The sequence below is a fragment of the Cyprinodon tularosa genome, unplaced genomic scaffold, assembly GCF_016077235.1.
Source record: "Cyprinodon tularosa strain WSP-4 unplaced genomic scaffold, ASM1607723v1 ctg717, whole genome shotgun sequence".
Taxonomy (NCBI): Eukaryota; Metazoa; Chordata; class Actinopteri; order Cyprinodontiformes; family Cyprinodontidae; genus Cyprinodon; species Cyprinodon tularosa.
In genome coordinates, this window is record NW_024039471.1 from 21,925 (window position 1) to 83,688 (window position 61,764).

The 61,764-nt window shown below is 38.3% G+C and overlaps 1 protein-coding gene across 2 annotated transcripts; it reads right to left on the bottom strand.

Moving 5' to 3' along the window:
* Positions 1 to 39,370: 39,370 nt before the first annotated feature.
* Positions 39,371 to 60,548, bottom strand: tdrd3 (tudor domain containing 3). 2 transcript variants are annotated; one of them, XM_038269037.1, is made up of 14 exons: positions 60,338 to 60,548; positions 58,684 to 58,768; positions 51,778 to 51,843; positions 49,154 to 49,314; positions 47,020 to 47,161; positions 46,811 to 46,882; positions 44,304 to 44,453; positions 43,791 to 43,943; positions 43,111 to 43,288; positions 41,509 to 41,634; positions 40,433 to 41,358; positions 40,223 to 40,348; positions 39,914 to 40,053; positions 39,371 to 39,595 (listed from the first exon to the last, which is right to left on the bottom strand). In XM_038269037.1, exons 1-13 carry the CDS (start codon positions 60,373 to 60,375, stop codon positions 39,937 to 39,939), a joined length of 2,340 nt encoding a protein of 779 aa, XP_038124965.1. In that variant the 5' UTR covers positions 60,376 to 60,548; the 3' UTR covers positions 39,371 to 39,595; positions 39,914 to 39,936. The 2 variants fall into 2 exon arrangements, with proteins under 2 accessions (XP_038124965.1, XP_038124964.1); XM_038269036.1 differs by having other exon boundaries at positions 39,914 to 40,056.
* Between the last annotated feature and the right edge of the window lie 1,216 nt (positions 60,549 to 61,764).

A 61,764-nucleotide genomic window follows, 5' to 3' on the forward strand; every position in this document is an offset into this window, starting at 1 on the left:
CAGAATCTTTCCGTCTGTGCATATTTTTAAATGTTTTTATTTTCAAATGTTTGACTTAAAAACAATGTCAAAATAACATCAATATCATTATTTGAGTGAAATTTTACAAAAGCTTGACATTGAAATAATGTCAAAATGACATAAATAAAATCATTATTTGACATACATCAAATTGATGTCAAAGGACTGATGTCAATTTGATTTACGTTTTTTGACCAAATTTTGATAACAATTTGATATCGGTGTTTGATGTTAAATTGATGTTTAATTGACATCTTTTGCCCACTGGGATGTTATCAAGATATTCCAACTCTATAATCAGGTTTAAATAGTTTAAGTATAATCACCACCATATGGTTTCCAAAGCAAGGTCCTAAAGAATGCTCATTGGGTTTTTCCAGTTGGTTTTATTCTCACAATGTGCTGTTCTACTGGAGTGGCAGTACTGTTAGCAGAAAAACTTAATGAAGAGGTAATGAAGATGTCAGGAAGCTGTGATAAGATACCTGAGCTGAATATTAGTGTCAACATGCTCACAGGTCGACGGAATACCAGCTGGTTTATAATATTTTCCACACTTAAGAAAATGGAAGGAGGGATGATGAGGTTATAATAGGAGCTGTGAACAGTTGTCCCTGAGGAAAAAAAGAGGTCAGTGTTGGACATTTTTCTGACCATATATTTAAAAAGCATGGCAAACATATACATCTGACTTAGCATTTCCGGAACTTATACTTTTTTTTTTTTTTTTTTTTTTTGCAGACAGTTTTTGAACCAGTAATTTAGGAAAAAATAGCCTTTTTTTAGAGGAGCATGGCTCAGTTTTATAACTCACAGGATCACACAGCAACACAGTGTGTGTCCTATAATCTAATCCCAAAGTTTTCCTCACTGCTAGTATGAAGGTTTTCATATTTACTAAATGAGCATATTTTGCTCATACTAATGTTAGGATAGATTATGCAGTTGCTGATCACTACAAAAGTACTGTGGTGTTTATCAGTTGAGACCAGTGCTGCCTTTTTCATCCATCTTAACAGTGTCCTGCTAGTTTCAGAGATCTTTTGGTATGACATTTCAAATAACACTAATCTTTTAAACCTTTTACATTTTCTAGAAACAGTTTTTCCTCAAGAGGTTTTCCTTTGTTTTATTATCAGATTCTATAGGTTAGCTGACCTTGGTTAGCCTCGTACTCGAATGTTCCCTTCATCTGATTTTCAAGGGGTTGGTTTGATATCTGCCCTGTTAGATGAATCCTAATCTGGATTTTTTTTTTTTTTTAAAGCTAGAAACAGCTGGGCACGGTGGGGGTTAGTCTAGACAAATGCTTGACAGCTTGAATGATCCCCATCGTAATAATACAGCTTAAAGTCAGTTTGAAATAATCAAAAGAAATAATCAAATATATATACATATGTATATATATATTTATTTATTTTTTTTGCACATCTTAACCTTTGCCTCCTGCATACTTTTTATGATTTACATTTTCATCTGGATCTTTTACTTCCTTCCAGGAAAGTCTATCTGAAATTACATTAAATTCTTAATGGTGTAGACAGCAGGTAATTATCGTCAGTCACAGCCTGATACCATTTCAAGATCGGCTTAATTGTAGGTCCCTGCCTTGAAATCGAACAAATAAAGACACAATGAAAGGCCTAGGTTAGGTTACAAGCTCCGGTGAATAGAGAAGGCTACATTTCCCAAGTTATGACATCAAATACGGCCCTCTCTCACAAGAACACACATGTGTGCTTTGTTCAATTTTCAATAATGCATCTCCATATTCTCCCAGTGAAAATCACTGCCTTTGATCTAAAACATCTTTCATTTGCTGTGATGCAACAAAATATAATCCAATAGCACTCTTCTGATCCTGCTGTGGATTACGTTACTAATTTCCCTTATACCTCTATCCCCATTTCTCTCTTGGTTTCATCTGTTTCATTCCAGCAAAACACAAACAGGAGTTCAGGGAATTAACTGCAGCAAGTTGGTTCTAAACAACCTATATTTTCTCACAACTGCCCAAATGATTTATTGTAATAATGTCATGCCTTAAGAATTATTTCCTTTAAGAAGAAGAAGCTGGTCAGTGCCAGTTCTTTAAAACACTGATATTGACAGCTAATGATCTCACATCTGTTTGCATTTTCATGAGAAAATATAACATATCTTCCTAACTGAATTAAATGGTTCAAGTTAAACTTTGATGCCTTTTCATAGGTAAATCACCATTCTATTAACAATAAAACATAACATAATTTTAAGTTAATTTTTTTTTTCAGTCACCAACTTAAGCACCACCCCCACTCCCAACAAAAAAAAAAACAAAAACAGGAAGGACACTTGAGGAAAAAAAAAAAAAAAGAATTAAATCTTCAGTAAAGATTGAAAAACATTTTTACCTGTAAGCCAACTGTCCAAACCATCTAAACATTTAAATTTCTCTATGACAACCTGATTAAATCCCTTCCTTTCATTAACGACCAGCCGGCATCTTAAACTGAATTCATGTCACCTTTTTTTACAGAGGACATCAACAATATACTTCGCTCTGAAGACATGAATTTTTCCCCAAATCTCTGTCTTTTCTTGCTGAATTATAATTGCATTTCAGTGTTAATAAGCCCCTAGCTCTAATAGGATTGGCTGCACTTCGAATAGCATTGAGTGCCAATTTTCTCTAACTAGTGAAGAGGGGTTTTATGAAACTGATGCACCTCGTGCTTGACTGTGTGTGCTTGTTTTTCAATTAAAGCAGAACACTCAATGTAAAATTTAATTTAATACTCTGGTTAGCTTGCAAAAAGACCAACTGAGCCATTAGCATCTGCTTCCAGAGTGTCTACAAGCATGGTACACATAATGAAAATATCAAAATTATCTAAATATTGAAATTTTTGAGCTTCACATCTCATACTATATTTGGCTTATGAATTTAAGCAACCCCCCCAAATAAAAAAAAAAGTCTAAAGATATTTGCAAACTACAGCGCTCATTCTTGGGTTAATGGATTTGGCTAATATGTTAATGAGTTGTGCTTTTAGACCGCCCTGTTCACGCATCTCTTCAGCTCTGCCCATTGATAAATGACGAGACAGAGATCAGGGCTTTTTTTATGGTTCCTCCAAAGCATTGATTTATCTTGTTTTTTTTAAGTCCCTCTGCGGTTAATTTTGTTTCTGCCAAGGAAAATTTTTCTCTTAAAACCTTGTATACTTACAAAATTAAATTCCCTGGCCACTCTCTTGCAAAGCCCTGCATCAATCCACCACTTTTTCCAACAAATGTTTTATCAAGACATTAATGTCAAAAAAATTTGATTACTCATTTCCATGAGTAAATTTCCATGCTGTAATCTGTAATATGTAGATTTGAGGACCAGGAAATTCAGCCAATAAAACAATTGATTAAAAACAGAATTCAGGAATCAGCACAAAACTACCAACAGCAGAATCAGGAACACCCGGAGGAAGAGAGTAAAGTTAGTGGACATTAACTTAAAGATGGGAATAATCAAAATAATAGCACAAATTACCTTTTAAAATCTGTAGGAGAGCAGAGAAAGTGAATTTTGGTTCCTCCGTTGACAGCTGGGTGTTATCACTGAAAGTTTAATATGTAGTCAGTGTGAATCCTCGGTAAGACATGTGAGTTTACTTCAGAAGCTCCAGTAGCAAAGCACACAGGTGTAATTCTTTAGGAAAATGGGAAAAGGCAGCACTCAGAGGTCAGGGAACAGAACGACAGACAGGTGACAGAATGTAATGACCAGGCTTGAATCGGTTGTCAGGGCACAGAAACGAACACATGAAGCATACAACCTGACAAACCCTGGGATTAGGATTAGGGATCAGATGATAGTTAGGAGGCAGAATCAAGGCCAATGTTCAGAGACCAGAAGCCAGATGAGCATCAAATGTGGTTAAGGCAAAACAGAGAAATCCAGGAGGCAAAAGTATGTTCATGATCAGGCAGGCAGATAGACGGAGAGGGAGGGAGGAAGTGAAACAACATATCAAATATTCAATGTTCTGTGATGGAATAGAATATGAATGCAGGATCACTGGTGGGATGAATGAGGCATGATTAGGTTAAAGGGCAATGAAGATGCATATTTGATTAACTGGGTAGTGCACGTAAAAAAAAGCAGAATAATCACTGTTATCTATATTATTAAGCAGTATTTGGAGTGACAGGCTCAATCAGAATACCTAAAAATCGTAGCTTCTTGCTCCTATCCCTTCACCTTTAATGGGTTCAACAGTTATAACACCTTTCTGGGTAAGAACGGAGCTCTGGACTGCTGAGCTCACTCCACACACTCTTTGGCTTTACCTCACATAACATTACACAGCGGACAAGCACATGAATGTCAAATTGGGACTACATCCTTCCGAAAAAGAACTACAAAAAAGCAAAGTCACACAAATATAGCAACTGGCTGAAGCTCTCAAAACACGGGAAGGTAAGGACATTTACATGTGCCATAAACAGTACATGTCAACTTAATAATGTATGCTCTTAATATATGGTTCTCTGTTGGTTACATCACTTGTACCACTGCCAATGGACTCCATAAACACAGACCTACTCAAGACAGCCTCCTGTTTGCCCCTCCACTTTGCTCAATATTAGGATAGCTCAGCATTGCCATGGCCCTTGTATTTGGATACAGTTGTTTAAACAGATAAATATAACATTCATGTAGCAAGTATATATTATTATAATATTGTTATAATATTGTAACTAGGTCACACAATACGAGGTTGGTATCAGAAGGCTAGATTTTTCCTAATTAGAAGTAAGAAACAGACTGAAACCTGCCTTTTTTCTAAAGGTGCTATACATAAAAAACATTTAAAAAACAGTTTGATCCAAATAGCCAGTCAATAAATATTTCCTGTAAAACTAAATATCAATGAACAATACAGTCTGTCAACATTCAATGCAAATGATCAATGTAATTATTGCTATGCAATGTAATTTCACTACAACTTTCATCCCTCATGTTTGCACAGCTGCATTATATGTAATCCAACAGTGGGAATAAAATTAAAAATTCAGGTAGCAGAGGGCAAATGTCTGTGCAGATGTCTAGGGGCCTTGGAAATACCTAATGTGCTAAGATGTTTTGTGGCAACAAGTACCTACTGGCTGGTTCCAGAAGCTTGAGATGATAAAGATATTCTGCTAGTTTTAAAGAAACCTACTGGTTAACATTCTCGGCTTCAGGTCCATATTTACCATCAAATTAACCTGACTGATTATGTGGTGGTGTGAGGGTTTGCTGATTTTATGCTTCAGTTGACTTTATTTAGCCCCCTGACTAGTAACTATTGTCACACCTGTAACCTGACTAGTTACATGGGTTAAATGTCAAGCGCAAGTCACAAGGATGAAAGATGTCAAGTGTGAAATGACTTAGCGAAATCTGCAGAGATATTTATGTTTTAAGCCGTGTTATATTCAGAAATTTAGAAATTATTTTAAAAAAAAAACAGACCAAGACTTGTTAAGGTCTATAATATCTCATTTAAGATCTAGCTTAATGTATATTTGTTGGCAAAAAAAAAAAAACATAAATGGGGTCGTACCTTCGAAGATTTAAATGAAAGTGCCCTTTTTTTCTTTCATCATGCATGCCTGTCTGTATTTCAATTAATTCATTTCAATAGTTATTGAACATTATATAACAAGTTAACAAAGCTCAAACTTTTTTTTCAGCTTTTATTGTCATTACACTGTCACAAGTACAGAGCAAAGAAATGAAGTCTCTGAATTTAACCCATCCCCTTAGGGAGCAGAGGGCTGCCATTGTGCGGCGCCTGTGGAGCAGTGTGGAGGTAAGGGACTTTGCTCGGGGACCCAGAGTGGCAGTCTGTGGGATTGGGGCTCGAACACAGAACCTCTGGATTCCAAGCTCAACGTCTACTAGGCCGCCACTCCCCTTTATAATATGAGCTTTTCAAAATTGATAAACTTCATTAAAATCTCATTCCTTGTAAACAAATGTCTGTGTAGTAAATTATTCAAATATAGTTATAATGATAACTATATATAAGATGATGTACACAAACTCTATCATAACTGTATTTTCAATTATATATAAATAATAGATGCTATAATGTGCATCCACTGTACAGAGCTATTAAAAGGCTTTCAACTTACTAACCTTGATCTTTCTTGCCTACATTTCTTGTATTATTTTGCCTTGAGAATTTAGAGCACCATCTATTATATGTAGTTCATTAGAACATTGTGTTTATACTAATTTACTTCTGTCACACAAGCAAAAAAAGTCTTAAGCTAGAGATCAACTGAGGAAGTCTGTTTATGGCCGATTTCAATACCAATTAGACATCAATCTAACTCACCCCTGATGTGTGTTGCCGATATGTTGGACAGACATTTGAAGCTGATATTGCATTTTCTTTCTCCATTTATATAGTAAAAATGACACGATAAAACATAAAACAATGAACTAGTGTCAATATAAACAATAACGAAACATTAATTAACAGATATAACTAACCAATAGACAGCAAATTAAGAGAGCACTAATGCATGCGCTTTACATGATATCAAGGCATGGCTACCAAATGCAGGAAGGAATTGGCAAAGCATGCACTTATGAATAGATACGGAGACCAGGAAAAAAACACTATTGGCCAAAAATATTATCCGGCCAGTGAATATGTCTATCAGTAGTTAGAAGCTCTTGGTTTCATACTGCCACCATATATTACTGACTGGCTTAAGCACTGGCCTCCCTGCTGCTTTGGAGTTTCAACAACCACAATCTCTAGCTGTTTTTTTTTTTTTAGCCAGTTGTTGTTGCTCTATATTATTTGGCTATACAAATAAGCTTCCATTCACTTAAAAATGGCAACGTGCTCAAATACTCACTTTACTTTCTCTAGATTTTTTAAAATTACACAAGGAGAAAGAAAGGATTATATAATTGGACCATTAAACTGCATGACTTCCTTAACTCCATACTGAGAATGTTTCTTTTCTGGAATCTCAAATCATAGTTTGTTAACTGCCAAGTAGAGTATGTTATCTCTTTCAAGCTCTAAAGACAACTCCTATAAGTTATGCTTTTCACTTTCTCTTTTGGCTTGCGGTCAAAATAATTTGTCTTTTTTCCATCTAAAAAATATCAGATGTCAAAGATGCCTTCTAGGGTCAGTCTATCTGGCTGGCTGGATGAGTTGTGGCAATAAACCAAGTTTATGGAGTGCCACATAAAAGTTCCCTATTAATTTTGTCCACTCATGCATTGCAGAGGGATTTTCTGTTTCTGTCATGGATAACTAAGTCTGATCACTAAATCTAGTGAGTAGGAGTGTGTGTCTCTGAATTTCTATTTTATTAATTTGCCTCCTGAATAATTACATTATAACTTAATACATACTATGGTTCCACACTGGTTAAAGACAGTCAATGCCTTCACTCATAGCATAAAGCATGCACTTTACACTATAACCTTGGGGGCTAATTTGAGCTTCCATATTCTAGTTTACAGTGGTGCGGCAGACACTTCACTTGAGATAAGAGAGCAAAGACACGCTTTGGTCTATATGACAACAGGGGGCAATGAAAAAGAAAGGAAGAATGGAAAACATATCTAGCCCCAGAGATTATCTGCAGTTTCTAAACTGACAGCCCCAGGCAAAAGACCATGGCAATAATGTTAAAAAAAACAGACAGGCAAACAGTCAAGGTTGGAGAAATATAGAAAAAGATCAGAAAAAAAGAGTCTGTTGGTATTTGTATTTTAACAAATGACAAAATTCAAGATTTTATTTATATTACCTCGTTTTGTTTTTTCTAATAGTGCAATTATTAAATACATAATGGATGCTACCGACGGAGAAGGAAGGAATTTGAGCTAAATATTTTCAACTGAAAGATTGCTTCGCCTTGAAGAAATGCAAGCAATTGTTAGCAATGCTTTTACAAAGTCCGGGTATTGTTAAAGGTGACAGTTCAATTCAATTCAGTTTATTCATATTGTGCCAATTCACAGCACGTCATCTCAAGGCACTTTACAGTTCACCAGATCTTACAGTTAAACTGATTCAAAGTTTTCAATCTAAGGAAAACCAGTTGATTGCATCAACACATTAGCTCAAAGGCAATCCCTCAAACTAAACATGCTTGTAGTGACAGTGGAGAGGAAAAACTCTCATTTAACAGGAAGAAACCTCCAGCAGAACCAGGCTCAGTGGAAGCAGCCATCTGCTGAGGCTGACTGGGGTTCAAGGAGACAGAAGCAGACATACAAAATGCAACATAGTGAAGAGAAATTTTGCATGATCAGCAAACCTAAGTAAAAACTTATACTATTACTCGTGTTCCATGGTATTCAAGACTGGGTTGCTGGTCCATCAGTCTCATTCAAAACTCTTAGAGATTCTTCTTCTCAGACACCTCTTTTAATCTCTGCTGTTGGAAGCCTGAGGCACTCCCAAGCCAGCTGAGAGACAAGTCTCTCCTCACGCTTGTCCTGGTTTATCCCCTGGGCCTCCTCATGGAGGGATGTGCCTTGAACACTGGATTGTACCGTGTACTTAATACCCTAGATAAGCAAGAGACCAGAGCCAAGACATGCGTTAACAGCCGTTTACTCGTAGTAGCCCCACCCCTGCGCATGCACGCATCATACATTCTGTCTCACTACATCTCCCCCTTTTAAACCAATGTTTCAAAGTTATTTACAAAATCAAAACTTATATCTTTTCAACCTGATACTATTATTTTACTTACCGCTGATCTCACTTAACTCAGGTAGGGGGTACTATTGTTACATTAACTTAAGATCAAACATAACTTCAAAATAAACTGTACACATTTTGCATCACGTCACATATCACATTACTGTCTCTTTTTTTTTTTTTTCTTCGAGAACAATACTGCAACATTCCAACATAGAACGCATAAGAACCCAACTGAGAGGCAGGGTGGACTACCTGGTCCTCTCTGTTGTGGTATGGAGGTTTATTCTGCTCCGTGTATACACACAACACTATTCTACAAGTTCAGTCTTTTGATGAGCTTGACTGCTCTGCCCACTCTGCAGTGGCGCCTCCAGAAATTTTTCATAGGGGTGGCCAGATGGGACCACCTAAATTCTTGGGGTGGCACACTGAAGCTAATGGCCATATTTTCAGGATTTTAAGACTTAAATAAACACTTATTGATATATTTTGGGTTATTGTGTGATTTTTAATGTTACTAATGATCTAATGTGCATAGATATAGACCAGGGGTCTGCAACCTGTGGCAAGTGGCTCTTTGGACCTTCCACAATGGCTCTTAATAACTTTGGCTACACATTATATTTTTATTGTGGTAATTAAATGTAATAATGATAATAAATACAGGTTTTAGCAGTTTTTTTCTTGGAATAATTGCTATTAATTTTCACAACAGAATGATGTTGAAAGTGCCAGTAATAATTTTAAATCCATATTTTTCCATTATGTTGGAAACTATGATTTATTTTAATTCGTTATCCACAAATGTCAGCATCCCATCCATCATCTTTTTTTAAACCTCAAAATAGACATAAAAGGGCGTTTCTTTAACAATGACAACATATTTCCTGCAGCAGATCTTTATCTAAAATATAACTTGTCCTTTTTCAAAAGGCCAGGCAACATTTGGGGCTCTGAACAAGTTTAATTCAAGTGGACTGAAGGCAAAATGGCTCTTTAGACTGTAAAGGTTGCGGCCCCTGATATAGACCAATAACAGTACAGTTAACATTTTGAGTTGAACAATAATTGCTTTGTATTATCTAATCACATTAGGAATAAAGTGTAATTTTATTCATTTATTGAAAATTAAATTATACTGGGAAAAGCAGATACTGGCAGATAAAAATAAGAAATTATATCTTTATTTATGTAACAGGAATTTCCCAACAGGGAACAACGGTCATATAATGATTACAAGGATACAAAAAAAAGATTACAAGAAACACTTATATGTTAACTTATTCTTAATATATAAAAATATATATTATATATACAGGACTGTCTCAGAAAATTAGAATATTGTGATAAAGTTCTTTATTTTCTGTAATGCAATCAAACATCATGAAATGTCATACAATCTGGATTGATTACAAATCAACTGAAATATCGCAAGCCTTTTATTGTTTTAATATAGCTGATTATGGTGTTAAGCTGAAGAAAACCCAAATATCCTATCTCAAAATATTAGAATATCGTGAAAAAGTATACTAGTAGGCTATTCAACTAATCACTTGAATCGACTAATTAACTCGAAACACCTGTAAGGGTTTCCTGAGCCTTGAAAAACACTCAGCTTGGTTCAGTAAACTAAATCACAAGTATGGGGAAGACTGCTGATCTGACTGCTGTCCAGAAGACCATCATTGACACCCTCCATCAGGAGGGTAAGACACAAAAAGAAATTTCTCAAAGATCAGGCTGTTCACAGAGTGCAGTTTCAAAGCACATTCACAAAAAGTGTGTTGGAAGGGGGAAATGTGGCAGGAAACACTACACAACTAAGAGAGGTGACCGCAGCCTTAACAGCATTGTGAAGAAGAGCCGCTTCCAGAATTTGGGGGAGCTTCAAAGACAGTGGACTGAAGCTGGTGTCCAGGTATCAAAAGCCACTGTTCACAGACGTGTCCGGGAAATGGGCTACAATAGCCGTATTCCCATGGTCAAGCCACTTGCAGAGTGGTCCAAAGTCCTCTTTTCAGACGAAAGCAAGTTCTGTATGTCATTTGGTAGTCAAGGCGCCAGAGTCTGGAGAAAGGCTGGAGAGGCGCAAAATCCAATTTGCTTGAAATCCAGTGTGAAGTTCCCACAGTCAGCGATGGTCTGGGGAGCCATGTCAGCTGCTGGTGTTGGTCCACTGTGTTTCATCAAGTCCAGAGTAAATGAAGCTGTGTACCAAGAGATTTTAGAGCACTACATGCTTCCATCTGCTGAAAAGCTCTATGGAGATGATGATTTCATTTTCCAGCATGATCTGGCACCTGCCCACAGTGCCAAAACCACCAGTAACTGGTGTACTGACCATGGCATTCCTGCCCTTGATTGGCCTGCCAATTCCACTGACCTGAACCCCATAGAGAATTTGTGGGGTATTGTGAAGAAGAAGCTGACAGACACCAGACCCAACAATGCAAATGAGCTAAAGGCAGCTATTGAAGCATCCTGGGCATCCATAACACCTCAGCAATGCCACAGGCTGATTGCCTCCATGCCACGCCGCATCGATGCAGTGATCTGTGCAAAAGGATTCCCAACCAAGTACTGCGTGCATTAATGGACATTTTCAAATGTTTGATTTTGTTTTGCTGTTATAATTTTCTTTTTTTACTTGGTCTGAGGAAATATTCTAATATTTTGAGATAGGATATTTGGGTTTTCTTCAGCTGTACGCCATAATCAGCTATATTAAAACAATAAAAGGCTTGCGATATTTCAGTTGATTTGTAATGAATCCAGAATGTATGACATTTCATGATTTTTAATTGCATTACAGAAAATAAAGAACTTTATCACAATATTCTAATTTTCTGAGACAGTCCTGTATTATATAAATATACAGAGTCTGTACTCTGAGAATATTCGAGCCATTTATATCTGCTGTACCACTCTTTAGAAAAACATCTTTTCCTGTCCCCATGACAGGTTCTAGGGAAGATGTTTAGTTGTGGCTCCTTGGGCTGTTCTGCTCTTGACTGGGAGATATCTGCAATGAAACAGGAGCAAAAGTCCGTTATTCTGAAATCAAAATGATGACACTAATAATAAATGTTAATAATACCAGAATCTCCACCGTAATGAATAATTATAGCTGTATTAATGGCCTACAGGCATTTTGATTCAGAAAAATGAAAACTAACCCATCAACATTTTTTTTTTTTTATTAATCAAAATTAATAAAAAAAAAACTTTAAGTGAGTCCTTATTGATTTGTGATTTAATGGAAACACAAACAAAACATACATTTCTTTCGAGGATATTATTTTCTAGACAATTCACTAATTTCATTTATTTCATTTTTATGGCCACATGGTCATAACTTCACCTGTTGGTCCAGGAACACCTGCTTTTGCTGAATCCTGCCATGTTTCACTGATCAGTGGTCCTGACTGTTCCTGCTCTGCTGCCTGATGCTTTTCCTCATCACTGTCTACTATCTCTGACTGTTTCCTCGTCATGCTGCTCTATCTGTTGCTTCCCTCCATCCACCTTCTCTTTCTCCTCCTTCTCACTCGCTCTCTGTTGATCCCCTGTCATCTCTTTATCTCTTTCCACTGTTATTTTCTTCTTAAAATAAGAAGATATATCTCGGGACTTTCTCTTCATTGTCTGGAAATAGACAAACCATACATAAGCACAATCTAACAACGTTAGCTACGTAACTCTGTCAAAAAGACACTCAAAGTCGCTGTAACAGGAGCTGATACAGTTCATTTATGCCCCTCTTCTTTTACAAACGAACGATTTGACTTATTTACTTACCGTTAGTCTTGTTCGCTTTCTCTATGAGTTCTTTTAATCACTGTTGAAGGCGGGCACGCGCTAAACTGTAGCTGTTGGAGAACGCAACTGCTGCTCGATGGGAGGGGGAGGGGGAGGGGAGCGGCTGGTGAGCTACGGTGCGCGAGAAGGTCTAGAAGAGCGGCAGTGTTGCTGGCTCTGCATAATGGGATTAACCGCTAAACTGACGCTACTACCATTTACACTGGCGAGTGGGGTGGCCAGTGGGGTGGCCAGGACATCGCCAGGGGTGGCCGTGGCCACCCCTGGCGATGTCCACCAGGGGGTCGCCATGCCCTGGCGACCCCCTGGTGGCGCCCCTGCCACTCTGGTGCATATTCCCGGATCTGGAGTGGTCGATGGTGAAGGCACCACTCTCAAATGAGAGCGGTTTCTTCTGAGACTGCCATTTGAAGTGTCCACGTTGTATGACCTTGGTGTCCCTGCTGATCCGGAAACTACTCCAGTGCGTGTTTCGTTCTTTATCCAGACTCTCTGGCCTGGCTGGAGTGGTGTCTTCTCCTCTTTGGTCTGTGTTGGGTGTTGTATCCCTCCGCCTGTTTTCTTTTAAGTTCCTTGTCTTTGACCTCAAAAGCTCTCAAGTCTGGCCAAGCTGGTTTGAGGGAGCTTGGACACACTGGGAGAGGTGTCTGAATGTTGCACCCCATTAGGAGCTGCGCAGGAGATGCCCCATGAGCGAGAGGGGTCGCTCTGTATGCCAGTAGTGCTTTGTGAAGGTCCTCATTCTTTTGCAACAGGGCATTCACAGTTCTAACAGCACATTCTGCTTCCCCGTTGCTTTGGGGGTAACGGGGGCTACTTGTCAGATGCTGGAAGTTGTAATCTGTAGCGAACTCTGCAAACTCCGTTGCTGCAAACTGTGGGCCGTTGTCGGTGACAACTGTGTCGGGCACTCCATGACGGCTGAATATGGCTTTCATTTTCAGAATCACTGCTGATGCTAGAGTGCTTGTGAGGTTAGCAACCTCAATGAATCGGGAGTAGTAGTCTATGACCACTAAGTAGTGACCTTTTTTCCATTCAAACAGGTCTGCAGCTAACTTTTGCCACGGGCGTGATGGTAAGGGTGTGGTCAGGAGAGGTTCCGGTGTATTGTGCCTTGGTATACATTGTGACTTTCCTTGGCACAAACTTCACACTGGCGTACCTTTTCTTTTATCTGACGTGTCAGACCTGGCCACCATACTGCTTCATGAGCTCTCGCCATACACTTAACCATTCCCTGGTGGCCCTGATGAAGTGTTTCCAAAATGCTCTGTTGCATGCTTGCTGGAATCACAATTCTTCTTCCCTTCATCAGGAGACCATCAGCTATCAACAGGTCATTTCTGTGCTGCCAATAGGACTTCAGCTGCGGGGCTGAGCTCAGTCTGTCCCAACCTGTAAGGATGAGAGAAGACAGCTGTGCACACCCTGGATCCTGTTCTTGTGCTCGCCTAATCTGTATCAGTTTCTCTGGCGATGCAGGCAGTTGCTGAATGACTTCGTCGATGTGAGCTCTCACGTCACTCTGAAGCACTGCTGCGATGAGATTTTTGCCTGAAATGTGCACAATAGTGTATGTGAACCACAGCAGTCTCAATCTGAAACGCAGCACACGAGGGGGAATGTCATCAAGTGCTCTTGTGCTGAGGAGACTTAACAAGGGTTTGTGGTCTGTCCGGATCTCAAAGTGCAGGCCCAGGAGGTAAGTTTGAAACCTTTCACATGCCCATGTGATGGCCAGGGCCTCTTTTTCAATTTCGGCATATCTACGCTCAGTTTCAGTCATACTTCTGGAAATAAAGGCCACTGGCCTCCACTCTCCTGATGCTTGGAGTTGTGACAAAACACCCCCCAGTCCATAGGAGGATGCATCTGCTGACACTCTAGTTGGCCTGTCAGTGCAGTGTGGGGCAAGTACAGCTGATGAGCTGAGCTCTTCTTTCACCTTTGCAAAAGCTGACTGTTGCGCTGGCCCCCATGTCCACATGTTATCCGCTTTCAGGAAGTCCCTGATCAACTGCTGGGAGGATGTGTCTTTCCCTGCATACATTCTCATTTAGGCAGGTGAGGTCCACACAAATACGGATCTTTCCATTTGGCTTTGGTACTACAACCATTCCTGAGCACCACTCTGTTGCTTCTTCTATGGGTAAAATAACTCCCATTGCCTCCATTCTATTTAGCTCCTCTTGAACCTTTCCTCTTAATGGCAGAGGCAAGCAGCGTGGCACTGCGAGGGCAAATGGTGTGGCATTTTCTTTCAATTTAATCTTGTATTCTCCCTCTAGCTTCCCTAAACCAGTGAACCAGTGCTTCACATAAGTATTCTCTGTGGCAATGGCATCCACTTGAGTTAGCAAGCTGAGGTCTTGTATGGCTGGCAAGCCAAGGAGTGGGGTAGCTAAACCTGGAACAACATACACCTGCTGTTTTGCAACAGTGCCCTTGTAGCTCATGGCGGCGGTGAAGTGCCCCACTACAGTGATGGGAACATTGCTTGGTCCACACAGTCTTTTGTTTGGAGGTGACAGTTTCCCATGCAGCTTTTCAGAGTACATGTGTTTTGGGATGGCTGTCACTGCAGCGCCGGTGTTGAGCTTGAACACCAGTTGCTGGCCATTTACTCCAATTGACTTCTTCCACACTGTGCTAGGTGCAGTTGTCATTGTGCCCAAAAACAAAGTTTCCACTCTTTCACTCATGTCACTCTGCTGAAGTTCCTCCACTCTCATTTTGGTTTTACACACAGCCGCAAAATGTCCCTTTTTCTGACATTTCTTACAGTCTGCATTTCGAGCAGGGCAATCTTTAAATGAATTTCCATGACATTTGCCACACCTGCCACATCTGTCTTTTGCATCTGTCTGCTCTGGTCTATGGTTTGTTTTGTTCCATTTTTGACAATATTTTTGTTTGTGTTTGAATCTAACTGCATCCATATTTGCTCCTTCTGCACCCTCCGTGCTAGCTTGTCTCAGTATGGATTGTTGCTTTCTTATTTCCTCATTTTGGCAAATTTTAGTCATTGCTTTCATTAGCGTTAACTCTGGGTCAAGCTGTAGCTTCTCTGAGAGCCCATGGTCTCTGATACCCACGACAAGGCGGTCTCTGATCATCTCCTCTTTGAGGACTCCATACTGACAATGCTCAGCTAGCTTGTGGACGGCTGTGATAAACGCTTCGCCTGATTCACCAGGCTCCTGGCAGCGTTTGTTAAACTTAGCCCGCTCGTATATGACGTTATGTTTACAGACAAAAGCGTCTCTTACTTTCTCGTATTGTTTCTTGTCCGCTTCTGCCAATGCTAATGTGTTAAGCATGTCATCTGCCGAGTCTCCCATAGAGTATATTAGCGAATTCACTTGGTACTCTTGATCCTTCTCATTGAGACCGGCAGCAATGCGGAATCTTTCAAAACGTCTTATCCAATTTGGCCATCCGGCGAAATTACTGAAATCAAATGCCTCTGGCGGGCTTATCGAAAACAAAGTATCCATTTTGTTTTACCTTCCAACGTCTTCGTCCGTTTGTGGCTACCTCGGAACGTTGGCTGGTTCAGCTCGTGAGAACCCCAAGACTTATTTTTCTCGCGTAAAGCCCAACAGGAAGGAAACTTCTCTCACTTGTTTTTTTTTTTTTTCTTCTCGCTTCATATAGGAAACGGGTCGTCAAATTCTGACACCATGTATTGTACCATGTACTTAATACTCTAGATAAGCAAGAGACCGGAGCCAGGACATGCGTTAACAGCCGTTTACTCGTACTAGCCCCGCCCCTGGGCATGCGCGCATCATACATTCTGTCTCACTACAAACACCTCCTGAGGGAGGTGTCCAGGGGACATTCAACAAAGATGTGTCAAGCCTCCTCAGATGGCTCTTCTTGATGTGTAGGAGAAGCTTCTCTACCCCATGCCTCTCCAACATGAGCAAGCTCCTCACCCTATATTTAAGATCAGAGCCTGTTCAGAAAGCTAATTTCAGCTGCTTGTATCTGAGATGTCGTTCTTTTGGTCATGATTCAGATTTCACGACCATAGGTCAGGGTGGAAACATAGACCAACCAGTAATTTTAGTACTTTGCCTTTTTATTTAGCTCTCTCTGGACCAGAACAGACCGGTGAGGCATCACCGGTCTATACATTATAACAGCAGCTGTTCCAATCCATCTATCCATCTTTCATTCTCTTCTCCCCTTACTCACGAACAGGGCTCCAAGATACTTCAACTCCTTCCTTAGAGACAGAAGCTCTCCCCCAACCTCATGGTGACAGGCCACCTTTTTCTTTTCAAGAACCATGGCCGCGGACTTGGTGGAGCTGATTCCCATCTCGGCTTGCTAACTTCCCCAGTGCATATTGTGGGTCTTTGAAGGTAGGACCTAGCAAAACCACTTCATCTGCAAAAAACAGGAACGAAATTCGCTGGTCCCCAAGCCAGACGCCTTTAGCCCTTGGCTGTTCCCTAAAAACTCATCCTAAAGGTATGAACAGAAATGTAACGTAGATAAGAACCTATTTCTTAGCTTTGTCAATGACTGACTGCTGTCTGCTCCTGTTGTTGCATAATCATTTCATGTTGACATCTGCATTGTAACCTGAACTAAATATTTACATATTTCAGAATGGTAAAAACTATTTCAAAGAATAATTATAAAACAGTCCACCTGGTTTAATAATGGAGTACATGATTTTCCTCTCATCTAGGACTGAGTAGAGGAGGCAGCAGCCATTGTAGTTTCCCAAAACCCTCTCTCTACAGACACCTCCTCCAGCTTTATAAGTAAAGCTTAATGTATACCAAGGCTAAACAAGAGACATATTCTCCTCAGCATTTCCCAGACATTTTAAACCCACCTCAGATGACTTTGTTTGGATGTGGATGAGAAGCAGCTCTAGTCAGAACCTCTCCAAGATACCCAAGCTCTTCACTAAATCTCTAAGGGAGAGCATGGCAACCCTGCATTGAAGACTAATTCAAGCTCCTTTTAGTCATGATGTGGATTTCATGAACATAATGTATGGTTGGAGTGTAGAATGACTGGCAAATCGAGCTGTCTCTGTGTCACCCCACAATGGCCTGCACCCCTCGCGATCCCAGCTGGGATGATGGATGGATGGATGGATGGATGGATGGATGGATGGATGGATGGATGGATGGATGGATGGATGGATGGATGGATGGATGGATGGATGGATGGATGGATGGATGGTAAATCGAGCAGCATCTTCATTACGGGGGCAACGTTACTGATCCATCTGTCTCTACGTGAAGAGGAAGCCTACACACTTGAACCCCTCTAATTGAGACAGGAACTCTTCACCAACCTGAAGAGGACAAACCAAGCTTTCCCAGTGTCAACCATGGACTCAGACTTTGATCTCCATCCCCGCTGCTTCGCACAGTAAGGAAAGCTATTGTGATTAGACGTTTGAGTTTTCCATATTACTTTCCTGTAAAGTGAGTGACAGCGTATTTAAACACATTTTATATAAAAACATTACAATGTATTTCAATTAAATAACTATAAGAAATGATGGCAGGTTAAACAGAATTAAACCTTACTTAGACCTGAGACACGGCTCGGGTTAAAAACGGTAGGCCTACTGCACTCACATCATCAGGAAGGGCAGAGAATAACAGTTAAAAGAAACTTTTAAAGGATCTGCACAATCACAACCTGCTATATTATCACATCACACAAAAGGAAATTATGCACATGCTGTTTGTAGGTAATGAGAAATCACTGGCTCCAGCCTAATCGAGATAATACACAGTGTTCTAAGATCAAGGACAATCTGAGGTGCACTGCCAGAGTATTCTCCGTTAAGAATCATTATCTGTGTCTTTATGCACCAATCTACTTTCCCTGTTGCTTACACATGGAAGATGATTATTTATTATACTGACAAAAGAACTATCTTACCTAAATAAACTGCTTGGGGAAAAACATTAGCCTCTATATTTTATAAGGTTGCACCACAGATAGGAAAACTGTGTAATATATTTTCCGTACTTAATAGGTAGCTAATATTAGGGTCTGCTTGTATGAAAATAGGATGACACCTTTTAAAAGGTCCCTTTAGCTTTGTTTTGGGTTTCTTTTTAACCAATATATTACCTGTATGGTTTTCTTAAACTGTACATATCAACATCATCTGTGAAAAATATACATTCTAGTGGACAAAGGACATTATTTTGAGGACCAGAATGTTCACATTTTGGATTTAAAAAAAATAGGTGGTTTGAGAGGGGTGTGAAGGAAGCCATCTTTGTTAAGAGAGAAAAAACAACTTTAAACAGAGGTGGTGGACTCAGATTCCAGCTTCCAAAAACTTACAATTCAGTTATTGAGTTGATTCCTTCCAGGTATCATCTCAACCCCCAACCCATCACAGGCGAACAGAGTACCTCCTCTCTTCAGCCAGGTGAACAATCCCCCCTTTAACGATGACCTTTCACAATCATAGACAGGTTTCAGGTATTACAGGTGACAATCACCCCTTTAACAACAATACCAATCCCATTCTGAATTGAATCTATGATTCAATTCAGAATCATAGACAGGTTTCAGATATTACAGGCTAACAATGAAACCAAACGACCCGTTAGCCAGTTTCAATTTGCTTGTTTCCAAGCAATACAAGGCCTTGTCTATATAAAGCCTCAAACTTAATGCGGATCCAGACATTTTGAATCGAGAAATCTTCCTGGAGGGGAAGCAAAACATCTTCAAACCTTGGAAACAAAGTCCAGTGGATTGTTTTTAAACTTTTTCAGAATGACATTCTGAGTTTGTAGCAATACAAATATAATTAACATAAATGAAAAGAGTTTCGCACCAATCACAGTTTCCCAACGAACACGTGACTCTTCTAAATAACGAGGCTGTCTTGTTAACGTCCAAACATTGCAGTCTCTTTTCCAAATAACATTTTATCCAATAATTAGCCACCCTCTCATCCAAAATCTTTAATTTTTCTTCATGTCATGTTTGGTTTAACGTGTCTAACCCATATGCAGAACACTCAGAGGCAGGAGAAAAGTTCAAAGGTTTATTTAGAAGATTGTACACAATAAATGAACAGATCCAGTGGGGAACTCGTCTGGTCACGAGTGGGTTCTGAAAGGCACACAGATTAATCAGATCCAGGAAGAGAACGGACTGGTCACGAGTGGGTTCACTGCAGAGGGGGACAGAGGAGTTAGTGGAGGTCCAGGTGTTTAGCAGGATGAGAGTGAGCTGGGCAGTACCTGTTCTGGAGTTGAACTGAGCAGCTGAGGGGGGGAACCTTGAGGGTCCAGAGGCTGTCGGCAGGCTGAGGGCTAGGCAGAGGCAGAGCTTAATTTGAGTGCAGGCAGATCACAGATTTGAGTTTCCTTCCAGTAACTTCTGAGAGCGGGCAGGCAGATCTTAGACAGGAATTGTTCTCCAGAGTTCTTCTGAGAACGGACAGGCAGATCACCGGCAGAGAAACTCTTCAGGGTTTCAGGCAGGTTCGATCTAGGAAGCAGAGAGGAGAAAACGGATCAGGTTCAGGTTCTCAGGGAGTCAGAGGTTCAGACAGGCTGGTTGGCTCAGGCTTGCTAACCGTTACTGGCAAACACTCTGGCACTGGAGAGAAGTCCTCTGCCTCCTTAAATACGGATCTCCTGATGAGCAGATGAGCGACAGGTGGTGCAATCAGCTCTGGCTCCAGGAGATCTCGTACGCCCTCTGGTGGAGAAAGTCGACAGACCTCCAGATCCCAACACTTCAGTAATAAACTATAATCAAAGTATCAAATTACTTTGAAAATCAATATAGATTCCAACAGAGATTTCCTCTTTCTTTGCTTCAATGTTTCCTCTACCATCTCCATTAATGCACAGGTAGTAGTTCTATTCTCCCTCAAACTATGCCAATGTTCACCTAATATTTTGTATTTACATGTAAATGAGTCCAATTGTTTCTGAAATAAATTCTCTGATATTTTTGAAGGGAAACTGGTCTCAGTGATTCTCAATCAATGTTTATCTCCATGTTAGAATTTTGGTTTTACCTTGCCATCTTCATATTATTTGGAAAAAGAATCTAACTGCAGTTATATTTTTCATTTTTTTATTTTTATTTTAAAAAGGATCACTACCCTCATTTTATCCACTAGGAGAGTAAGACTGTTCAATTTCCATTCATCATAAAATAAATTCAAATTAACTAAAAAAAACCTTGAATGTCTTCATCAGGTATAACTCTCCAACTCTTTTAGTAACTTTATCACAAATGTATTATCTATTTGCACATTGACATATACACCATTCCCTTTATGTTTTTTTTTCCTCATCTCATCCTATCCATTTTGTATTTACTGTTTGTAAACTTAACTACAATGGTGTACCCTCTACAAACTGAACAAAAGGATGCAATTTGTGTCTTTGTGGATAGGAAAGATGTTTGCATGATCCACATGACCAGTTTTCATTTATCAGTTCACTCTGCTAGTTGTGAAACAAATAAAGGATGAAAGTCGCAGCTGATGCTACTGCTGCTGCAATTGGCCAAAAGATTTATATTAGAGGCAGGTGCTAAGTGGTAATCAGCTTGAAGAAGTGTACTGAATGTCCCTCCCTTTATCGTCACTTTTCACAGAAGCCTTTCCAGATTCTGATTCTGTGAAGAATTCAAATTGATCTATGCATATCAACCTGGCTTACGCCTAGTTAATAAGACGGTACTATAGCATCAATGTGTTCTCATTGTTAGATGAAAGGTAATAGAGGATTACAGAGGACTGTAGTTTGACTCTGATCAGCAGAGCCATCCCCGAAGTCTTGCCATGCCTGCATCATTTTTTGACCACCTTAGTGACTTGAGCCTCGGTGATGAACAAGTCCGACTCCTTGCACTCAGTCTCTGCTTTCACCAGGGGAGCCATGACAGCTGGATTGAGGAGATCCTCAGAGTATTCCTTTCATAATCCCAAAATATCTGCAGTCATGGTCAGCAGCACCCAACCCACCATCACCACAACCCCAATGTTGTAAGCAAAGCATGCTTCCCCCTCTGGAGGCCGACTGATAGTCTTTCTCCATGGCCCCACTGAGCTCCTCCCAGACAGAGGTTAGGCACCTTCAATAGTCCAGGCAGCATCAGGCTTGGCCTCACAGAACCTCAGGAGCACCATAAGCCAACTCTATCAACTCTATCAAGCCATGCTTGATAGAACTGCTTCTTTAGCTTGATGGTATCCCTTACTGTCTGATTCCACCATCAGGTATGGGACTTGTCATCATGACAAGCAAGGATTTAAACAAAAGCTGCTGCCCACGGCGCAGATTGCATCAAAAGTCTTTTCTAGGCGTCATCTGGCACAAGTCATCTGCAGAGAACTTTAAAATAATTTTTTTTTTTTTTTTTTTACAAAAGTGGCACATTTTGCGCAATGTGTTGCGGTTGAGTGTTTTACTCATTATAATCACAGGCGAATTCTGGTTTATGGTCAAATGATGTCCTTTCCATTTTGGGTTACAGTACCAGTAGCTCTTCCCCATTAAAAGCTGCATATTGCCTGTGCCACAGGAAGTTGGTATTTCATAAAAGAAATATGAGGTTTTAAGTCATGCACTTGGAGGTAATAATTACAATATTTATGCAAAATATTATTTATAGTACACTTCACATATGTGCCCTATATAAAATTGCTATAAACAAAAGTAAAAAATAAAACGATTAAAAAAAATTAAAGGTAAAGGTATGAAAGGTAAATAAGACATGGTTGAATTATCGCTGTCTGTTTATTGACACCCCTCATCCCAACCCCTCCCCGGTTTAGACAGAGCCGCAGCCATATTTACAGCAGATTATGCACTAAATCGCTGTATTTATCCCCACCAGCCTCTCTGAACAATAGCTAGACCCCATATACTGAAAAACAAGGTAGGCTTGGAGAAAAGGTACCAACGGCCCTTACTAAAAAAAGTTCTTTTTCAGGATTTGTACATGTCATGGATGCTCTACAGTGGCTTTTAATATTCTATTTTTTGGGTTTTGTTTTTAAACATGGCCATATGTGTTGGCCTACACAGATGTTTTTCTTTAATAGTATCATTCTGTTGTTATTATTTCTGGTGGTCAAAATATGTTTATATCTACACATAACCGGGCATTGTACCAGTCTCCTTTGTGACTAAAATGACTGCAGGAATATCGGTGTGTTGGTTTGTACATGTACTTCTTGCGGAGGATGAGGAGAGCCCACCTGCCCCCACCCATCCTCACGACCTTCTACAGAAGCACCATAGAGAGCGTTCTGACCAGCTGTCTCACTGTGTGGTGTGGAGGCTGCAGCGTCTCAGACTGGAAGAAAGTGAGGAGAATGGTGAGAACAGTAGAGAAGATCATGGGGGCTCCTCTTCCCTCCATAAAAAAATTTCATCCCAGCGCTTCGTGTCCTGAGCCCGTAACATAATCAATGACCCTTCACACCCCCACCATGGACTGTTCTCCCTGCTGCCCTTGGGGAAGAGACTTCGAAGCATTGGATGCAGGTCCAGCTGATTCCATAACAGTTTCTTCCCCACTGCCATTAGACTGCTGAATGTTATGTAAAATGGGTTATAAAAAAAACAAACAAAAAAACCAACTGAATGTTAGAACTGTAACTATACAGTCATATGTTTACATTACTGTTTTTCATCACAATGTTTTTATCACTGATGCTTACCTTATCAAGGCTGCACTTTAAAAAATGAAATAGTCTAGAGAGTTGTTCTTAATGAAATGTCCTTTTGTTTACTCTTGTGTATACAAAATGACAAAATAAAATCTGTCTAAGTCTGTCTTTTACTTTCAGAAGTGCTAAAAAGACACAAGAAATGTGGTTGCAGTTGAGTTTCTGATTTGGAAAATTTCTTTGCAGGTGTTATGTTTATATTTGCATATCCTCCAACCAGAGGTTGGTAGAGTACCCAAAAATTGTTCTTAAAAAAAGCGGCATTATCTTATCCAATTTTACTTAAGTAAAAGTAAAAAGTAACCTTTCAAAGAATAAGAGAAGAACAAATATTTGGTAAAAAGGCTACTCAAGTACAGAGTAACCGATCTACTACCTATGATCAGAACCACTGATTTTATATTTTTTTAGTTATAAAATGTACAAAATCCATAGTTTAGGAATAGGTTAAATTACAGCATACTGATGCAACCACTCAGCCCCCAAATGACACGGCAGACTCAGCAGATGGAAAATAGCTTACAAAAACCATGAAAATGTGTCTCTCAATGGTGCTTTTTGTTTTAAACAAGCTTGTTTTTCCTAAGGGAAGTTAATCAAAATGGATGGAGCCAGATATTTTACATAAGTAAACGTAATGATACTTTAAAATATTTGTACTAAAGTAAAAGTAAAAAGTAGAATGCTGTAAAAATTCCTAAAAGTATATATATATTTTAAAGTTACTCAAATAACTGTGTAAATGTAACTAGAAAATGCGAACCTCTGCCTCCACCCATGAAAATGCTTGGTTTGGTCTTGATCTGCATACTGATAAAGGCACACACAATACAATGTTTGTAAGCTCTGTGTTGAAATGTAAATGCATGACTTTGGATATTCTGGTCGGCATGAACAAACAAGTTTGCAAGATGTGCAAACTTTCTAAAGATCAGGCCATAACACTTTTTGAGAAGGTCTATGTGCCTTTCAGAACCAATTTACAATACTTTGGTCACTATAGGTCACAAATTTAAATAAACCCAGGATAAATCATTTTCATATAACACCAGCAGTGCTTTCTAAATATTAAATAATTTGAGTTGCTTTCCTGGATTCCTGTGGTCTTCAGCACATCCCTTTTCTTTATGTATAATTCCTTTTCCCTCTATTTCCTTTTAAATTGCATAAAACATCATCTTTTTTATGTATTTTTCAGAGCTGAAAAAATGTGTCAGATAAATTGTGGTTATTGAAATAATCGACAACTAATTTAGTAATCCATTTATGGTTAACTGGAGTATAGAAAGTCTAAAACTTGCCTTTAGTTGACAGAGCGACCCACCTTGAGCAGCAATTGTACCAAAATTGTATATATTGTATATTTAAACATTTTGCATTTAGGATGTAAAATGTTTTTGTCTGTCAGTATGCTGTATAGAACACCTCAAGTGGATATTTTTTTGTTTCACCTGGTTTAATTTTGGTAAAATGTCTTCTCTAATGAACCTGTCGCTACCCAATTATTAATCCATTAATGGAATAAATTATCAATAGAATAATAGATCTGCAAAATAATCGTTAATTGCAGCCCTAATATTTTTTTTCTTTGCATGTGTGGGCTACTTGGAGTGTTAACAAAACGTTTAAGTGTATAACACTTTTATTTTACTGCTGTAGTTAAACTGGAAATTCAAAAGTTTAACATAACTAGTTGAAACTACATTAGATTCAATGTGATCCTAAAGCATGACTCATTAAGTATGGTTTGTGTTTCTGCAATGCCCCAGGCATTGCTGAGTTTAGGATAAATACGGTTTTGAAAAAAGCTGTAAAAGCGATTGAACTTGAATTTGCTTTTTCAGATCATCAATCATTGTGGTTCAGTAGCAGGAGGCAGAGCTGACTGACTGAAATATATCTGAGTTCAACAAATACATATAACTTAACTTAGATCAAAGGGAAAAATATTTTAGATTCTAGTCCTTTTATATTCTGTCACTCAGAACCTGGATATGTTACTCACTATTTGTTGGAGGTGGTAAAAGAAGAAAATGTCTCCTGTAAACACAGATATCCTCTGCTGTTGTTTTTATATTGTTAGGCTCATCCAATGAACAGGTAGATCCATTTTGTTTGTAACAAACTTTCCATTTTATTTACAAAACATTGTTATTCCAATACAGCCAAACATATCTAATTTTTAAAAAGTTACCAATTCTGAATTTATTTTAGGAATATAGCAAAGATGACCTCAACCGAACTCTAGCTTTTTCCACCTCCGTCTGGAAAAAGCTAGTTTGTTAAATATCTAATGAGTTGTTTTCTATCTAGCGAGAAGAAAACAAAGCATATAACTGGATGCCTTTCAAAGAGGTAAATGATTAAATGTTTTCTTAATTGCACAGTACATTTTTATGGCATCTACAGTATCACCATTTGAAGGTTATTACTCAGTCTCATTAAAATATGTAGAATATTTTTTAGCTCATTTTAATTTTATAAAGTCATCCACAAACTATATAATTTCTAAATGCATTAACAGATGAGTGTCATAAATATTAATGCAAATGTTGTGGCCATGAAAAATTAAACAGAGCCACAGGAATTTGATTAAATCGACAGGAAAGCAGCAAGAGGCAAATGATCTTGCTCTAGGTGAAACATTTCAATGTTTAGAGTATTTGACGGCAGATCAAGAGGTCTGACTAAAATCTGAATACCTCCCGCTAAACTGCTTCATATAAATGATTTCACATTTACTTGTGAACTTTACCAAGCCTCAGCTGAGTAGTTTGGGAGGAAGGAAAGAATACATGAATTTTTACAAGATGTTGTAAATAACAGGAAAAATATTTCATTTTGGTATTTTTCATTCAAATATTCTTATTTATCCTGTTCTCCAACTTGTACATCACTATGTTTACTTGTTTTTTTTAAGTGTTGGAAAGCTTTAAAATATGTACAATGCAAAACTTATATCTGCATTTGTACGATTTGCCCAGATTTAAAGATGAATGAAAAATGAATGAATGAAAAGGAATTTATTTCAGACAATTTCCAAAAATTTGGACAAAAAACAATAAATAAATCAACAAAATACTCACAAAAATAGACCAGTTAACATCAAACTAAACAAAACTGCAATTTCCAAACCACCTAAATTAAACTGAACATACATAGAAACAAAACCCTCAGTATATACAGCCAGAGAAATGACATCGATTAATGTAAATTGCCTGAAAAGGGGTTAGAAGTAAAGCATATTTTTCATACCGCCTATCCCTCTAATTGCACCTAAATTAACATAAAGTAGAGGAAACTTCCTGTTAAACTTCTATGTTTTTTTTATCCAATATTCACACACCAAAAGAAAAAAAAGAAAAATATGCATATATACACAATTATATACATATATACACACACACATATATAAATATATACATCTACATACATGTATGTATGTATGTAGATGTATATATACACATACATACATGTAAACGTACAAATACATACCTACACAAACACATCAGGCCAAAATCAAAGTTCACACCGTTGTATATTGGCACTTAGAGTACTGGGACCCCCCACTCACCCCCCATCCCCCAGCACCACAGTCCCTCCACCCGCTCCCCCTACCAGTTCCACCTCACATGCCACAGCGCCATTCTGAGATGTCAACTTTTAAATCTCCCTGGCTACATTTTCCACGACCTTCACAAAAAAGTGGTCATTTCAGGCCCTATTGCAGTTCTTTATTATTTTGACAACAAAAACTGGGAGCACAAAGTATGGTGTTCCTTCTTTCAAGGCCCAGGTATTTCACTTTCCACGTGTCAATTATCAGGTCGTTTAATGTCTGTCTTTCTGCACACTGCACAAACGATCTAAAAATAAGTAGAAATTTCATAAATTAAATTTATTTACCTTTAATTTGAGCTGGTAAATATGATGATTTGCCAATAGAATGAGTATTTTTACTCTTAGCATAAGATAGATAGATAATATGCACTTGAAAAAAGACATTTTCTTATTTTAAATGTATTTTTTTTTTATTCCACTGGTAAACTGTCTTACTTACCTCCTCAATTCAAGAAAAAAATGCAATTACTTTAAGATAAAATGACTTAAATTAAAATTAAATTAGATTTAAATGTTGCAATGCAGTCGTCTGTCTCCAAAAAGTAAAAAAGGAATAAATGAATGAAAGATCTAGAAGAGTTCAAAGCTGAATCTACAGAAGGTGGCTCTGAAATAGCAGTTTTTTGGTGAAAGAAAAGATTTTTGGGATAAAATGTGGAAATAGTTCAGCAGTACCATATTTAACTACAGGTGGAGAGGGCGCAGGTTTGGTCTGAATGTGCCCCGTCTAACTTTGCATAAATATGACATTTCAGATGCTTTTTGTCTATAATTTTCCTTAATACTTAACAAGTTTATTGGTTAAAAAGCTTTTTTCTACAACCTAGCTTCACATAACAGATTGCCTTTCGGTATATTAACGTTTTGTTTATTCTATTCAATAAAACAATAAAACATGATTATAAAACAGTGACAAACATGTGTTTCACTTATAATGCTCTTGTACTTTAATTAAGCTTTATAATGTTTGACTGCCTTTTCCCTTATAGTAGATTCAGTACAAGGCAACTGAAAATAAGTAATACAAACAATCTATCCTGATCTGTTTGCTTCATACATCAGTTGAACACCATAGCAGGAAATTGCTGTCTGTAAATGGATGAACTAACTATAACACTGGAAAAAAAAAAGATCTGAACATCTATAACTTTTTATTTATGGAAAAACAAATGAGGGCAAATTGAATCACCTTGAAATCGCCCAAATAGATCTTGTCAATTGAAAATTTTACTTGAAATTGAAAATTTGTAATGATTGTGAGACAAATAGCTCAATTGGAGAGTATTTGAAATAAAAAAAATTTGTGTTTGTTCGGTTCTAGATTATTTTCCTATGTTTAGCATTTCCGCTTTCATTATGTAGTAGATTGGTGGAATAAGATACAGTTTTTTGTTACATTTGTGTCCTTGCTCATAAATTGAAAAAAGTTTAGAAACTGATTAAATGTCTAGTGGGGCATTTTTCGCCAATTTATGAAAAGATCCACCCTATCCACTTAAAAAAAAGAAATGCACATGCACAACCCTGTACCGGCTTCCGAGAGGGAACACCTATTAAACACGTGTGAGAACGTGCACAAGCCCATTTCTCCTCGTGCACATTCTGTTTAAAAGTTTCTGTTTGCATCGCTCATACAAGCTCATTTTTCAAAAGAAATGTTTGCAAATTTTCCACAATGTCAGACTCACCACTGATAAGTAAAAATGGGGACGAGCACGTAGGACTGCTTTATGTAAACACATCACCAGAATGATTGACAATTGGGGGACCCATTATTTTGATGATCCACCCGGAAAAAGTACATACTCTACTATCAGTGTTGTGCCTGAACGCGTTCATTGAACGAAAGTTCATGAACTCGTTCATATTTTGGGCGAACGTGAACTGAACGTACTGTATTACTGCCTGATGAACGTTATTGTGAACGCGTTCATTCTGGTGTCTGTGAACGGCACGCTCTCTCAGTTCAACTCCGTTCAATAGGTTGCCAGATTTCTATAAAGCCCTCCAGGCGAAACCCCGGCTAAATCAAACCGTAAACAGGCCTTAATATGTAGCGGGAAAAACACCCAATCTGGCAACACCAGCTACCAGTAGCCTACAGCCGCGTGCGTCATCAAAACAAAATGCAGCGCGGAAGCCACAGCAGCATAGAGACGACCGTGGAGGCAACAAAGCAGCAGTATGATCACTTAAAACAGTTTTATGACCAGGTGGTCGGTGAGGATGATGGCAACAATCTTACATTTCTCTGCAAACTTTGCCCGCCGACTTTCAGTAAAAAAATCCGCACTTCAGTAACATCCAAAGCAAATTTGAAACGGCATATGTACTGAAATGGAATTTCAAATGGAAAAAAATATTGAAATAAAAAAAAACTTTTGCACCTTAAAGACTACTTTCCTGTTTTTCTTTTAATAATTCCTCATTAAAAAAGACCATTCAAGCAGCACATTTTTCCTGATGTTTTTGAGAATATACTGTAGGGGTGAAAGCTGCAGCTGCTTCTAGTGTGAAGTGAATGGACAGCAACAAAGCGTTAAAGCAACAATGGGGAAATGCTGTCCCCTCAATGCTAATGTAAACCCTGGTTGGATAAGAATTCAAAACTGGATATGAAGATGAAATCTGACGCACAGTTTCAGTGTTACAACTGATAAAATAATTGCTGTCTGTGGTTCTACAGTAGGCTATGATGTAATTGAGCAATACATGAAAAAAAAGAACTATGAACTAGTTCATTTTTTGGAACTGTGAACTTAGTTCAAAATTTTGAATTATGAACTATGAACTGAACTAGTTCATTTTAAAATGTGTTAACTGAACTTTGAACTAGTTCACGTAGAAAGAGAACTTTCCCAACACTGTCTACTATACCTTTAAGACAGCAAGATGAATCTACTAAATGTAGTTTAGAAAATATTTACAGGTTTTTGAGATTAAGCTTTTAGTAAGTTCTAGAAAACCAACACAAATCCAAATCATTCTGGTTTATCATTAACTTTATGTCAAAGGTAAGCTTTGAGCTAGGGGGCAAAGCTCAGTGAAAGAGCACTTGAGTGCAGATCAGGAGGTCTGGAGTTCAAGTCTGAATGCCCCCTGAGAGCAATTAAATTCAACAAAAGGTTAACACTTTTTACACCAAGCTTGCATTAAACTACAGCTGGCTGTGTTGAACTATACATTTCTGATCAAACTTTTTGTCTTTCCATTTTATCTAAACTACAGAACTGGCTTGTACTCAGTTGTTTGATCTTTATAATGAATACATTTGTATTTATAACCAAATTAATTGTCACAAACGTTATTTTTCAAGAACTGTGTCTCTTAGATAAATGTTAACTCAAAATTTTGAAATACAACCAGCTAAAATTTAACTTTAGAAATATATTTTTTCTCCCTTGTTGAAGTTCCCTAAAAAATAGTGAATGGGAATCATGACAAATTAAAAGTCTCAACTGTTGTAGAGAAAGCTGGCTTCAGATTTTTATTTCAGCCCTGGGTGAAATTTTTTTTTTTCTCGGGAATGCTACAGCATCTCTATTTGTTATCACTGCTTCTAATTTGAGCTTTTATCTCCAAATGATATAATTTCTTTCTGTCTTATTGTTCTTTTCATTCCAAATCTTTTCATTCCAAATCACTGCAGGTCCTCCTTCCGTTCTACTTGATAAGTGAACTGTGAGGTTATTATAAACAGAAACAGGTGGACTTGAATAACCTTGTGGGACTAATAAGGCACTAGTTGAGCCTTATTGCTCTCATCTTCACTCTTAATTATCATTTGAAGCCAAATTAGAAATCTTGTTTGCTGACCGGTTAATCCTGGGTTTAAAGGGGACTGCAGGTGCTTTATAGGTCACAGTTTGTTGTGATGAGAGGCGACATGTTGGATTCTAATTTGACGGCTGTGTAAGAGAGCAGCAGGTGAATTGTAAGACCTTCATTTTACAGAGAGGGTGTTGATTTCTATGGACATATGCAAACTAATTTATTATTTATTTAAGTCTGGTTTGCTTCCCTTATTCATATGCACTTTAGAGTTTATAAAGGTTCATTATTAGGTTTTGATCACCAGAGACAGTCGATTTGTCCAATGGTATCACAGTTTTACAGAATTGTTGTTCCTGAGCTGCCACAATGTGTTCTGCCTGAGCGCATTTACTGCATCAATATCAGACCAACAACTTGCTATCTCATTTTCCGCCCCGGTCCCGACCTCTGTTTTCAGTGTGCTGACCATGTCCTATTGCACATTACAGAAGTTGATAGTCTTACCAGCAAAGCTGCTGCCAGCATTTTTCTGTGGACTGAAATTTCTAGTACACAGAAATCTCTTCCTCGCTAGGGAAAAAAAAGAGCAGGTTAGGAGAAAAATCTCAGTAAACTCTAAACATTTATTTATATACCTATTTTAAATAGTTTATTCTTGAATTATTTTAAACAACAGTATTAATGAAAGCCAAAACAATAGTAATAACTATTTATGTCAAATTTAAATAATGAGTTAATGATTTATGCAAAGGGGACAAACGCATCCAATCTGAATTTCAATTTAAGGTTCACATGTCTATGTATTTTGCTCTTGTTATGATAGTATTTTTCCTGATGTAATTTATTACATTAATGTGAGAATGTGATGCACGATATAACGAGTTTTTGTTTCTTTATATCTATATCACCTGTGCTTCTCTGCAAAAGGCTTCCTTGTAACACTGGCTTCTAACAAGTTCCAAGCTGTCAACATATTGTTGTGCAGCCCCTTGATGATGAAGAATAAAATATATTTTTTTTTTCCAAACCCTGACAGCAGCCTGAAAAACTACACAAACAATGTTGCTCCACACTGTCAGAGGGCTCTGATCAGAGCTGTCAGTCACCGTTCAGAGAGTCATGCCTTCTGTGTTGTTGGAACTTGGTCCACCAAGAACCACGAAACGCTCCTCTTCCCAGCCAGACTTGTTTTGGAGGACTGGAAGCATAATCACAAACATAATAATCACCTTTGAGATGCAAGTATGTGAGCGAATGGCTCCGCAATCTGCAATGCCATAAGAACATAAAACAGCAGCATAGGTTTGTTTTTGTTTAGACAAACAGCCGTCATCTGTTTCACAGAGCATTGCTGTAATGCAAAATAATTTGCTCCGTCATCCAGTTCATTGAGGGTTTTGATTAACTTGTAGTATTTAATATTTCGGAGCTAAGGATCCAAACTGTTTCTAAAAATATCAGTTCAAACTCATGAGGTCATTGAACTCTAGAATAACCACAATCCAATACTGACTTGGCATAAGTCCTTTATTGCTGCTCAATATTCAACAGTCAAATGTTACAGATATCAGTCTTAATAATGTGAAAGCCGCTGAAATGGCACCAACTCGGCCAATAATTGGAAGTCAACTTAGAGAGCAATGGAAAAATGTTCTATAAAATTATGAGTCATGCCTCTCAATATGGCGATCCAGTAAACAAGTCAATTGTTAGGAGAAAAGCACTTACCTAACTGGGTGACTGCTGTTTGGTTGTGTTTGGGGAGGATTTTTTAGAGTTTGCTCTAATCCTGTAGTTTTGTGGAAATGAACTTAATAGTTCAGCAAATTAAGACATTTTAGACAATTTAATGCTCCCAACTTCGTGGAAAAAGTTGGATGAAAATTCAACCCTTTTCAAACTTAAAAGTAAAGTCCAAAAAGACCAATATCAGTGTCTAACCACATAAATGTGCTTCAGGAAGAATGTTAAAAATCATCTGACTTTCTCTTATTACCACAACAACAGACTCCAGTGTACTTAAAGGAGACTTTATGTACAAGTCCAACAAGAAAGTGGCCCTGACTTCGAAGTGCAGGAGAATGATAAATGGCCTTCACAATATTTTATAAAGAAGAATATGAGAAGTGTGTTACATTTGGCCCTGATGCATTACGTCTTAACCAAACCACTCAGTTCTGCACTTCTAAAAGGTTACTGCCTCCTTTACACATTTAATGAGTGGTTTTGTTTTGTTTGTTTTTCAATTGTTTTCAAAATAGTTGAACTTCAGCCAGCTTAAATGGAAGGGTTTGGTGGAAAATAAGGGGTGAACACAAATGCAAATCACTCTCTTTAGATTTTAACTGAAGAATAAGTAATAAAAAAACTTTTTTTCTTCAATTTTACAAATAGAAAACAGATTAGTGTTGGTCTAAAATACAATAGAAATAGCGTAGCAAGATTTTGAATATGCAAAAATACTGTGGATCATCCAAAATGCAGAGATTGCATTTTTTTTAGTGCTAGCATCATTCCTAAAAAAACAACACAGAGAAAACCTTACCGCATTATCTAAACGTAGTTGTTGTCCTTCTTTATACCTGCCATGCACCATTAAGTAATTGTTGGACAGGTTCATAAAAGTGACCAAAGGGTGCTTTACACGAGGTTTACTTTGCTGCTTGGATCCATGCGTGGTAATGATCCAGATCAATCAGCAACTGCTGACTCATCATTCACCCTTCGTCCATGCTGTCTCTGGTTAAGCTAACTGGCCCCATTTTGACCATTAAATTGTCATGTGTTATGAGTCAGACTCTGGTGCTTGGCAACAAATGTTTGGCAGGATGTTTGAAGAATGACAGGTACAGAGCATGGTCTGCTGCACAGCGAAAGCAGTCATTACTGCTGACAAGCAGCACCTATCTTCCTCGTTAGGGTTGAATCTCCAAAACACAGTTCAACTCAGTCAGCCTTTCATTTTTAATAAGTGTACTGTAAATCCTATCTATCTATCTATCTATCTATCTATCTATCTATCTATCTATCTATCTATCTATCTATCTATCTATGTATGTATGTATGTATGTATGTATGGGTCAAAATACTACTAACATCCCCCTCCCATGATACTTTTAGGGCCGGATCTATCAAAGGTTTGCGTGTATAAAAACGTGAGCTATTTCACTGCGCACGCTAAAAAATGTACAAACTGATCTATCAACAGCGTGCTAAAAGGATTTGGTCTTTAAAACGTGCTAAATAGCGCCTCTTATCCATTTAGTACTTTTTCTGCAATGAATATGCAATATGGGGCGTTTACACGCAAAAGTGCGTATTGTGGGAGGAGAACATGTAAATATATTAATTTAGCACTCGCAAAGTGATTTATTAAACCTGAAAGCAATTTTGCTAACGGTATCTGACTCTATATTTAACACGTTTCAAAAGAAGGTGCAAATGGTCTGTATGCGTAATTGCGCACACATGGCAGCGGCTATTGTAGCAAGAAGGAGACATGGAAATGAAGCAAGGAGACGCAGAGAACGCATTTTTTCACTCCGTGTGAATATTTTTGCAATGAAGGAGGAAACGATCATCAAAACATATCGTTTATCCAGCATTGCCATTTTGGAGCTGTTGGGGGAACTCAGAATGGATTTGGAGCCAGCCAGAAGGAGGACCCACGCATTACCAGATATCACAAAACTCCTTGCAACATTGCACTTCTTTGCATCTGGGTCATTCCAGCGTACGGTTGCATCGAGAGCTGGGATCTCCCAATCTCAGAAGTGCTGTCCGACCGGGTCGGGGTTCTCCCCCTGCGCCTGTGGAGCAACATGCCAATGCTGCGGGTAAGCGTAATCTCATCCACAGTCACTTCTTGTGAGCCATTTGGTATGTGCATTTTTCTACAGGCCAATACAAAACACCTGTTTTTTTTTGTTTTTTTTTTTTTTTTTTACTGCAGTGAAGTAGAAATTCAGCCCCATACCACCTTAGGGAATAAAGGTTGCCAAAGTTGTTTCTTTACATATATATATATATATATATTATATATATATATTTTTTTGGGTGTCACTGTAAGATTTAAATTTCTTAATGCACTAGTTTGTAGAAACTACAAACTACTTTGCCGCAAAACCACAAAACGCGCAAAACCATCATTTAAATAGGGCGTCTCCAACAGTTTTGCACCTGCCACCAGTTACGCAATCGCTCTTGTTAAATCACCATGGTTCAGCCCCTCGCGCAAAATTCCAGTTTGCGAGCGCAAATTACTGCACGCAAAATTGGATCTTGATAAATCCGTTCCTTAGTGTGCTATGTACTGCATAATAGCCAGCAGCAAAAAGGGAAGTATTTGGCGTGTCTCCAGACGAATTCCTGCCCATTCCTGTTCTTTGGAAATTCTCTCAAATTTCTTCAGATTTGATGGCCGTCAATCTTGGAACGTTCCCTTTGTTTCACCCCACAGATGTCTAATAGAGTTCAAGTTAGTGCTTGGTGCGGGGGAGTCTATAATGTCACTATACATCACTTTGGATATTGGAGGAGTTCTTTACCAGCAGTGTAAATGTTTTGGTTTATCCTCATCCTGGGAGACAAAATGATGATCCAGATCCATATTTAATCCTGACTGCTTTAGTTTGTCTTTGAAACTTTTCACATATCTTCCCAGTATGCCCAAACCCTCATCAGAATACTCTCAAACTTCCGCCTGGCACAAAAGTGTCTCTTCTTTTTATAAAACTAATCCTCCTATTACATTGTTTTATTGGCATTTAAGAAAAGCTAAGTGCCTATCTTAAAAAAAAAACAAAAAACAAGTTTAATAAATGTAATTATAAATCTGTCAGGGTTTTGAATTATTTTTTATTTTGTGACGTGTAACTTCAGAGAAAAGCCTGTTTAAACTTGATCAAACAAGCGTTAAGCATATCAGGTTAAGGAACCTCATTGCACAATGGTGGCTTGTGCTACAGCTCAGTGAGAAGGTCAGCTCTCCAGGGCACCGATACATTCAACCCTGGTAGTTTTTGTTTTCTTTGTAGTGCAAAGTAAAATAATTTGTAGGCTTGGCAAATAAAATTAGGAAGTTAAAAATTATTCGGGTTATATAATAGCCCTGGAAAATATATCTATATAAAAAATACTGACATTATCTTAGGAGGCTAATATTTTTCTCCTCCTATTTGCAGCCACTCTTTGGATTGAAAGCTTCTAACTTTTGTTTCTATGCATACAACAGATATACGCTTAGGGATTTGAAATGAAACATAAGTAACAATTCCCATTAAACAAATGAAGTCACTCATGCCTTGCCCATAGTCAAAACTGCAACCGTGAGCTTGATTTTATGTAAAAGTGGTGGTTTTCCCCAACACTCTCGCTGTCATATGCTCACATCTGTAAGTCTGAGCTTAGGCTTTGCAAACCAAATCAGTATTTGCTTAGAGAATCACACAAAGCATGACACCCATTGCTTTCCATATTTCTTGGGCAGCCGTTCACCTGAAAGCTGTAAATTCTTTATATCATTCATTCACTTAGAAACTACAACCCCTCACTTTCTAAAAGTAGGGGGAAGCACACATCATCACAGGAAGAAATTGCTTGAGACAATAACGCTAGAGCAGCATCTGGGGTTTTTAATCTGTTAGGTATCTACAGTAGTGACAATGTTTTTTTCTTAGATCAATGCATCTTTTCATATTTTTAAAAGTGTCAGCGGTAATTTCCCTAAATTATAGCAAATGGGTTGTGATTAACATTGTTATAAAAGAAGTGTCATTGATGCAGCACTAAGTCTGTTTCAGTTCCACTCGGTGCTATACAAGAAAATTTTCTCCATGAGAAACTCCTTTCACAGTCTCCTCTTTAATCTTTTTTTCCTCATCTACAAAGAATACATTTGTTTGATGAGGCCGATGTAGAAATTACGTAAAAAGGAACGCATTTAGCAGGATGACAGGGTTCAGATGTCAGTGTTACAAAGGTAGCGTGGTGGAGAGATGGAGGGTGAGGGGTCAGGGAAGCAGAGAGACAATGGCCAACAGCTGGGAATGGGGGAGATTGAGGGGAGGCAGGCAGGTGGGAAACGGAGCGCCGGAGCAGAAAGGATGTTAATGTGGGAAGGAAGGCTGTTCCTTCCTAACAAGAGAAAAGTATTCCTCCTCTTACTGTTGGCTATCACGTTGCAGTGTGAAAGAGGCCCGAGAAATAACGAATGGAAGTACTTTAACGTCACCATATAAGGTCAACTCTGGAAGACCTAGACAAATAAAAATAATTTCTGTTCTGTTCGGTTTTTTAGTATCTTTCTAAAGCCTATCAAATACCTGACACATTGTAATTGGAGTAAAACAAAGTCAAAGAAAGACCCGTTTATGCTTCCAATTCCCTTTGGACTATTAGAAGAACTTGCTTCCAAAATCTGCATGCTGAACTTTTCTGCTCTGTGGGGATAGTGCTGCTAACAATAAAGAAGTCATGATCCAATATAAATGTAAATGCAATCAATCTATGCTAAAATCTGCCAAGGCACAACATTGAAAAGCGATGTTCTGCCCCAATGTGTTTCATTCTGACAGTAAATCCTGTCATGTAAAATGGGATCATAAGACTTTTCTGTTGTGGGTCGTGTATTCGAGATCATATCCAACCATTAAAGACAAAAATAGAACTGAAATGAACAGTTTTCTGAGCTCTAGTTGTTCTGATTAAAGCACCAAGATATCATTCAATTTGTTGTTACAGAAACGTAGAAATTGATCTTGTTAACTTTCAATAGTGAACATTTTAAGAGAATGAAAGAGGCAGCGTGGCTCTACATACTGCTCTCCCACAAATGTCACATATCAACATGTCTTGACACTGAGTTGCTTCCTAACTGTTACAAACAGCCTCATTAATATGCAGAAGCTTAGATATCAAATTGCACGTTTGAAACATGTTGCTTATGTGTGTTTTCTGAAAGTAATAAGATTTGGTTTCACAGCAAAGGGGATCTGATCAGAGCTACGTTTTACTGTTTTAAGAGCTGCGTCGGAAATCTCAAAAAATAAAATGTAGTCAATTCTTTGCAAAATAGCTCAAATTTAGTCATATTGGCTTTGAAAGCATTTGTAAAAATTTATTTTCAAATATCTGCACAAATTTAGAATAGAAGTCCCTTTACTGTCCCACATTGGGGTTATAGTGTAGCAAAAACAGATGAATATGGATAGAAAATTCAGCACAGTTGGACTTGTCTTGTTTTGAAAGTCACCTTTCATTTGTAAAACATTTTCAGGTTCAGTCCTTTACTTGAATGGCTGAGTTTTCGAGTTCTGACTGAAACCCTTCAATTGTAGCTTTGGCCGTATGTTTAGTTTTCATTATGCTGGAAGAACCTCTGTCCTAATAGTGTATCTAATGTAATCTGGGATATCTTAAAGGTTAGCTATCAGTTTTAGCTGCATTCATCTCTCCATTATCTCTAAGGAACCCCCCCTGTGCCTCGTGAAGAGCTTTCCCACAGTACAACGCTCTCATTGCGATGTTTCAACAAAATAATCTAGCTTTCAGGTAGATGTGCAGTGTTGGTCTCCCCTTACCTTGTTTTTTAATGAAAAGTGTCAGTTTAGGTTTCTTTGTAGCTTTAGTTTTGCTATAACTCGATTATGAAAAAAATGCATGAAAGGTTTTGCAAGGGACTGTACTTTTTTGTAATAAAAGGGGGAAGAAAATCCCTCTTTAATACCAGATGCATCTATATATATATATATAAAGGGCAACTGATATTTATTGAATCCAAGTTACTTAAGAGCCTGCAGGATTTATGACTAAATCCAGTGAGAAGGTTGCTTAGCTGTTCTACCAACGCATCACCATTTATCTGATTGAAAACCAATCCCTTATTATTTTCCTGCCAGCGTGAGGTTAGTCCCCTCAAACACTTTCAATTCCTCCCTTGTGGATAGGTTTCCATATTACCCGCGGTTAATTATTCATGCATGCTCGCTTGGCGCCTCAATCGGAAAATAAAGCAAACCCTTCTGGGCTCCTGATACGGAATAACACTGTGACCTCTCTGCTGAACCCAGCTGTATTGTTCGTTTGTCTCCTGCTGCTAGTAAGAAAGAAAGAAACTGGAGCCCAGGTGGAGTTCATTTCCTTCATGTGTAAAACCGCATCTCTTGCACAGCACACGCCTATAAACAGCCAGCAGAGTGTGCGCAGGGCCTGAAGAGCTCGGTAAAGTCTCTTTTGTAATGTGCAAAATGATATCTCTGCAGTGTAACAGTCTCTATTACAGTGGAGGAAGAGATTGTCTTACCCTGCGGATTTGCTTCAAAGAACACAACAGATGAGCCCGGGTCTGCTTGCTATGGACTTTTAGAGCTCATGATTATCTACAAGATGAGAATTGTAACAGCTAAACTAGAGGACAGAAGCAGGCAGCGCAGGGTGTAAAAGCTCTGGTGCCGTCTGAAGACAAGTCCAATTTGTTCAAGAATAATGTTTAAAATATACAAACTTTCTATTTGTATGACAAGCAATTGTTTTTTACCGCCTGAGAAGGCTTCTCCAAAATACATATTGCTGGGTTATTTCCCCGACACATTTTCTATCAGATGAAAGCCAAAGCACCCATAATGATACCTTGATGCTTTCATTTTATTCATAACCCGAGTGGAACAGGAGGATACATTATTACACAAAACACACGACAAACCTGCAGTTACTATTAATTTGTTTATTTGGATGCATCCATTTAACAAATATTTAAAACATATACAGTAGATATGTCTTTGACAAAAGAAATTGGAGCTTATGTGATTTTTTTTTTGTATTTTTGCATCATGTGCAAGCCCTTTGAAAAGTTAGTCCTTCGGGTGTTGATGCTTAAAAGTTCAGGAAGCACTCTAGATTCTTGCAGAAAGTTGAGCCATTGGGGACGAGAACACTGAAGAAGGAAGAGAAAGTCAATTATTACATTAAAAAGAAAAAAGAAAAACAACCACTACTGCATTTTTTGGGCATCTTTTCATGAAATAGTTGGAGACATTGATCGCCAGCAGAGGATAAAACAGCGGTGGTAACAAGATTTATACATAAAAAAAAATAAACAGACTTTCCTCTATTCTTATTATTGTAGGAATTGAAAAAGGAAAAACAATTTCTATAGTGCAACAAAAAGAAATAGAATTGAATAAAACTGTCAAAGTACAAAATAACACTGGAGCGTAATTATGAGCGAAAACACAATTTGTCATTAATTTACCTGTCAGTGTAAACACAGAAACATCAATCACGCGCCCTGGGCGGCTGGTAGTACTGCTGCGTAGGCCTCGAGCGTCTCGGCTGTCCATCACCCCCACGGCGAAACTCCAGTGAACTGTCATAGTAACCATCATCTTCCTCCTGCTGATACAGATTTGACTTAATTTCAACGTGCAACTGTTTGTAATCGGAATTGGCTGCATAAATATTTCATCAGCTTTCCGGACGTCACAGGAATACAGTTTGATATTTTAACCAGAGTCCTAGAATGCTGATATCTATAATAAAGTGATTATAGTATACCGGTTACCATCATGTCTTCGGGAACAGGTCTGATGTTATGCAGGAGGACTTCTTCACAGTTTCCATAATCGCTAAACACGACTACAGCCGTAGAGCCGGACGGATGCACAGCGTCTATCCTGGCATGATAATACTTTTAGAAAAAAAGGGGGGGTTGTTTTAATAGAAATAGGACCAACGATGATCTATGAGCATAATCAGGAGAGGTAAAGTATACCTTGTTGTCCTCCCAGTACAGAGCCAGGCATGCGTCTCCTGGTTTCCACATATGTTCAGAGACGTAACCTTTTTCTGTTCCTCTGGATCCCTGACCTCGGCCTTGCCCTTGTCTCCTTTTAGATCCCTGGTTATTAGGAGCGTTCTTCTTGGGTTGGTGCTCCCTGTTTTGAGGAAAGGAGGTTATTGGCTTGATGGGCCCAGTCCGTTTATGCTCCACGTCTCCGTTTTGGAAGTGGGAAGGATCCCCAGTAAGAGTTCGGGAGGATTCTGTTATTCCAACTTCCTGTGAAGCTCCAGAGCTTCCTCCTCTTGGGTTGAAGTTCAACGGTCCACCGTCTCTTTGTCTGTCAAAATAGTCCGAGTTTGGCCGCTCGCCTCTCCCTTTTCTCCTGTTGTTGTTGGCCTCTTCGTTTCTGTCCGAGCGTTTATAATTTCCTCTTCCATCTATTTCTCCGCCTGCTGGATTGCTCTGTTTAGAGGCGGGTACATTTTCTTTCACCCCTCTCCTGTGAGGCGGTCCGGACATATTACCACTGTTCCCATTTCGCGACTGGTGGTGGTAAGCTCCACTAAAGTCAGTCTGCTGCTGAGATTCTTTTAAATGTGTGAGAGGAGCCATAATGACAGAGGGAACATTCTGTTCTTCTCTGATTTCTCTCCTGTCGTTCTGCGCTCGCTCTGATGTGTTTCGTGGCCATTTCTCCTGGCCCTTCCACTGATGGGCTGGAGCAGAGTTTGAGGCCGGCTCCTGGCCCGGTTTGGGGAAATCTGTGTCCCTGTGAAAGCGAGGTGGTCTGTCATTCCTCTGCTGTCTGTAGTCACTGTGTGAGAACTTGGTCTGGGATGTTTCTTTGGCGTAATAATTTGAGTTGGAGAAATTACTTTTGCTCTCATGCTGCCTCTGTGGTGCCTGAGACTTTGGCTCTGAGAAAACAAATCCCAGTCATTAGACACTAAAGCAAAATAACAAAAAAATCTAAGAAAACTGACAAACTTCTTCTACTCCAGAGTTACAATAATTCACACATAAGTTCAACTTGTTCTTGGTGTTAAATGAAAAATTCGATCACCCACCATCAATGGAGAAAGCCCCCATCTTGGACTCCAGGAAATCAAACAGAGTGCTTGGTCCAGACGGTCTTCCCCCTGCTCCAACCTCCTCATCTTCATTTCTCGACCTGCCTCTGCCTCTCCCTCTGCCTGCAGAGAACCCCAAAACGAGATGATACAGCATTTCAAACTGTTATTTTTATTCTGTTAATGTTAATAAATATGTCATCTAAACCCCACCACTAAAAAGAAAATGGGAATGAAGCATAAGGCTAAAACCTTCATTGCTAAAAAAAAAAAGCTAGCTAAAGTGTTGTATCCAAGCAGGTTAATGGAAAGTTGAGTGGAGGGAAAAACCACAGCCTTTAGGGTCAAGTAAAGCACATTTATGGGTTGGACTGGAGCCGTTGTGGAAGTGGACTAAAACGATTCCAAGTAGTCTCGTCTTTAACACCTGAATCAAATTATTAGGTAATTAGCATGACTGCAGAGAACTGGAGGAAGAGATTCAGCCATTTGATTCAGGGGTGTTGGACCAGGGACAAGTTTGAGGATACCAGCCCTCGCGCACTTGAGTTTTGACACCCCTGGCATGAAGTCTGGGAAACATGGGAGAGGGACAGAAGTACAGCTTCTAGTCAGAGATGATTTGCGGAGTCATGCCTCCTGATCCAGGTTCAATGCCAAGTCAGCTCACCCATGTTCAGGGAAATCCTATATCACATCATGCCTCCCTCTGCTTACAGGCTTTATTGAGATGCTCATTTCATTTCTAATCAAACAGAATAAAATGGATTTATCGATCCTATTATCAATAACCTTGGTTAGCAAACTCAACTTTGGTCTTTTTATAACTGTAAACCACAATTAACAAAATTACCTGATATCCTTTAAATACATCACCCAGAATGAATTATATTAGTATTTAATTAGATGCATCAATATAAAGAAGTTCATTATCTGAATTATCTCCTCATCTTCATCACTAAAATATTTCCTTATAAAACTGCAAAAAGGAAAATGAGGCGATTAGATGCCTGCACTGTTAATCTGAAGCTCATGTTTTAAAACATTCAGTGTTTAAGGTCAAGCTCATTTCTCTATGTAGGGCATTTGAAAAGCATCAGAAATGTATTTATTTATCCACGAATGTTAATATGTGTGTTTTGTGTTCATTATAAATCTTAGCCCATCTTAAACAGGCATTGTACTTTAGCTAAGAGGGAGAGGCCCTCTGGACCAAGTGTAATTTATGTACAAAAAATAAAGAACTCAATAGGATTAAGTGAGTTTCAAGTTGCTAAAGTATGATTTTCTGTTAGGAAAAACTTGTACAGCGTAACTGAAGTAAAACAACATCTAACTGAAACCTTATCGTGCGCTGGGGGCAGAAAGCCCGTCTTACAGAGTGCATGCTGTTCTTGATAAACGAACTAAAAGCCGCAGCGCAGCCCTTGGGACTGCTAATTAGGCTGCTGGTGATTTTCAGTGCATTTCAGGGACGGCCACGTTGCTACCCAACCTTTTCCTAACCCCTGCCAAGTTTGGAGATCCAAAATACACTGCAGGGCACGGAAAATGATCTGCGTGTGCTGGTATGTGTGAGTGTGTGTGTATTTTATGAACCTCTGGGTTGTGTCTTGTTAGGCTCAGGGACCGCTGAGCCAGGTCTGCCACCGGAAGATCCGGTCAGAAGGCTGTTTAGTGCTACTTCAAGGTTGTTATTATTATCCATCAGAGCTTGTCGGGCAGCCTCCCTGTTAAAGCCCATCTCCATGATGTCTCTCAGAGCACGTTCATCCACCTAAACACCAGAGAGACGAGAGGCAGAATAAATCTTTACTGTATATACGGCATAAAGAAGGCAAATAGAAAGAATTTGTAAAAACTTTGAGATATGTCAGTAAAAAGCCTAAACTTGTGTTTAGTTGAGGTTTTAAGTTTTAAACCATCTTTAAACATGTTTTGGGGCAAATCCTAATCATCCCTTTCTCTGCTCTAAGTTCTATTAAAGCCAAAGTTGTGTAACTACAAGCAGCTAGAACATGAAACAAACCAAGATAAATTGACCGCCATGCGAGTTCATTTAACTCGGCTTCATTTGCATTTTTTCAATATCCTAATCAATGTCTTACCGAGCCTCTGGAACAATAAAATAGAAACTCAATCAAGATCAAAGATCCAAAATGAAACACAAACCAGGTTTCCAAGGAAAAGAAAGCTCCTCAAAATGATCAATATATGTTAAAAGGATTGTTTCTTAAAGAACATCTCAGCATTAGCTGGAATTATAATCATCTTCTCACCAGCTCTCTATAGTTTCCATCTGCTCGGCTTTCTGTTCTGTCTGCCTTTTCTTCTCTCCTCCTCTGCTGGTAAGAGTCTCTGCTTCGAGAGAAGGATGCTGCAGTGGATAAATTACTCCCTGCATTTCCTCCACCACCAAATGTGCGAGGGCCCTGAGGAGTGGAACAAGAATTAAAAACAAAAAAACAATAAAGACAAAGGATCAGCAGGGTTGGAGAAAACCAAGAAAACATTCAGGTTTGTAGCTGATATTGCAATTATGCTTTTGAATTCAAGAGTTGCAGAAATAATTCAGGTTAACCTAAATGTTAATAAGCTTCATGTAATTTACACGCGGAGCAAATTTAACAGCCTATGGAAAAACTGCAATCAATATGTTACACAGTGTGATTTGTTAGAATATGAAAAACAATGGAGAAAGGCAGAAAAGTGTTCATTATCAGTTAAGTGAGAGAACAACAACATGCCTTTTCAAAAAGACGCCAATGAGCCCTGGTTACAGCTGTAATTACCTCTTTGGCCTTGGAAACTTCAGCTATAGCTGCCGTCCGCTGCTTTTCAAACTCATCATTCTCATCTGCGGTTTTGATCACATTCTGAGTCTGCAGGGTTTTTCTCTGGTCGAGTTCTCTGCTGTCGATATCATCCTTTCTTCCACACCTCTGTGACGAGGATAAGAACACATGATACACATATTAAAGAACAAATAGAATGTAATGTACCCTTAAATAAACTGGGGGATTCCATTTGCAAGTTAAAACCCTAAAGCCATCTTTGGAGCATAAAGTACTGGGAAAAAAACTAAATAAACTAATGTTTCACTCTAAAATAGGACCCATACAATCAGATTAGTGATACCTATTCTGGTGGAAGTGCAGAGAAAAATAAGGAATTTCTACTACGTTGCTCTGAACTGTATCTTATCAATGAAAATGTAAGTTTAAAATGAAAATGATCAGATCTTCTTATGTATTGCAAAGGTCCTCAATAAAGAACCAGTGCACTTTAATATTTTAAAATTTCTACATTTCAGCTGAAACCTGAATGAATTCAAGCAGCACTTCAAGGCTAGAGATGAGGCTAAGGCTACATTATTTATATTTAGGCTAGTTCTACACCCGAGCAGATTTCTGAAAAATCAGCCCAGGATTTTAATGATTCAAAGAGAAACAACTGTTTTAAAAGATCCTAAAAGTTCATCAGTCACAGCAGAAAGGTTAGACATGGATTTGTCAACATCAAGCTAATTCGTAGAGCAGAAGCATTTAAGAACAAAATAGTTACTAAAGTGCTTTAAAGCCAGGAGAGACAATGGATAAAACAATAAAACAGAAACTTATAATACTCTCCATGGGGGCCTCATGCTTTGCTTTAGAACAGATTATTGGATGGTCAAGAGATAATGGCCGGTCTTTTAACAGTTGGAGTCTGAAATTAACCCTAACTAGTGTCTAGTTTTTTTTCATTTGGTGAGTTAGTGCCACAGCTCCATTCGCCACAAGGCACGTAAATGTTTGGACCACAGCTGCACTTCAGTCACGTCTTTTGATCTTTTATTTTGGTAATCCTCCCCTCTGTCTCTTTCTTCCTCTGCTGCTGTTCCTCACACGTCAATGGACGGACACGCATACAGAGAGCACAACACCTCGTCATTTAACAACTGCGCCGCTAGGCAAACTGTAGCAGTATATAGTTGGAGCAACCGAGCCTTTCTTTAAGGCAATGTGCCGATGAGGAGCGAGGATCTACAACCATCAGGGGGAAGAGAAAGTTTATTGAAAAATGCCGCTATCAGGTAGCCTGTGTTTTGAAAGAGAAAGGCTTCTTTATAAGGATGCTAAGCTAATGAGCTGCTCTGTGTGCACCAAATATGCAAAAGAGAACAAACACGATTAATTTATCGCTGGCTGTCAGTCTAGGCAGTTAATGCCACATTCACTGGATGTCCATCTCTCAGGCTGAATCTAAACAACCCATGGAACAGCAACTGATAGTACACTGATGCTATAACAACACAAAGATGAAGATACAGTTTTGCACTGCCGCTGCCACTGGAAGAAAGGCTAAGCTTTTACTGATGGACTCGATAAAGGTTTTTTCTTTTTATGGTCATTCTATCAGATAAAAGTATTTTGAACTTTACAACCTTAATAAAACTACTTTACTGCAACTTTGTGTGCATTTAACATAATGCCTTAGTGAATAATTTTGTGTTCCGCTCCACTTGGCAGGTGAGTCAAAAAGTTCATTTCAGAATCCGGTTGTGTGGCTTTCAGGAAATTCCCTTAGTGCTGTATGATTGTTCTCCTCTCATATTCAATAACAAATCCAAACCAGCCCAAAATCAGACAGAACGTGAATAAATTAATGTGTAAAAAAAAAAAAACTTAGTTCCAGTTAAGGGACTAAGGGACTCAAATCTCTGGTGTCCTGCCAGATCTAGATGTTTTTGTACTTTAACACCTCGGTTTTTCAGCAGAAAAATGCTCTTAATCAGCCATCAACAGATATAAGTTTTTCTGAAAAAAGGAAGCATTCAAAACATGCAGGAGAGCGTCCATTAATGAATGGAGCTGGACACCCCTGATATAGATCAACATAAAGACCCTCAGGGAAGTACAGGCAGGAAGTAAAACGACTAAACTGTCTAAGGAATAAGTTTACTTTGCCAATAGTTCTAAGCAGACAGAAAAACCTGCATTTATCTGCTTCTCTTGTGTCAAGGAGCTGTCAAATACAAACCCCAGATTCCTGACAGCAGAACAACAGCCAGGAGCCAAAGAATCAATGATGTCAGCATGTTTGTTCAGAAAACACACTTTATCAGAGAAACTAACTCTTATCTCTTTACATTTATAGTTATCATCAGATCTTTTAGTTTTATTTTTCTAAGCATGGTTATTCTAAACAGATCTATATTCTATATCCAGATATTTAGTTTTTGACATCAGCATTAAACCTCCTGTGCAAAGTATGATTTGTCTAAAAATGCAGTCTTGTAATTTGCTCTTCCTCTCACCTGACCAAATGGCACGAAGGGTGGAGGTCCACCTTCTGCTCCAATGTTACTCCTGCTGTGTTTGGCCAAACTCTGCAGGTTGAAGGATAAACAGAGAACCAAAAGACAAGCAATAAACCGGGCAGAACTATAGAGGCAAACAGAGGTAGCTTTTGTATTGTTTTTAAACAACTAAAAGTGTAATAATTCAAACTCAGATTGACCCTCACCCTTTGAAGCTCCCATTTCTCCACCATGTGATCCACCTCTCCCCCAAGGACGTGAATGTTTGAGTCGTCGAGCAGCAAAATACCGTTTTTAACTTGAATTGTATCAACAAGCTTCACCTTCGTCCCAGGGGGTGTATTCAGGCTGAAAGGCATAGAGAAGACATTTGTTATAAACAAATCAAATAAATAAACAGCCATGAATGATTATTTTCAGCCCACAGCTCAGATTTCAAGGGTTTAGCACATTTGAACTGTATCTAGCAGCTCTAACACCCTATTGCCTTATCACTCTCTAAATGACATGGAGCAGTGCCAGCAGATGGGTGGTAAAGCTAAGAGAGACTATTAATAATCCCAGCTGCTCACCCATCCTCATGGTAAATTAAAAGCGCCTCTATCTCATCAGGCCTGATAAGGCCTCTGCCTCTCTCATTAGGAAAGCACAGGGGCTTAGTGGGATTTCCAGCTACTGATGCTGGAAGCCAAAGGAACAATTAGGGATCTCACTCCAAACCTCTGGGATAGATGGTGCTCTCATGTCATGGTAATGTAGAAATAAGAAGCAGTGTATCCCCGATTCAATCAAAAACACACTATTCAACCTGTATAGTTGCCATTTAATGTTTAATTGTGCTCCCTTCATATCACTGCCTCACACAGTGAACAGTCCTGTAATCCATCTCATCATTCTTTTCCATCCACTTAAGGGCTCCCTCGCACTAAAGCGGACACTTTCATCAGAAACATTAAGCGCCGCTGTCAGCTGCCCGTGTGTGTATGTGTGTGTGTGTGTGGGGCTCATAAAGAGGGGATTTGTTCTGTTCTCTCCTCTCTTCCCATCAGGAAGTCACGGACTACATTCTGGCCACTCCACCTGTACAGACTGGCTAGTCACCATGGCAGCAATCACCAAGGCCACCGTTGCTTGGATGGAGATGTAATTAAGGCTGCGAGTTGTTAAATCAGGTGGCGCCGCATGGAGTTGCAGATAAAGGAGAAATTGACGTATGTGGTGAGGGTTGAAAGTGTTGACAAGGAGTCGAAAGGAGAGTGAGAAGAGAAACCTTACACATGGGCTAAATATAAGAGGAAGTGGCTAAACATGTGGAGATCAATCTACACACATTTTTGCTAAATCAAAATCCTTTTCCTTTTTTTAATATCTATTTTTCATTATTTTTTTTACAACTTTGTGTATTTTATTAAGAACTCTTCTGCACAACAGAAGAAATTCGTACAATTGTTATGCTTTTCAAGTTTGAACTTTGGTTAAAAACTAAATAATACTACTAAGGCAAAGGGTGGATTTTTAATGATTTATTTTAATCAGAGCATTAATATTAACATAAAGCAAAAAGGGTCAACAGAAAAAATCCAACCTTACTGGTTTAACACTGTCCTGAAGGAACTGCCTCTCTACACTAAATGAGTAGGACAGCTTTTCCATTCTGTGGATCTCTAGCACAATGTCTATCCAGTCTTCTATTATTGGTGATTCTGCTTTGGGCCATTCCCAGGTGAAGGCCTTGTTACTTGCAGCCAATAAAATATAGAAAAGTTTCTTGTCTTTTCCTCCTCTGATCCACTTGTATTTTTCCCAAAGAATTGGTTGCAAAGGCCAAAGGACTCACAACAGAGAAAACCTGTACATGTTTGTTAATTTAAGATCAATACTGATTAATGACTTGGCAGCCTCAATAAATGTAGAAGCGCTTGGCTTCATATCCCCTGCATTCCCCACAACAATCACCAATGCCCTTCTGGAGAGATGAAATAAAAAAAATCTATTTGTTTAACAAAATGCACAGCATTTGACTCGTTTGTAACCCAAAGGATCTTACATAGGATCTTTGTGTTCCCAACTTGCTTCCGTAAATTTACAATTACTTGGTGTATTTTCAAGCAGCCTTTCGTGTAGATTTTTTGCACAAAGGTGCACTAAGGTGCAACATTTTATCCACAGCCTCTGAGATTCAGTTACAAAGAGTAACAGAGAAAGAGAGAGAAAGAAAGAAAATGTAAAAACAAGATTAAAAAATAGTTTGAAAACTCTCCTGAGGGGAATATGAATCAGTATAAACTTCCCAAACAATTAAGCTAAACTGCATCTGCTTATGAAAACAAAGAAGCCTACCTGATTTTGGACAGATGTTTCAGCTCCAGTCCAACACAGGTGGTGTGCCCATCTGTCATTTGGAGGCGCAGCATTCTCGGAGCACCTTGGGACTCCTCATGGTCTTTGGGAGCCGAGACGTTTCTCACCTTCTGCAGCTGGAGGACACATGGACCCTCAAACTGTCCATTTAGGAAATAAAATAAAAAAACAATAAAAAAAAGAAAAGCTAAATTAGCTTGAGGGGTAAACTGGCAGCAGGTGCAAGAATAATATCCACTAATTGCAGTGAAGGATACTCTCAGAATCAATAATAAAAAAACTAAATTGACATGGGTAAATATTTCCGCCTCTGTAAGCCAATGACAGCACAGGTTTGTTTATTCCCCTAACTGCTTCACAGAGAACATTTGGATTTAGTAAGCATTTTGGTTTTTAGACAGGAGGAGAGCTAAGCTCACAACAGGACGTTTGTTTTAGTGGCTGGAACATTATTTCACAATAACTGGAAAGCAGCATCACAGCCAAAAGAAATGATAAAAGATGAAAAAAATAGACATTTTTAAACGCTGGACTGTGAGCACCATCTAGTGGAGGTTTTGAAAATTGCAATATGGACAACAGAAAACAGCAGCACAGTTGTGCTTCTAGAAACCATAAGTGGTTTTAGTGCATCATCATTTTGCAGTAAAGAGGACGTCAGAGTGCTGAATTCCTACAAGTTTCACTTGCTAGACTTAAATGTTTCAGGTCAAACAAAAGTTGAATTTAGACTGTTACCTTAAACATTTTTTTAAAAGCATATCGTTTATCATTTTTTACATTACCTATTTTCCATCCCCAACTATATAACACATAACTCCACAACTACTTAATTCAAACTTATGATATCTGTATAAAGATAAAGCATAAATCTTTTTTTTTATCATTTAAGAAACAGTGAATACATAATTGTGCATAATTTGTGGTAAAATAAATGAAAAGAAACTAAGGAGAAAAATCTGCCCCAAATCACCAGGCTGTGTGTAGAAAAACAAATTGCAATCTGAAGGTAGAGATAGTTTGAGTCGTCCCAAACTGTGGAGTTATTTCGGCTCACTATTTTTTTTTTTTATGTCTTTTCCCAGTATTGTATTACATCAGCTTCACTGGAAGGTTTTTGAGCATCATTGTTCGACCTATGGTTACTGCAGACAATCTCAATGAGATTTAAATCTGACCACAGTGTTATTTATTAATTTTTATTCTTTGAAGGTGAGCTTGATGGTTTAGTTTCATTCTTTGTCCTGCTGCATAACCTAAGCATGCTTTAATGACCGGTTATTCTTACTATTTTTTAAATACTGCTGTTATTTTACAGCTTCTAAACAGCTCTACGTTTTTCTTTTTTTATTGGTACACAACATATTTTCCTAAAAGTCTAGTTTCACCAAATATATTTTGGACATTGAACCTTGGAGTTATTTTTGGTCAGCAGTAATTTTTGCCAGTTTCTTTTTTTTTTCTCTTCTACTTATTAAATAATGAACACCGGCCTGGATTTAAACAAATAAAACCACACAATATTTTGGGTTTTTGACCCTTTCTCCAGGTGTTCACTCCTAGATTAAATGCTCATTGTTCTACTGGAAAAAATATATAACTAAATCCACTTCCAGGAAGGTTTAGTACTCCTCCATGTGTTCAGAAATTGTGATTAAAAGCTTTAGAACCATTTCCATCCAATTCTTATAACCTTTTGAATATCAACAATTATAATATAATAATTAGATGTTTTTCCATCTGAGTAGGAGCGAATAGACCAGATGATGCAAAGCATAATGTGGTTGTATGTTGATGTTACACTCGGTTGTAATAAACAGGAAGTAAAGGTAGCAAACCAGCTCAGACCATAGATCTGTAATGGAGTGAGGTTTTAAATTATTGTGTTAAAATTAGATCAGTTGTAATTACTTTCTCATGTCAGCTGGTATTAGCGATGTTACGTGACATTTGGTGACATCACAAGAGTGGTGTCATTCTAATGCAGGGATGTTCACTGAATTCATTTAACAAATGTGTTTCTATCTATAATGCATATACTCTTTCTTTTGGAACAGTCAACACTCAAGAAAGCAAAAAGTAACTTTTTTGCAAAGTTTTGGAATTTGATTTAAATTTATCCGTCTCGACCAACATCTACTAATACCTTACTTCTTAATGTGTATTAATAAAACAAGGATGGGAACACGTGTTTTGACAATCCTTAGCTGGTGCCTCAGTGAGTCTCAGAAATCACTTTAGAGACGACCAACGAGGGATGCCAATGAATGCTTCTACTCTGTTCTTTTATTTCTTTTGATCAGGGAAAGATCAAAGAAATCTCGGTGAGACATTTTTCCCTACCTTGTGTTATCAAACAGGTTCTCCTCAAATGATAAATTATTCTACAGACCTGGTAAGTACATCTGTGATTTAACAAGGACCGTGGTTTTCCCACACAGGGTGGATGTTCTTCATCCACTTAAAATGCATTTTTTATATCCTCTGGTTATATCTCTCATTAACATTTGATGGTCTGAGACACTTAACTTTAACAGAAAAGGTAAAACAGAAAAAGAAATTATAGCGGGAATATGTTTACATCACTCATGGATAACACTCACCTTCTCAGTTCTTCCACTATTTATATCGGATGGAAGAACCTTTTTCCCAATAGGCCTGAGATCACTCTGCAAAGGATATAGAACAATATAAAAAAGAGAAATAAAAAAATATCACAGCAGTCAGAAATAACTAGAAACAGGAAAAAGACTTCATGAGACACTAAATATTCAAATGTATTGCAATTCTACCTTCGATGGACACCTATAAACAGTAATACTGATTACATTCATTTAGTTGCACAGCATTAAACCACAGCATGAATGTGGGGAAGTTTTATTTAAAGTTATTTGTTACTAATTAAAATCCTAACACTGATTTATTACTGATTATTGATTAAATATTTCACCAATCGTATTAGATTTTAATCTCTAATGAATGATCTCTGTAACTAAACACAAAATACCTAAAAAATAAAAATTAAATGAATAACAGATCATATTTTGTAGTTTTCTATATGGTCCAAAACCCATAACTTCAGTTCAACACTTGGGTTAAGATTACATTTATAATAGGGCTGTGAGCATTAATGCCTAAACCTCCATTAATTAAAAAAAATGTTTAGTTTTTTTTTTTTTATAACTTTTTAGACATAAAACTTTTTGTCTCTCTAACTAACCAGTAGTCAGGCCCTTTGCTCATTTCATGAAGCGGTAAGAGGTGATGGAAGAAAAAAGTAAAACCTGAGTTTAAATCAGCCTGCTTACCTTTGAAAAAATCAAAGCATGAAAAAAGAAAAGTTACATTTTTTTAGTTACTATGGTTGCTCTTGGAACTTTTTTTTGTCACTTGGGACCAAACACCACAGTTCTTGGAGAGCGTCATGTCTCCATTACAACCGGTTTAAATCGGGAAGCTCTGCCACCGAAAAAGTAGCAGAGATAAATGGATTAAACTTTCATAATGGAGTCTGAGGTACGCCGGTTATGAGGAGATCTTCCTTTTTCTCCTATATGGTTTGCATATAGAAACTACTGACAAATGATGGTGTTTAAAAACAAAGCGCTGCTGCAGGTGAGTATGAACCCATCTGAGCATTGGCCATGCTTATAACAGATCACAATTTTTTTTCCCCAAACAAAACTGAGGTAATATGTTTTTATCTTCACTCGCTTTTATTTTTCTTCTACCGTATTTTCACGACCATAAGGCGCACCGTACTAAAAGGTGCACTCTCAGTTATGTGTCCCATTTCTGTATTTAACACACACATAAGGCGCACCGGACTATAGGGCGCGTTTTTTATATACAGGTACATGTCCTCTACTACCTTTAAATACCTCTACTGCGTATTTAAAAATACAGCGGGGACAAAACTGAGTATGACTGTGCTTTATTCATGTATTTATTACAAAGTATTAATCAAACCTGGCAGCTGGCCGTGAGACAGACACATCGCAGATGACACAGCGCTGTGATCACTCCTAAATTAACTTAAAATCCTGAAACCTGCCGACGGAATATGTTCGCTTTTATTGCCGGTATCCTGGTGCCTGCAGCTAAAATTATTTAGATGAAAAACACCTGCCATCCACCGCGTGAACCCGGAGGCTGCCCGGCCTAGAGGCTGCTGATGAAAGGATTTCTCCTGTCGGTGCACCGCTGGTATGTGGGGGTCTGAGCGCCTCCGACAGAAATAGATAATCTGGATGAACTGGCTGCAATTATTACGTTTTCAGGTGGACTTTCTCACTTAAAAACATAATAAAACTACTTAATTCCCACTGATCACAGCAAATATAGCTGCAAGATTTAGATTATTTAGATGAAAAAACACCTGCCAGCCACCGCGGTGAAGAGGAGGAGACCCGGCCCAGAGGCTGCTGTTGAATTAAGTTTTCAGGTAGAAAAATAGAGCGGGAGCAAAACTGAGTATGATTGTGCTTTATTCATGTATTTATTACAAAGTATTAATCAAACCCGTCGAAGTCATCATCCTCTGTTTCTGAATAAAACAGCTGCGCTAAATCAGACATGCCAATTTCCCCTTCTTCGCTGTCAGTCACTTTCCGTGCAGCGCGGCTCCTCAGAAATAATGCCGGCTTTTGCGAAAGCTTGAACAACAGAGCCAGCAGACACGTTAGTCCAATCATCTACAATCCACCCGCAAACTGTGGCGTAACTTGCCCCGCGCTGCCTTCCACTTATCCTGAAACTGTGGTCTCTGTCGGCCATCCATCGCTCCCACGCCGCTCGCAGCCTTACTTTGAACGGCCGCTTCACACCGATGTCGAGCGGTTGAAGTTTCATTTGTCAGACCCCCCGGGATAACGGCGAGCACAGCGTTCATTTGATTCACCTTTTTTTTCACATCGGCTGTGAGATGGGCACGCAGCAATGGTGATGCGTGGAAAAAACCACCTGGTCTCCTCACATAGGCTACAGCTCCCTCAGCCACGCTTTCATCATCTCCTCATCCATCCAGCCTTTTCCATTTGCTTTAATATCATATGTCATCAGAGCGCTGTGTCTGTCTCGCTGTCAGCTCCCAGATCAGCTTCTCTGATTGGTTGATGCGGCGCGTCCAGCAGCAAAACTTCAATTTTTCCATCTCGAGCAGCAGCAGTCCGTGGCAGATGCTTAAACGCTCCTGCTGCTCAAAACGTGCTGCAGGACCTTTTGCTGCACCTATACGCGCGTCAACCATTGACTTTGCATGTAAACTCGCTGCTTCTGCTGCACCTGCTGGGTCCGGTTCACACCGATGTCGAGCGGTTGAACAGCGAGCACAGGGTTAATTTGTTTCCCCATGTTTTTCACGCATGGAGTCACATATTAACAGCGATGGTGATGAGTGGAAAAAAAACACCTGGTCTCCTTACATTCAGCCACTCTTTCATCATCTCCTCAATGAGGTGGTCTCAAAAGTCGCAGTTACAACACACATAAGGCGCACCGCAACATAGGGCGCACCGCACATTTTGAGGGGAAAAAAAGACGTTTAAGTGCGCCTTATAGTCGTGAAAATACGGTATTCTGGGGTGGTTTGAAAGGGGTGTGAAGGAAGCTGTTTACATTGAGAGACAAACCAAACTTAAACAGAGGGAGTGGACTCAGGTTTCAGCTCTCAAAAACCTACAAAGCAGCCATAGAGTTGATTTCTTCCTGCTATCATCTCAATCCTCATCGCCAAGCAGGCGACTAAAACATCTCGCCTGGTCAGCCAGGCCAACAGTGACGCTAACGACTCCCCATTACTAAGGGGTGGGCCTGTTTTTCGGTTCAATTTGCATGTTTTCTAAGCCATAACAACGCTTTTGTTCGGGGAATTTTATAAGCCCGGAACTCAACGCTACTCCAGACATTTTAAAATGAGAAAGTTTTCTGGATGGGAAGTGAAACGTCTTCAAAATTGGAAAATAGTGGATTATTTTTTAACTTTTTGAATGACTATGACCTGGATGACAGGGAAGCTTCACCAACTTCTATTCTATTATTTAATTCATGTAAAGCACATTAAATTGTCCTTGTATTGAATTGTGCTATACAAATAAACTTGCCTTTCCATACCTTAAAAATAACATACTGACACAGGAGACGCTGAATGCAATATCTGCCCAGTTCAGGAGAAGGTGCAGATTAATGCTCCTTAACATGCACCATGAAATCCTCATCTGGCCCAAACACTGACGATCAACAAGTTAATTTATGCCCGTAATATATATATATATATATATATATAATTATAGTAGGACACCAGAGTTGGACTGGAACCGAGAACAGCTTCTTCTAGTTTGACGCGCATTATAGTCTGATTGTGCTTCAATACTGACCCAAATGGGTCCAAAGCTGCATGTGTAAATAAAAACAAACCAAAAAAAAAAAAGTTATTGACTAAATAGTGTTATTGTTAAAATAAGAGAGTGGCATGATATATTTATTCTCTCAGAGTAAGCTCAGCATTACTTTCCTCGTAATATTTGAAAGCTGGTCTGAAATGCCCCTTTTTTAAATAAAAGGTCAAGAAGGAAACAATTTCTTTATTGGATTCCCATTGAAGACTATAGTTAAATAATCTATATTATGAGCTTTGAACTCACTTGACATGTAAAATAACAGTATTTTAGACATGCAGTTGAATTCATGATTTTCTGATGCAGAGATAGCACCATTCATATAATTCTTTCAGTCCAGGTTCTTATTTTATTTGTTGTTTTTATTTTTCAAGCACTGACAGTTAAAGATATTATTTCAGATACAACAAGCCTTTTTAATAACTTCCATTAAAATTATAATATGAATAATGCTGTCATGTTTTTAGATGTTGTTTTGCTGCTTTAGTTTGGAAACCATACAATTTTCAAGTTTCATTTGTTTTTGTATGCGGTATGGCTGTGATTAGTGTAACTGAAATAATTTATTTCCAAACTGCATTTATTAATGTATGCAATCATTCTGATACTGACCAGAATGTATTGAGGCCGCTATATCTAACAGAGCTCACTTTAGAGCAGGAGTTATATAAAAATTGTAAAAAAATATTTTTAAACATTTGCATTTAAGATAAAACAAATGGTTTTTGTCTGTCAATAGTCTCTATCCAGAAGTCGAGTGGAAAAGCTGTAGTTTCACCTGGTTTATTTTCATAACATCTTCTTTAAGCATCCTTTGGTTCTTCGATTATAAATCGACTAATCGAAAAAAAAATTGAAAGATTAATCGATTTTTAAAATAATTGTTAGTTGCAGCCCCAATCAGGTGCGAGGATGGAGAAGGAGAGAAGAGCAATATACAGGCAAAGGCAGCAGGTTGGTCAAATAGCACCGAATGTCAATATCTGATCATCTTACTGTAGTTTGCAAATGGTTGAAAGCGTTTATGTTAGATTTCTTGTGCAAGTCTTAAAATATAATGGATAATGGAGCTCGACTGGGATAGTTCGATAAATCGCAGCAGATGTCGTAAAATCCCCCCCCTTTTTTTTTCCAAATCCAAAACCTGACAGGTATGCATTAGAGCAGGGGTCTTCAACGTTTTCCAGGCCAAGGACCCCCAAACTTATGGTGAGATGGAGTGGGGACCCCCTAAATATATATTGTATGAAATAGTGTTCTATCAACCTGGTCCTATAGTCACTCTATTACAGATGGAGTAATGTAACTAAAGTAATTTCTCCCTGGGATTATTAAAGTATTTCTGATTCTGATTCCTGGTTGACGGGTCAGGTGTTGTGAATGAAACGGTGCCCAGCTTGAAAGAGCTCCTGTGTGTCGTATTGAGATTGGATCCCAGTTTTCTTTTTTTCAAAAGAAATTCCTCTCATTTTTAAACCTGAATGCATGGTGTTTTTTTTTTTTTCTAATTCAGATTTTATAGAAAAATGTAATTTTAAGTTAAATTAAGTAAAAAATATATAAAATTCCAAAATTATGGAATCCTGGCCCATCTACATTTGGTCTAGAACCGCCACTGGCATTGATGACTGAAAGACATCTTCTGCCTCCATTTATCTGTTTACTACAGTGTGTTGAATTCATGTTAATGTGGATTTAAAGACAGTTCAGTTAGTGGAAAAAAATTGCAGGGTGAATATAAAAAAAAAAAAAGTATAATAAACCAAAACTTTCGCGACCCCCATGCAGTACCTCTGGGGACCCCCTAGGGGTTGCGGACCCCCTGTTGAAGACCTCTGCATTAGAATAAAGGAGGCTGGGTGAATCAGCTGAGCAGGAATGTGTGCAAGTGGCGCCCTAGATCCTTTGACAGCACTCCAGGCTGAACAGTAAAGGTCATGGTTTTAGCAGTAGAGATGAAAATTCCAGACTGCAACTTTTGTCCTTTTGAATACATGTGGGAGAACAACCCTGAGTTTCTGGGTGCTAATTAAGGGTGTGCAAAATAATCGTCAAATCGATGAATCGTGATTCTAATTTTTGTGATCTACTGAATCGATTCTTGAAGGCAAGAATCGATTATAAAAAAAATAAAAAATGAACAAATAAAATACATGAATGGTTGGCGCACATCAATCAAACCAAGTGGAATACAACTTCCAGGCCAGCAGATGTCGCTGCGGATGTGTTGGCGCCTGCTGCTTTGTGTCATAAGCATGTCCGGACTGATTATCCTCATTTTGTTATTTTAAATTTGATGAATCCTAAGATCTTTTTGTTGGTGTGTCCATGCCAGTAATAGTAATATTTCTGTCCAGTATTTGTTTTCATGACAACACCTCCAAAAGTAATTTCAATAAATACAGCTATGTATGAATTCAGTTGCTTTCAGTTATGTATCAATTGAAGACACGATCCAGATCACACCCAGCCAGTCAGCCACTGGTAAGGGCTGTATCTTTTTCTTACAGTGTTCAGTGAAAATATCACAATGCATCGCAATATTTCAAGTATCGTGATGCATCGTGATAGAATCGCATCGTGGCATGTGAATCGTGATTCGAATCGAATCGATACTTCTTTGCCAATACCCACCCCTAGTGCTAATGGGTTTTTTTTATGCATTTATGTAACCAAGGTATCTTAAACATCCACAAACAACATGCTTCCAATATACTATTGGATTGTAGTTATTATAACAGCTGAATTACTATTTTGATTCACACCATGAAAACAAGAACTACCAGATATCAGGATAAATTGGAATTATATTAATTTATTCAAGGTAAATGTTGTAAGACCAAAGTGCTTTTCTACATCCAAGGTATGTACAGCCAATGTGGTTACCCTTCAATAATAGTCCCACACTGACAATAACATTAAAGTCATGTGCCATTAACAGAGACAATAAACTAAAGATTCAGGACACAGTTTTGCTTTTTTTTTTTTTGCTCATTTAAAAAAAACAACTTGGTTCTTAACTATTTTGTATCCCCACTGGGTAGAAAAAACGAATACACAATATGTTAGCACATTGAGAAAATTATTGTGTAAACTTAGAAGATTAAAACTCACATCAAGTGCAATGCGAATAATATCACTGGGTGTTACTTTCTCTGCCGATCCTTTTAGCTCTGCTATTCCTTCATCACTGAGGTGCCTGTATGATAGATATGGTAGAAACATGGGTAAGATACAGGATTTAAGCAGTTTGATCCATGAGAAAGTAAGTACAACTGATCTGATTTTATCCAGAAAAAGAAACAAATGTAGACTCATACAGCTATTCCGACTGCGGAAGAGGATTAGGGCAGCTAAAAAAAATAGAAAAAGTTAACTGATTTTTACATTTTATTTCAGTATAAAAGCAGAAAAAAGTCAGAATTCTGACTTTAATCTCAGAATTCTGACTGAGTCCTGAGAGCTAACAAGAATATTAGCATCAAGCCGTAGCCACCTCTGTTTTAGAGACTAAACAAGCTTTCTTGTTTTTGCTCTTCCATTAATGAAATAGCATCATCGGGGAACCTTCGGGCACGTAAAAAGTTGCCTAATTCCATCATTTTCTACCAATTTGCTACTGGCCCTCTCAAACAACTCACATCTTTGTCAGTGAAGCTGAGTGCTCCCACATATCTTCCTTCATGTTACCAATCTACATTAAGATCCAAAATTCTGAGATTAAAGTCAGAATTCTGAGATTACAGCCAGAAATCTGAGATTACAGTCAAACTTTTGAGATTGCAGTCAGAATTCTGAGAAAAAAAAAGTCAGAATTCAACATCATTCATATTAAACTGAAATAATATTTAAAAATCAGTTATCTTTTTTTTATTTCAGTTTCCTTAGTGGCCCTAATCCTCCTCCGTATCCAAAAGTTTAGTCTTTGGGTGTTTTTAGTTTGAAATGGTTCAACAACAGTCAATATAAAAATGCTTTCAGAAAAAAAAGTTTTATGAAAAATATTAAAATCCTTAAGGAGACTATGCTACATATTTATATTCAAAAATATATTCTTATAATATTTGTTTCTTAGAGATACTTCGGGACAGTATGTCAAAATCTACTTTGCTCTAGCTTAGGGAAAAATAAAACTTTTTAATTAAACTAATACATTCCAAAGATTACAGACCAAACCAAACAAGGAAACATTAATAACAAGATGATGTTTGATTACATTTTAAACAACATTCTAAAAAAAGGTGGCGATATAATCCGAACCACCGTATTCTCATTTGAACGTGCAAAAGAACATCTAGAATTTACAAACAAAAGAACTAGAAAGGAATGTTGATTTACTTGGTTTCTATTCTTCACAAGTAAATGCCGAAATGTCACAGGTGCAGAGTGGATCCCACCGCTTGTAGAAAACATAGCAATGCCAATGCTAACTACACATTAATGTAAATATTTGAAACAACCGACCAAAAGGATTACCTTCTCGAATCAATAACCGTATAAACAAGATCGTCCATTAAGTAGCAGTTGTCTGTAATGCTAGGCGTGCGTTAGCTAACCTAGCAGCGGCGTACATTGCTCTTCAGAAGTTAATGACATAAACTAAGTTTATTATAAGCTCACGTGCAGCATATTGTTGGAATTATTTGTAAGAGATAGGTTGCCATTGGGTTGTTACAAAAAAACAGAAAACAAAAGATTTTATTCAGCTTCTAGCCCATATGTCAGCATAGCTGCTGCTAGCAGCGACATGAGCTAGAATGCTACCTACCAGCCTTCTTTAAGCAGCGATTCGGTCAAATCGGTCATTTTCGTCCAAATTGCAGATGCCCAAATAAAAACAATAGTAGTTCTACCGTGTTGCTGATTTATAAACAACTATCTGGTAGTGTGATACATGTTATTTTCTTCCAAAGCTTGGTGATGTGAGAACTGAATGACCCAGTCGTTAATACGTCACGGAGCGAGAAGCGATGAGCGAGTAGGGGGTGCCGTGAGGATCAAAAAGGCAGATTCTTCGTTTTTTTTTTTTTTTTTTTTTTTATAGTTGGATAGGGTTGTGAATTATTCTCTCTTGTGAAAAGAGAATAAGAACACTGGCGAAGCTACTGCTGTTATATTAATTCATATCTGGTGGTACATCTGACTAAATAATTCAATTCAGTTTATTTATATAGCGCCCAATTCACAACACACGTCATCTTAAGGCACTTTACGGTTCACCAGATCATACAGTCAAATTGATTTAAAGTTTTCTATCTAAGGAAAACTACTTGATTGCATCTACTCATTGAAGGCAATCCCTCACACTAAGCATGCTTGTAGCGACAGTAGAGAGGAAAAACTCCCTTTTAACAGGGAGAAACCTCCAGCAGAACCAGGCTCAGTGTGAGCGACCAGCTGTGAAAACTGACTGGACTGGGATTCAAGGAGACAGAAGCAGAGATACAATAATAATTTATAAAAACACATGCCCAGATCACAATCTTCATTGCTACCATCAGAGATGTCAAGTAACAAGGTACAAATACTTTGATACCTTACTTAAGTAGAAATTTTGGCTCTCTATAATTTACTCCAGAAATTATTTATTAGACAAATTTTTACCTCTCCTCCTTACGTTTTTTTTTTTTTTTTTTTGCAATTATATCTACTTTCTACTCCTTACATTTTAAAAATATTTTGGTTTGTTTTGTTTCATTAAAGCTAATTTCCTGTTCCATTGTCTAGATTCAAGATAATTTTTGAACCAGTTAGATCCCCTTTAAAAAAAAAAATCTGGTTAATCAGAAGTTCTTTGCTTATTATTATTCTTTGCTTATTATCCTATATATATTTTTCCAAAGAGGTAAGCTCAATAATGTGTTACTAGTTTGGATTGTTGCGTTTGATAAATTGACTTTCTACCATTGTCCATCCAGTATAAATTCCAAAGTATCTCATATTTGTTTTTTTAAGTTTGAGCAGTAAGTAACTTTAACAGTTTACAAACTTGTCATAGCACCACATTTAAACACAAAAGTTCTGAACCACAACTTTACAATTCCATGACAGAATATTTCAAAGTTCAGTGATGGTATCAAAATAACGGGTGAATTGTTTATCAGATTATGCTATTTTAAAATGTAATCCTTAGTCACAGCCAGGCGCTGTCGAGGTGGAAAAGAAGGAAGCCATCCGCAGAGTAGAAAAAAACAA

Bases quoted from the DNA above. Each gene is read 5' to 3' on its own strand.
- tdrd3 (XM_038269036.1), bottom strand. From the start codon at position 60,375: ATGACCGATTTGACCGAATCGCTGCTTAAAGAAGGCTG. The intron at 47,162-49,153 runs GTAGGCTTCTTT...TATGCCTTTCAG, and splicing joins AAACATCTGTCCAAAATCAG to CCTGAATACACCCCCTGGGA. The intron at 43,289-43,790 runs GTGAGAAGATGA...TCTGGTGTTTAG, and splicing joins ATGGAAACTATAGAGAGCTG to GTGGATGAACGTGCTCTGAG.